General features: G+C 35.6%; 2 protein-coding genes, 1 long non-coding RNA gene and 1 other non-coding gene across 5 annotated transcripts; 3 read left to right on the top strand and 1 right to left on the bottom strand.

Annotated features, from left to right (window-relative positions):
• The first annotated feature begins 15418 nt into the window (after window positions 1-15418).
• Window positions 15419-16980, top strand: LOC113750455 (katanin p80 WD40 repeat-containing subunit B1 homolog). 2 transcript variants are annotated; one of them, XM_027294433.1, is made up of 4 exons: window positions 15419-15433; window positions 16375-16491; window positions 16580-16648; window positions 16736-16980. In XM_027294433.1, exons 1-4 carry the CDS (start codon window positions 15426-15428, stop codon window positions 16791-16793), a joined length of 252 nt encoding a protein of 83 aa, XP_027150234.1. In that variant the 5' UTR covers window positions 15419-15425; the 3' UTR covers window positions 16794-16980. The 2 variants fall into 2 exon arrangements, with proteins under 2 accessions (XP_027150234.1, XP_027150229.1); XM_027294428.1 differs by having other exon boundaries at window positions 16733-16980.
• Window positions 16981-33844: 16864 nt separating this feature from the next.
• LOC113782910 lies at window positions 33845-36722 on the bottom strand. Its single transcript, XR_003469866.1, has 2 exons — window positions 36471-36722; window positions 33845-34039 (listed from the first exon to the last, which is right to left on the bottom strand). It is a non-coding gene; the product is annotated as an uncharacterized LOC113782910 (long non-coding RNA).
• A 6376-nt stretch (window positions 36723-43098) lies between these two features.
• LOC113779686 (delta(12)-acyl-lipid-desaturase-like) lies at window positions 43099-44337 on the top strand. The gene has a single exon (XM_027325373.1). It carries the CDS (start codon window positions 43106-43108, stop codon window positions 44249-44251), a length of 1146 nt encoding a protein of 381 aa, XP_027181174.1. The 5' UTR covers window positions 43099-43105; the 3' UTR covers window positions 44252-44337.
• A 12175-nt stretch (window positions 44338-56512) lies between these two features.
• LOC113752803 lies at window positions 56513-56619 on the top strand. Its single transcript, XR_003464911.1, has one exon. It is a non-coding gene; the product is annotated as a small nucleolar RNA R71 (small nucleolar RNA).
• Window positions 56620-72089: the final 15470 nt, after the last annotated feature.

The raw sequence follows: 72089 nt of genomic DNA, 5'->3' as shown, positions 1-72089 counted from the left end.
ATTCCTTCTTAAATTCTGAAAAGTTACTTTTTTGAATGAAAAATTTAAGAATCAACTAAAACCTTTTTTGAATTTGGAGAAATGACTCTTTGTTTGAAGCAATAGAAAATGTAAAAATGTGACATCAACAATGAGATGGAAAAAAGATATACTTAGCCCTTTTAGGATAAGTAGACTGATGGCTTAGCTGCCTTCAGAAGCTTCATTAGTGCTGCACTTCATCCTCGATGTAGTTGTTTTCAAAGATTTGGCAACAATTTCCATTATGGTTGAAAACATAAAGAGCTTAATTCTGACATTTTGCGTCTAAATTTGGTTTGCCAAACCATTGCATCGCACCAAAACATACATACTATTCGTAAGATTACACGAAAACGTGTTTAATGGTAAGATATTTCAACCAGCCATGACCGTCAATTATCAGTACTGTTAGATTCTCTTGCCTAGTCCCGTGTAGAGCTGTAAACGAACCAAATTGAACCGAGTATCTTATGTTTGAGATCTGTTCGTTAAGCGATTCAAACAACGTTCGTGTTCGTTCGTTAATTTTCGAACTCCAAATCTGTGTTCGTGTTCGGCTCATTAAACAAAATTCGAGTTCGTGTTTGGCTCGTTTAACATAAACGAGCCGTTCGCGAACATGTTCGAAATGTTCGAATCCAAATTATTTTAAACCTTAAATATGCCATGCAAATCATTAATCATTCTCAAAAACAATTAAAGCAACTAAGTGACTAAATTCTATTACTCATTAACTATATAACTAACATTAACATAAAAACAACAAATAAAACAAAGCAATTTGCACTCCAAATATAAAAGTCCAGCCATAAAATTAACTCTAAAATTTGTCAAATGATAATTATGTCCATATTCGTGAACCTTCGTTAAAACTCGTGTTCACGAACGTTCGTTTAGCATGTTCACGAACGTTCGTTAAAATTCGCGAACATGCTCGTGTTCGCTTGATTATTAATCGAACAAAAAAATTCGTTCGAATTCGGTTCGTTTAAGGTTTCGAATGAACCTTTCACGAATTCGAACGAGTCGAAATGAACCGAGCTACCGAACAGCTCGGTTCGTTTAACAGCTCGGTCCCGTTCTATAGGCTGAAATTCATGGCACATAGTCCTCATGTAGAACTAGTAATGGGGCAGACGCCATTTCCTAGTTTTGAATGCTCTATCTCATGTTTGGTTTCGGTTGTCACCCCACTTTTCTATTGTTCGATTTTTTGTTTTAATGTCTATCTTGATTTTTTTTATCATGTTTAATTTTTCTTGCAACTCTATGCTGGTATATAATGGATATACCGGGTAATATAATCAGGAATGGCAAGAAAATAAAGGTCAGACAGAGACTGAAATCGGAAATGGGATAGAGGATTCAGAGTACATTTTCCTTCCGTCACTTGAAATTTGTACGAATATGAGAAGACATGACAAGACTTAGTGATAGGTTGCATTTTTATCATTCAATTTATGATTATTTTCCCCTTGATTGTAGCCAAATATTGTTTTAAATAATAGATTCTACTTATATTGGTTAATGGTGCTAATTGTAGGAAAAGGAACAGAACGTGATTAAAAGTGGTAATTTTCCAGTTAATTTGATGGTGGCACATTCAGGGCTAGTTTCCATGTCCGAGTCGAATTCAAGGCAATTTTTGAAGGAAGATTTTGAAGATTTTATTCTTCATTATTAGTTATAGTATTGGATTAGAAAACTTGGAATATTTTCTTTTTATGGTTTCTTTTTCTATTTAGGAAACTAGTTTTTTATTTAGTAGTAGACATCAATTAGAAAACTAGGAGAAAAAGAAGGACGGACCCGCATGATTAGGAGTTCATCAACAACAATCTCGCGAGGGGATTCTTTGGAACATAGGACAGCTGTCCTTGGTTTCTCCTTGGCTAATTTGGCTTGCTCTATGTTAGTCTTGAGGAAAAAACCAATGGTTAGCGATGGATTCCTGCAGATCTCCCTTGAGGATGTGTAGCTAAATCTCCGTTTTCCAGTCGAAGGTCAATTTAAGGACTCGATTCCAAACATCTGTGAGATCGAATTATTTTATTTATTTCTTTTATTCATTTGTATTTGTACGTTTTTTGATTTAACTTCTTATGCTTGTTATGTTATTTGAATGTCAAGGGTCCGATATTCAAATTAACCTAATAATCTATTGCCAGATTAATTGATTGAATCCGTAATTGTTCAATTGATTAATACCAGTGGTGACTAGCGTGATTGGTTTCATGTTAGGAAAATGTATGATCTAACTTAAACGAACCCTCGTAACGTGTTTGTTAGTTAGGGTTAGACTTTTCTAATTCTTATTGCAATCGAGAAATTAAATCCTATGGTCGTACCTAGGTTTGTTTCATGGTTACGAAAATAGTTAATGGTCGTACCTTGACTATCAAAAAAATAAGGAAAGACTGGTTGTTTATCGCGTGTATGACAACTATAACTAATCTATTAATGAGTAATTGAATTATCTTTATATCGATGATCAGTTGAATGAATCGTGTCTAAAAAGTTGCACCTTTGACTAGAGACGTATTGGTTATTGATTAATTCCTGTTTATTTCTATTAGTTGTTTCATTAGTTAGTTAATTAGTTATTTTATATTCTCCAAAACCCCCCCATACGTCGAACTCTGGAAGAAATGAATTATCCCCAATCCCTGTGGATTCGACCCTGCTCACCGCTATATACAAAATTTATATTTTTCTCGAGTAGGTATTTTTTATTATACAGGCTCAACAACCTATCAATTTTTTGCGCCGTTGCCGGGAACTGGTGCTTGATTAATTTGTTTCTTTTTTAGTTCATCTTGTTTTCTTTCTTTTTTTCTCTTATTATTTTTTTTATATAGTTTATGCCTACTAACATTCCGTATTTTGGTGATAGACTGGATTTTATTTCTAGAAGAGATTATGAGACTCATGCTTTTACTAATGATTAATTGGCTATTGCAAATTGTGGACGTTATTTTGCCTCAAATCATTCAACCGACATATACCCCGCATTTCAAGATGGCCTAAGTGCTCCAATCGATATTTTTGGAGATTTTTCACCTCAATATCAAACGTGGTGTGGCCCTTATTCGAATGGGTATGATCAAGGATAGTGGGATAATTCCAATTTTAATTATGAACAAAGGCCAATAAGTTTTCAACAGCAAGAGTCTCAACAACCATCATCCATGTCAGGTATGTCTCTTGAAGAAATGATTAAATTACTATCTACTAACACATATCATTTTCAACAGCACACACAAAGGATAATTAAAATGATGGAAGATGGAAGGCGTGAATTGGCATCTACAATGAAAAAATTGATTTCTCCAATTTATAAAGAATTGCTCTCACAAACCAACGTCGACCTTGAAGAAGATGGGAGTGCAATTATCCTGATAAATGACATGGAACTATAAGAGTCTCAAGAAGAATAATCCAAAGATGTGGTTGACAAGGGAATTGAAGTGCAAGAAATGAGACCCCAACATCAAATCATTTTAAGTGAATGAATCTAGTGAACAATCTCCAAATGCGGTGACATCTCCTTCATTCCTTAATCACTATTCTCCTGACTCTTGTTCTTTAATTCCTGTTAGTGAGATTGACTTTATTATATCAAAATATTTTGAGTTTCATGACAAGAATAAATTAAGAGTTGCGATGGCAAAATATCTCGAACCAATGAGTGCTCGTGATGGAGGAGTAAGTGAAGAATTAAGGTCATTACTTGTTTGTTTGGCGCCATCTACTAATCCATGGAAGACCGTACCTCATGTGCTCAATGATTACTCTATTTACAAAGGATATCAGGACTATATAGAAAATGAAGCACTAAAATGAGTTACACGATTTTATCTTCCGTGAATAAACATGGCAATGTCTAGTTAAAAACATTAAAGAAATGCGCTTATTGGGAGGCAACCCAATCCATTTTTTTAGTTGTTTGTTAATTTTTTTATTTTTTCATTTATTATGTGTTTCAATATGCTTCTCTTAGACTTTTCATATTTGGTGGTTTAATTTTTCGTTTTTGATGGTTAGCAGGTTTCTTATCGTTATGACGTGCCCACGTCCAATGGGCACGTCTAAGGAAGGCAATTTTCGTCTGTGGGTAGAAGACTTTTCAATAGTTAGACGTGCCCATGCCAGGTGGTCACGCCTAAGGCATGCAATTTTCATCTGCGAGCACAAGACTCTTCCATAGTTAGACACGCCCACGCTAGGTGAAGACTCAGCATTAGTTAGGCGTACCCACGTCATGTGGTCACGCTTAGGGTTAGTCAGAAGACTCAAGGGTAGTTAGGCGTGCCCATGTCTAGCACAGCGGTTCAAAAAAGAAATCAACAGTGTCCTATTCTTTTTCTGTCTTTCTTTTTCTTTCTTTTCTCCCTCCCCTTCTCTTCCTTTCCTACTGCCGCTACTATCTCTCCCTCTCTCTGCGGATGTACACAGCTGCCAATCACCACTCGCACGCCATCACCGCTGCTTGCGCCATTTCTGCTCGTCACCATCGCTATCACACCATGCTGCCACCGCTAGCCACCTCCCATGACCATCTCCATTTTAGCTATCTGTTGGCATCTCCGATTTTGGTTTGGAGGAAGTAAAGGTCCACCATATTGGCTTCACACCACCATTCCCACCTATGCCATAACTGCTCGAGACTCTCCATTACGTGCTCAAGGAAGTTTTGTTGTCCTTTTGTTTCGTATTCTATTCTTTATCTCTTACACTGGGGACAATGTAAGATTTAGGTGTGGGGGGGAGTAGTATATTGATAATATATTGAAAAAGTGCAAGTATAAGCATTTTTGTTGAAATTTTTTGTTTGACTTTGTCGAATTTTATCCAATTTTTGCCTATCTTTATGCATACTTATGTTTGTTCCTGATAAACGATGGTTAGATGTTTCAAATTTTTCTATTGCTAAGATTTTATACTCTAAGGTGTTAAATATGACATCGTCAAGTTTAAGGGTATTTCTTTGGTGAATATTTGAGATTTTGTGACTTTTACACTTTTTGGTTAACTTCTCTAAGTATTGTAAATATTTGTCTAGCATTTTTTTATACAAATTGGTTCAACTATTAATCTTAGTTCTCCATATTTAAGAAATGAAGCGGCTTTGTGTAATTGTTAATTTTAATTTGATGCTTATTTATGAATAGTATTCGGCTATACTCCGCTAGTATCGTTGCCTAGCAACCGGATGTCTTCACCACAAGTGTCGATTTTCACATCAAAAAGTGACGATAGCTATGAGTATGTGGTTTTTAAACGATGATGGCTGAGTAACCGAGCTCCTTCATTTGGCCAATGTCGGAATTCACGTTAAAACGCTTAAATGGCTAAAGACTAAGCATTCCGCCTGAAAAAACAAAAATCAATCAAGTGTGGGGATATTTTAGAAAAAATGTGTTAATAGCAAAAAATTTGGAAGTGTTTGAATGAATTATTAGTCCGCTGATCCATGAATTTTAATATTGAGATTTTACTTAATAGTCGAACCATTTACTTATGGATGCTGGTTGAATATTTTATATTCTTAGATTAGTTAGTCATAACTTGAAAGAGTCCTTGATCTTGAAAGCTAACTTGAGAGATATTTTTTGAAAATTGCTACTAATATTTGACATATATTTTAATTGTATCTTGGCAATAGAAGAGTTGAGCAGTGTTTGATTTGTTGTTCTCATACTTGAGGACAAGCATGGTTTAGGTGTGGGGGAAATTGATAGGTTGCATTTTTGTCATTCAATTTATGATTATTTTCCCCTTGATTGTAGTCAAATATTATTTTAATTAATAGATTCTACTTATATTTGCTTAATGGTGCTAATTGTAGGAAAATGAGCAAAATGTGATTAAAAGTGATAATTTTCCAGTTAATTTGATGGTGGCACGTTCGGGACTAGTTTCCAAGTCCGAGTCGAATTCAAGGCAATTTTTGAAGGAAGATTTTGAAGATTTTAATCTTCATTATTAGTTATAGTATTGGATTAGGAAACTTGGAATATTTTCTTTTTATGGTTTCTTTTTCTATTTAGGAGACTAGTTTTTTTATTTAGTAGTAGACATCAATTAGGAAACTTGGAGAAAAAGAAGGACAGACCCGCGTGATTAGGAGTTCGGCAGCAACTGTTAATCTTAATCCCTAGCTTTTGATGTTTACAAAACAAATGGATGTTACTAATATCTCCGCAAAGATCTTTTTAGTAATGAAGCAAATCAGGTTCAAACATTAAATACAATTGAATGAGACAATGAGTGCTGAAAACTATCGGACGCTCGAGAAGCCTGGATCGGACGTCCAATAATCATTGCACAACTTTGGATGCATGAAGAACTCCACCACTGGCCGTCCGAAGAAATTAAATCATTCCTTCTAAACTCACTAATTTCGATTGGATGCATAACATTGGGGCACTGGACATCCAACAAACATTGCAGTACTTTGGACGCAAAAGCATTGAAGGCACCGGAAGTCCGAAAGAATTGAAGAAAATCTCTTTAGCTCATTGACTGCTGTCGAACGCAAGAAACAAGTCTACCGGACGTCCGACACTACCAACGGCTAGTTGACTTTTTAGCTGCCTTCTATCCGTTGGAAGCATTAATAAAGAAATTTTTTGGTCTCATATAAATAGAGTATGATCAACCACTTCAAAACAACTTTTGCATATTGAGACTACAAAAGATCTAGAGTGATTTTAGTGACAAAATACTCATCAAAGAAGATTTGTACTCTTGTTTGTGTGAATTTCGTGTAAGCTCTTCTTGTGTGAGAAAAATACTTTAATAGTATAGATTTGTGAGAGTTATCCGAGTGATAGTAAAGTTTCCTAATTTGAACAAGTGTGGCTTGGGGTAAGGAGGAAGTGATCCTTCCTTTGTACACAAAGATTGATTGTATTTGATCAACTTGAAGAGACTTGTTCTATAAAGTGAGACTCAAGCTCAAGAGGAGTTTGGAAATATTTGGTTTGATATTCTTTCCCCTTTACTTACTATCTTGCAAACATAAATTGATTGTCTCTTCTACTCCTGAGCAATCTTGCTTTCTTAATCAATTGTTTATTGTGTGGTCATCTAGAAAAGAGGGTAAATTTCATATCGAGCCAAAAAGTGTCTCATAACTTGATTAGTTTTTAATTAACCTAATTCACCCCCCTCTTAGGTTGTGTTCGATTCTTACAACAACAATCTTGCAAAGGGATTCTTTGGAACATAAGACAGCCATCCTTGGTTTCTCCTTGGCTAATTTGGGTTGCTCTTCATTAGTCTTGAGGGAAAAACCAATGGTTAGTGATGGATTCCTGCAGATCTCCCTTGAGCATGTGTAGCTAAATCTCCATTTTCTAGTCGAAGGTCAATTTGAGAACTCGGTTCCAAATATCTATGAGATCGAATTATTTTATTTATTTCTTTTATTTATTGGTATTTGTACGTTTTCTGATTTAACTTCTTATGCTTGTTATGTTATTTGAATGTCAAGGGTCCCATATTCAAATTAACCTAATAATCTACTACCAGATTAATTGATTGAATCCGTAATTGTTCAATTGATTAATACTAGTGGCGACTAGCATAATTGGTTTCATGTTAGGGAAACGTATGATCTAACTTAAACGAACCCTCGTAGTGTGTTTGTTAGTTAGGGTTGGGCTTTTCTAATTCTTATTGCAATCGAAAAATTAAATCCTTTGATCGTACTTAGGGTTATTTCGTGGTTAGGGAAATAATTAATGGTCGTACCTTGACTATAGAAAAAGTAAGGAATGACTGGTTGTTTATCGCGTGTATGTCAACTATAACCAATCTACTAATGAGTAATTGAATTATCTTTGCATCGATGATCAGTTGAATAGACCGTGTCTGAAAAGTTACACTTTTGACTAGAGTCGTATTAGTTATTGATTAATTCCTGTTTATTTCTATTAGTTATTTCATTAGTTAGTTAATTAGTTATTTTATATTCTCCAAAAACCCCCCATACTTCGGACTCTGGAAGAAACGAATTATCCTCAATCCTGTGGATTCGACCCTACTCACTGTAATATACAAAATTTGTATTTATCTTGAGTAGGTATTTATTATTGTACAGGTTTGACAACCTGTCACTTAGTAGTACCAAACCCACAAAAGTTTCAATTATTTTGCAGTGCTAACGTCCCCCAGCCCCTGTGATCCGCCCAACACCCCTTAAAACCCCCTTCCTAGTTAGCCTAAAAGAAACAAGAAGAATGGCAATGCAATTCTTAGTGAGACACAAGGAAGCAGAGTTGATCGTTCCTGCAAAACCTACTCTCCAAGAAATAAGACCACTTTTTGATATAGACGATCAGAAGTTCCACAGATTTCTTTTGCCCATGATTTTTTTTATGCTATAATCAATTCATGGATTAATCTGTGTCCACCAAAATAACACTCTAACAAATGGTGATTTGTTGGGTATTAGGCCAAGAATTGATAAGAATATTTGGAAACAAAACTAGTTTCAATTGTTTCTTTTTTTCATTTCTTTCATTCATATATTGCATTGGGGCATACAACATCAATTTATAGTTGTAAATAATCATTCCAAATGCATAGAGAAGATTTCCAGCTGCATTGACCAGCAACCTTCTTAATTTCCAACCTTTTAGATACATAGAGAAGATTTCTCTTGCCTACTATCTCATTAATTTGAATTGCTTACTAAGTAATTAATCAAGCTTCCCAACTAACTAATTGATTCAACAAATTATTTAACATATTCCTTTCTTAATGTGCTGTTCTCGAACTCCAAGCACCTCTTGAAAATAGTTGAACTTGTTTTTTGGAAGTGCCTTGGTAAAGATGTCTGCAACTTACTTTTCACTCTTGCAAAATTTCAACTCAACTTCACCATCCTCAATTGTATATCGAATAGAATGGTGCTTGATAGCAATATGGCAAGTTCTGCTATGATGAATTGGATTTCTGGCAATGTCAGTTGTTGATTTGTTGTCATAGAACATTATCGTAGCTTCCTTTTGCTTCTCACCAATGTCTTCAAAAATTCTTCTATGCCAAATGACTTGTGCTGTTGCCAAACTTGTGGACACACATTCAACTTTAGTGGATAATTGTGCCATACTTTGTTGCCTCTTTAATGCCCAAGAAAATACTCCAGAACCAAACGAAAAGAAATAGTGTAAGGTGCTCTTCATATCATCAAGGCATCCACTCCAATCACTATCATAATAACCATACAAATTTAAAGTATCGCATTTGTTAAATTTGATGCTGTAGTTGAGTGTGCTTTTGATGTATCTTAACACATTTCTGGCTGCTCCGAAATGTAATTGACTAGGGTTGTGAATAAACCTTGACAATAAACTTGAAGCAAACATGATATCTGGACTTGTAGCTGTGAGATAAAGCAAATTTCCCGCCAAACTTCTATACAAAGCGGAATCTTTTTTTTTCACCATCTTATTTGACAAATTGTTCACTTACAACAAGTGATGTGGGCATAGGTTTACAATCAGCCATGCCAAGCAAAATTTCACAGGAATATTTTCAACATATTTCTTTTGACAAATAAAGGCTCCATCATCATATAGATAAATCTCCATGCCAAGAAAATGATGTAACAATCCCTTATCATTCATTTCATATCTTTTCAGTACGTCTTTTTTAAAATCAGCTATCATCTTTTCATTGTTACAGGTGTAAAGCAAATCATCAACATATAAAACAACAATGAGAATGCTTGAATCATCTTGGGTTTTCACATGCAAGGTTGGCTCACTTTTACTCTTCTTGAATTCTCGCTCCATGAAATAAGAATCAATTTGGCAATACCAAACCCTTGGAACTTGTTTCACTCAATACAATACTTTCTTCAACTTATATACTTTGTCTTCTTGTCCTTCTTTGATAAAGTCTTAAGGTTGTTGAACATACACTTCTTCCTTCAATTCTGCATTCAAAAAGGTAGATTTAATATCAAGTTGGTAGAGATTCCAACCTTTTCGGGTTGCCACAGCAATAAGAACTCTAATTGTGCCAAATCTTGCAACTAGTGCTGCTGTGAATAACCCTTAGCAACAAGTCTTGCCTTCTTCTTTTGGATTGAACCATCCAAATTTAGTTTGACTTTGTAAATCCACTTGATACCAATGATCCCCTTGTCTTGAGATTTTTCAACTAGTTTCCTAGTCTTGTTCTTCTCAATTGCATAAATGTCATTTTCCATTGCCTTTCTCCAATCCTTTTCTGCATATGCTTCTACAGAATTTTCCGGCTCAAAGATGCAAAAATTGCATCTTGCATAGACATCACTCAAACTCCTCATTTTCTTTAGAGTTGAGATTGGAGAACTCGAACTTTAACTTGGAGATGATAGTGGACTCCTTATTGGTTTTGAATCATCACCATTTTCTCGTCATTTGTTGAATTTGCATCTTCTTCATGATGATAAATAGCATGCTTCACAATCTTTTTCTCATTCCAATTCCAAGCAGCATTTTCATCAAATACAACATCTTGACTAATGATGATTTTGTTAGTTTTCAAATTAAACAATCTATAGCCTTTAGACTTGGAGTTATAACCAGCAAAAAAACATTTTCACTTACTTCCTCAATCTTGTACCCTTTTCTTTTGGAATTTGAGCATAGCAAATGCTCTCAAAGACTTTTTGAGTGTTTCACCGATGGTTTCCTTTCACTCCATGTTTCAATTAGTGTTTGATTCCACACGGCCTTTGTAGGATTTCGATTGAGCATATATACAGCTGTATAAATGGATTCAACCCAAAATTCTTTTAGCAAGCTTTTGTCATGTAACATAGATTTGCCATCACCATCACGGCTTGGTTCTTTCTTTCCAAGACTCCATTTTCAACAGTCAACAGTCAGCTGCCTTTTTGAGCCTTCATCTTCACAAAATTCTTGAAATGCAATTGAGGTGTACTTCTATTCACGATCACTTCTCAACTTCTTGATGTAACAGCCACTCTATTTTCAACAACGCTTTTGAACTTCTTAAAAGTTGAAAACACCTCAGATTCTTTTTTTCATGAAATAGACCCAAGTCATTCTTGAAAAATCATCAATGAAAATGATGAAATATTTGTTACCTCCATGAGAAGTTGTCTTCATAGGTCCACAAATATCCGTGTGAACCAGCTCCAAAATCATTTTGCTCACTATGCAACTTCTTTAGGAAATGATTGCCGGTATTGTTTGCCAAATGCACAACCTTCACTAATTTCATGTTTCTCCTCAATTCTTGGTAAGCCATATGCCATCCCTTTTTATTGAAGCACTTTGAGACTATGAAAATTCGAATGGCCAAATCTTTTAGGCCACAATCATGAATCTCCATTGACATATGCTTTTAAGGCTTGATTTTCACTATAATTGAATTTGATTGGAAAACTTCGGTTGGCTAGCATTTGAATTTTCGTCACAAGTTGTCTACCATCCTTTTTGTCATAGATACAGCACTCATAATCATCAAAGTTAAATGCAGATTTATGTTCAAGAAACTATCCAAGACTCAATAATTTTTGGTCTAAATCAGGAATAAATAAAAATCATGAATGAACTTCGTACCTTGTTTGGTTTGGACACCAATTGTACCCAATTCTTGTGCTTGAGTTATGACTCCATTTCCCATCTTCACATCAGTCTTTATAAATTCATCCAAGTCAACAAAAATGGGTTTATCTCTTGTCATATGATTGCTACAGACGATGTCAAGATACGACACATTGTTCTTTACTTCGGTGGCCATGTGACAAGTATAGAATAAGTTTCTTTTTTCTTGCTTGTCTTCAGAAAATTTGCTTGGCGATCCGTATTATATCTGCCATCTTTCTTAATATGGGCAAATCTCTTGCAATAGTATACTTTGACTTGTTTTTGTGCGAACAATCTTTCTCAAGATGATTGATCTTACACAATAGTTGCAAGGCTGTGAATTTTCAGCATTAAGGGCTCTTGAAGGTTGTTTCTTTCTCTTCGTCTTGAATTTCTACATCTTCCTCTTCCATGGCCATATCTATTGCTTCTTTGTGAATTGCAAGATGGCTCTCGTTCATTGGTCTAGGGCTTGAAATTCAATTTTGATTGGAAAGCAAGTTCAATAGATTTTTTAACATGTCTAGCCAACCTTTTCTCGTGACTTTTCAAAGATCCCATCAACTCTTAAACACTCATTGAGGAAATATCTTTCGTCTCCTGAATTATGAACACCATTGGATCAAATTTTGGAGGCAAACTAACAAGAATCTTTTCAACAATTCTGCTATCACTAATTTCTTCACCAAAAATTTTCATTTTATTTAAAATTGTAGTGATTTTTGTGTAGTAATTTTGAATACTTTCATCATCTCTCATCTTGAAATTTTCAAGATCTTTTCTAAGAGTTTGATGAGTAACATTCTTTAGCTTGAGATTCTCTTGAAACTCCTTTTGTAGAATCTTTCATACTTTCTTGGCATGATTGGCTCCCATAATTCTTGAAAAGATATTTGGACTCATACTTTGCTGGAAGAACTTTTGCATCCTTCTTCCTATGCTCCTTGAATACTCTTAATTCTTGATTGGTGAGACCTTCTTCATTTTTTGGTTCTCTGTAGCCATTTTCTACATATTCTCACAACTCTTGTGATCTGAAAATTATTCTCATTTTCACGTACCAATGATCATAGTGCTCACCAGAGAATATGGGAATTGGAAGACCATTACTAGTATGATCGGCCATCTTGTATAATTGAAAATCTCTCAAATTTTTCTGGTTTTGTTGAAACCTTGCTCTAATACTAATTTTGTTGAATATTAGGTCAAGAATTGAGAAGAATATTTGGAGACAAAACTAGTTTCAATTGTTTCTTTCTTTCACTCATATATTGCATTGGAGTGTACAAGGTCAATTTACAGTTGTAAATGATCATTCTAAATATATAGACAAGATTTCTAGTCACACTTACCAATAACCTTCTTAATTTCCAACCTTCTAGATACATAGAGAAGATTTCTCTTGCCAACTATCTCATTATTTTGAATTTCTTACTAAGTAATTAATCAAGCTTCCCAACTAACTAATTGATTCAGCACATTATTCAACTTAATTTGTAGGCATGACAATCACAAAAATAACTGGTTGTCTTGCTCCAAAAACCAACTAAATTTTTTTAAGTGCATAATCATGTTGGGCCACACTCCTTAAGAATTGTCAATCCCAATTATATGAAATAATGGATAGTGTTGTGGTACCGATATCGTTAGGTGAGTTAATATAAAATAATAGCAGTTGAGCTGAACAACCAATTTTCTTTCCCTTTTGTGATAGTTTATAGCTTTTTGCGTCCCTTTATTGGTGAATTAAATAATGCATCCAAAGGTACATGAAACTTTTCCAACTAAATTGATAAAATTGTCTTGTAAAATAGTAAGTTTTAACTACTTAACAAATTTACTTTTTTAATATTAAATCTTACCATTTATGTAATGAATTTTACTATATTTTTTGTCAAATTTACTCACTTTAGCAATAGGTAAGTTTCTGAGATAAATTAGTAAGTTTGTCCAACAAAGTAGCAAATTTCAAAAGTTTCATTTTCATTAGTAAAACTTACTATTTATCCAACAAAACTTACTATTATTTTGATTAAACTTATACACTACAAAAAATTATTTCTTTCGTGACAAATTTTTCATGACAACCAACCTATTCATTACAAAAACAATACTTTTTATGACAACCCGTCAGGCAAATGTCCTTCAGAAGGCAAACATGTTTTTCTATTTTTTTCATTGTCTAGAGTTACTTTCCCCACATCAATTCGTCAGGAAAAATTTTCATTCTCCCTCCATTTTTTTCCCACCAGTTTTTTCCCCGTTTTGGACCCAAAAAAATTTAGAAGGAAATCAGACTTATGACATGGAAACCGGGAAACAAAGAAACACTTTTCCGTATCTCTTACTTTTGGAACAACAACGACAAAGAAACACTTTCTCCAAATCTGTAACTTGTCTTCATATCTCCAAAAACAAAGAACAACAACGAACTCGAACTTGTCTTCATCTCTTTCAACAAGAGAGACAACACGATGGTCTAAGGTGATGTAAAAATCAAATAATCCTTCAATTTTGTCTTCAATTTTGTCTTGAATCAGTTCCTTTTCTCCAAATCACCCTTCAATTTTGTCCTTAATTGGTTTCATTTTTTATTTTTATAGTGGGTATTTTATTCATCTCTCTCTTTCTCTGTTCGTCAAAACCCAGGAAGATGTTTAAATTCTTGTGCCCGGGGATATAATCAGTAGAAAACTTGTTGATATCATTCTTGCTGATGCTCGCTTGCTCGACAGAGATCCTTTGAAAATTGACCCGGTTGGTATCCTGTTTTGGTTGCTCCTCCTATTTCCAAGTCATCAATTTTTCAGCTCTGCTCAAGGTACTGAAAGTACAATAGTGGAATTGGCAGTCGGCTCTGACTGGTGAGTCAATTCAATTTTTCAGGTCTGACTATGGAATTTGCAATCAGCTCAATTTTTCAGTTTTGTTGCTTCGCTATTTAACAGAAAAGTTACAATTTTTAGCTTACCCTTTTGATGAAAGATCGATATTTCATGAAATGACATTATTTTTTATACAATGCAGTTGTAGATTAAGAATATGTACTTAAATTACAATTAAGTTTCTAAATATTTCCTTGGGTTATATGTCCTGGTGCAAATATTGGTTATTGGATTAGAAGTGTGGTAATGTTGTTTGGATTTCATGGCCAAAAAAAGAGGAAATTTCGACTTGGTTAGTCAAAATGGGTGTACTATTGTCCAGTCTTTTTTATACGTATGTCTACATAGTTTGAACTACATTTGAGTGGCTTTTATATGAGGTAGTTGTATTTTATTTTGGGTGAAGATAATAGATAAATTTCAGGTCAGCATGGAACACTGAAAGAAATTTTAAGACTGGCTATGGGGAAACCAGCAATGTGTTCTCAGTGGTTGCATCCTTGCTACTTACTGCAAGGATAGTCTTCGAACACTACTGACACTTTTTCCTATGCATCACCCATATAGAAAAAAATGAAGATGGCCCAGGATAATTTGGTGGTGGAGAAATCCCAGTGTTGCAATAAAAAATGGAGCATGTTAGTGACTTACCACGGCCTAAATCTCATTGCTTGAATTCAGCTTACTAACAGAGTTGAGATGTGAGAATTATGACAGCGATGCTAGTTGCTACTGTGATTATCTATACTGGATATGCGACTTCAGATTCTGTTGTTCTTACATTTCCAGATTAAAGGTGGAATGGCAGGGTTTACAGGACAAATTTCTGCTGTCATAATTCTTGGCATTATGTTGATGTGTCATAGTTCTTCTCATTTGCCCTGTAAATGCTCTTGAAAGTGAGATGGACAGGTAAAGATGTTTAAGCAGCAATCTCTGGCTTCTTTTATAGTCTAAGCCTATTACAAATTGGAATTTTGTTGGATTTACAAGACATTTGACATACATCTAAGCTGGTTGCTAAAATAACAGTGAAGCCAGTCACACTGTTTCTTAGTTATTTAAATTGAGAAAAAGATGATTCTACCTGGATATTTCTTCATATAGGTGTGTTTTTAGTTAAAAATTATCATTTTTGTTCCATTAGTATCTTTCTCTTACCAGCCCAATTGGAATTTTGTTGGATCTATGATACATATCTGGAATAGATCTAAGCTGTTTGCTAACAGTACAGTGAAGTCAGTCTCGTGATTTCATAATAAAGTAAATTGAAAAAAAATAATGATGATTTGGCCTTGACATCTCTTTGTATAGGTGCATGTTAGTTAAAAGTTATCATTTCTGTTCCATTAATATCTTTTTCTTACCAGCCCACTTTCCATTTGCCAACTTTTGCACGCTGTGAGCTTTAATCTAAACTTTTGCTAGCTGAGAAATGGCAATAGAAACTTCTGTGTTAAATTTCCTTTTTGTTAGATGGGTAGCTATGAAAGAAACTGAGGTACAAGATCTATTTAACTGGCTTGCCCTGGACTTTGAGAAGGCAGGTTTTATTAATGAACTTCTTACGTTGTGACAATGTAATATAGAAACAGTTAATTGAATTTTTACGTGGTGCCAGATAAATAGAAAACTCTTTTGAGTTAAACTTTTCGCATGGTGATATTTATCTATCTTGCTCAGATCTAATTGCACAGATTTTTCTTACAACAAAAGGTAATTTGCTGTATAAAGGTTTTCCATGAACTGTTTGAATGGATGCCTTTATTGGTTTGACATGCCTGTAAATGTGAATTGTTTCCAGCTGATTACTTATTCTGTTCTCTTGGCATGTGATACATATTATTCTGCAGGCATCAAAATATCTCATTGGAGATGCTTCTGAAGCTGGTCAGAGTATTTGGGTCAGTAATATATTCTTCTATATCAGCACCTTCATCCGTAGGAGTGGATATTGAGGCAGAGCAAAGGTGTGATTCAATATCTCAAAACATCTCTTATTATCCGTATTATCTGAAGTCTCCTAATTCTGAGACTCTTGTTGGGTTGGTGCAAAAGGTTGGAACGCTGCAATACATGCTTTGTTGAGCTTGAAAAGGTTAAGCGTTGCTTGCCTGTACTTTGCAGGTGATTGTTCTCTCCCTAAATTGCTGTTCTCAATGTACGCACATGATGATTTCTTTGTTGCTTATTTGTTTTGGGGTTTTCCAGAAGAGGTGGTTCAATTGCCAAGTCGGCACACGAGTTAAATCTAGCACTTCAAGAAGTTTAGTTTCATGAGGAAAGTGTGTATTGATTGAGTAGTTTAGTTGCAAATATTGGATTGACACCTAACATGTTTCTCCAAGAAGACTGTGGGACTTGATCGCAGTCGTGCCAAGTGGAGGCTGCTAATTCATTCATTTAACTCAAGGTTGAAAGCTGAGTGAGAAATGGCCTTTTGCTTTCATCTGCTTGAACAGATATTGCGCCCTATCAACTTGACCTGGTGGAGAATGCTTAGGTCTAATTCTTGGCTAACCCAATATCATGAAATGCTAATCTTTAGTTGTAGGCTTATTGGATAAATCATGTATTGCTGTAATGTAGTTAGGTAGTAGCAAATAGATGTAGTTAGGTAGTAGCAAATAGATGTGGAACAATTTATGTTATGATTTGTATTTCGTGGTGTATTATTGGTTACTTGCAGCATAGTAATTATTCTGGTACAAGTTAATGCATTGCTTGTACTCATTATTAGGTGGTCCCTAAGCAATTTGTAGTGATCATCCATGCATCATAACAAAAATACATCTTTTGCATACCATTCTATTATTTCTCTGATTTCAGATTTTTCTTGGTTTTATTGTACAGGTTTGGGGTGAACTTGTGGATTGCTTTTGGCTCATACTGAAGAACTCTTCTATTTTGATATCATCGATCTCTAGTATTTTGTTGACCATGGAATTAAAGTCCATCTTTTGGTTTTAGCATATGTTAGGTATATGGCAGTTATCTAGGGAGAAATAGCAATGTTTATATTGGTTTCAAATCATGGAATGTGATGATATGTAAATGTTTGACATAGTTAACTTTTGTGGTTTGACATATTATGGTTGCCTACTAATGATAATTTGTGAAGTTTTGGTTGATATTTTGCTTGCATACTTTTATATTTTGATTGGATGGAGTGTCTAAATAGATGATATGCGATGGTTTAGTCAGGAGTTTTAATTTTTCTTGAAATTGGGCTTGTTGGCAGGGAGATTTCGTCCATTTGTAAGGGGAAGCTCTGCTAAAATTTTTTTTAAAATAAAATAAAAAATTATTATTCAAAAAAAAGATACGGTCATTGTTGTCACTAAAATTGCTGGGCTTAAAAAGGCTGAATGGTCAAATTAGAAATTAATATATTATAGTGATGCAGCTGTCGTCAGGAAAAATGATATTGCATTGTCATTAAAGTTTCCCCACAAGTTTCAATGTAGGACTTTTCTTGACAATCAAAAATTTAGTGACAAAGTTCAGGGTCTTTCCCGACAAAGGATCGTCAAGAATATGAGGTCTTTCCCTGACGATGAAATCATCACGATTACCTTTCCTAATGATGCGTCACAGAAAATAACACCTTTCTTGACGACAATTCCAATAGTTGTCAGGAAAACCTTTTGCCGACGGCGTATAGGTGACTAATCTTCTCTGACGACATTGGTGTCACGAAAACTTTTCCTGACAAAATACGTATATTTTCCTAACAAATATTGTTGTCACTAGAAATCTTTTTTTTTTGTAGTGTTACTAGTTTAGTTGTATGTAAGTTTTTCAAGTAAAATAGTAAGTTTGTGCAATAAAAAAATAAATTTCAAAAATTACCTTTTTATTAGCCAAATTTACCATTTATCTGACAAAACTTACTAGTGACATCATTAAACTTACTAAACTAGTTGTATGTAAGTTTTTTAAGTAAAATGGTAAGTTTGGACAATAAAATAGTAAGTTTTAGTCATCCATATAAGTTACCTTTTTAATGCACAAACTTTCTGTGACAGTCCCACCTCCCCCTGGGCATACCCTAGGGTTTAGCGGACCGCCTGTCCAACTCTCGCCAGGACTCACTTACTCGCATCAATTAAAATAAGGTGCAACCTGAATAATAAACGAAATAATGGTTCCCAAGTTTGGAACATACAAATACATTCATTTCTATCTTAACCATCCATATAATCCCAAAATACATTAAAAGATTTAAGTTCTCAGCACATTCAGCCCTAATCGAGCGACTAGTGCGAGTATAATTACAAAATTCAAAACAACTAGACTATGCTAGTCTGTACACGTCTCACGTCTCGGTCGTATCCCTGTAAGGAAAACAAATGGCGTGGAATAAGCTAGAAACCCAGTGAGGTCCCAAATAGCAAATTGACCATTGTTTATAAGTACAAGTTTCAATGTAGCAAAGTAATGAGCATGAAGAGTTCATAAAAGTGAGCAATAACACTTCAGGTAGCAATCTCAAATGAGCGAGTATAAAGTTTTAAAAGAAACAATAACGCTACAAGTAACAATCATCTCAAAGTATAAGGATACGAATAGCTCTCAGGAGCCAAATTCCCAATGCATCACCAGGAGCTTGATCACGTAATAGTTGACACTCCGTCAATTTTCAAGTAAGTAACCAATCTAGTAGAACACCACTTACACTACTCTCCGTCCACCATTCAAACCCCTTACCGGGCCCAAAATCCTCAGTAAACACTGGTGGTAGTACTTGAGTATACCGATTAGTCGAAGAGATATCACTCCACTCGATATTACTAGCTACCCAGGGTTCATTACCCAATCGACTAAGCCCTTGTCGGCTCGACTCGAGTAACTCGCCACAGGGTTTCTGGAATTCCAGGAAGTGCGCACATCATAAACAAGTATATCAAATCAATTTCAACAATAAACAAGTATATATCAAATAAGGGCAAGTGTGATAAAGTACACTTTTGCCCGATCAAACCAATCATATATCATTTAATCATTTTGATCAAGTATTGGAAACAAGTGTCCAGTTCAATCAGGTATTTGGAAGCACTCACCAAAATGAAGTGCCCCTAGTAATCACGTCAGGGTTATACTCCGGGTTTGGAGTCCAAATCTGCGATAAAACTCTTGTTTAAGAACTTTGAAAAATGGCTAAGGTTCGAAACTTAAACGTTTCGTTCAATAAGAATCAAGTAATTGACATTCGTTTGGAGAATATTCGTGAAACACTCGCTCGCTTTTCAAACTGTAACCTTTTGCAGCGTTTGTACTTGGAAATACTATTTAAGTCGAAAGAATGAGGAAAACGTATTTCTAGTAATCGGTATTTCATTTTCCAAGGGTACAAGTTCGGCCAAATTCTAACTTATAACCCTCGATAAACAAAGTAGCAAATATCCTAGATGGCTCAAGTGGTATTCACCTTCAAACTTTACTCAAGTCGCACGTATACCTACCTAACTCTCGAGCGTAAATTCGGGCAGCACGCCCTTTGTATTTACCCAATTTCCAGCCATTTATGACTTCATTCTTTTCCTCAATCAATCCCAAAGTCATACACAATATAAGCTCATCACAATAGCCGTTCCATAGGCTCAAAATCATTCAAGCACAAGATTTAGCTAGGAAAACGGCCGAAAATAAGTTTTAAGCTAAGAAACCAAAAAGGCAGATTTACCGTTACTTAGCGTATTGGACACAATTGAAGCTACGCTTATTGGATTGAAGTGAAATTTATACTGTTTCGAAGCTAAGACAGAGGGCTATAACTTTGATAAAGACCACTTAGTCCAAATTCCAGTATAACACAGTCAAATTCCCAATTTACAGAACCAGATTCCTACTAACAGGCCAGTTAACCGCACTATGTTCATATGGCCATAACTCAGGTTACCGAAATCCATTTAAGGCGTTCTTAGGGGCGTTGGAAAGCTAAGACCCACTACAACTTCTATGTTTTGGCTAAATGCTAGTTCAGTACGTATCAAGGTGAAAAAATGCGACCATCTTGGTGTACTGTCAAAACTGTCCACTGACTTTACTCCTATGGCAGTCAGGGTATTTTCATCTTTTCACAGGCTACATTACTCTGATTGAGCTGAAATTTTGTAGGCGACCATAAAATATCATTCTATAAAACTTTAATATTTTGTGCTAAACCTAATTCGGCCTCTAACATGGTCAAATAGTGCCGGTCAGAACAGGGGAGGTGCAAAACCGAAAATCTGGAATTTATGCCTACAAGTGCTAATCTTCATAATTCTAGCTTAAAACACTACCTCACCTCCTTATCTACACTTATTCCCATCATAATTCATCTAAACAAGAAGAAATATGGCTGATCAATACAAACCCTAACTCACCAATTCTCCCAAAATCACCACAACTACTTCCATAGCTACCAATTTAACCAAATCATGAGTTATATAACAACTTAAACAAAAGTAAAAGAACCAAAGATAAGGGACAGCCAATATACCTCAAGAACAAGCTTTCAAAGGATATCCTTCACCTCTCTTTGAAATTTTTAGTTCCTTAAACTTCCCAAACTCACAAACTATTGATTAATCGGTTTAGATTTCTTGTTTTCTCACTTAAGTGGATCAAACTCAAGATGGATTGTGGTTTCTTTCTCTTGGCTTTTCTTTCTCTCTCTCTCGGCTGGTGTACTGAAAATGAGGGATAAATTGAGTAGTTTTTAGTGATAAAGATGGTGGAAATTAATTAGTCAACAAACCAATAGATGGCCGCCACTTGTTGCTTTAAGATTAACCTTCACATTTTGTCCTTTTTCCTTGTTTTTTTTGGTCAAATATTTCGGCCAAGCTTAGCTGAAAAATGGGGTGATATTTTGCACTCATATCAATGGTATTGTATGGTAGGAAAGTGGTGGTCAAGTGGTGTGTTCAATCGGTAGTGAACGGTACCCGTCGGTCCGAACCGTTTTTCCTTAAATCGCGTATACTAGGATTTTAACTTATAATTCACTAACTTATTATTATTACTTCTAATCACACATTATTTCTCATCTAAAACTCACTCTAAATCACCAAATTTAATCCACACTCTGCACCAGATAGTCACACTACGGATAGACGTAAAAACCCTAATTTGTGCTAACTTGAAATCGGAAAAAGAAAACCCTTACTTCTATATTCATTTGCACTTATTGTGGGGTGATTTAGTAGTAAGGCTTTTAAAAAGTAATAAATTCTAAATAAAAGGGAATTTAAGAAAAATATAAGGGATTTTTACAAGTCCTCACCAATTAATTCTATTACCAGAATACACAAAAATCCTAATTTACGCGAACTATAAAACTAAGGGTAAAACTCTTAATTCTCTTATTCATTATAACTATTGAGGGAGTAATTGAGTAGTATGACTATTAGAAAGTAATTTTATTCAAAAATAAAAAAAATTTAAGAAAATATGAACGAATTTTCCAATCATCACACTCTTTCCCCCTTAAAAGAATTTCGTCCTCGAAATTCATCCATGTACTCCTAAATAACTTAGAGTATTTTATTATTTTTTTATTTTCCTTGCATATCCGTTTCTAACTCCCAAGTCTCACCGTAGCCAAAATTTATCAAATAATAGAAACCACGAATTATACCTTCTACTATTTCCAATGGTTCAGGTGCTGCTTGTTGGTCCAAGGAGTACACTCTAACTGGCACCCTTGGCTTAGTTCCTCCTACATTTGCTTGTTCAAGGTTTAGGTGTGATCTACGGGGACTAGTTACAAGCTGGTGCTCGGCACTACCACACCATAAACATTTTCCTGCCTTTCACCAACAATCATCCTCAGTGTGATTGACCTTCCTACAATACCCACAAGATACTCGAGGGGCTGAGATCTGACCTCCTTGTGAGGCACCTCTTGCTTGCTCCCTTCCACGCGAGGCCCCTCTGGGAGTAATTTCCTTAAGTGTCCCTGAAATTTTCTCACCACCATCTCCTCGACCCACCTTAGAGGGTGGCATATTCAAATCACCTTGTCCCTGTCTTTGACTTCCACTAGGCGCACCTCTCCTTTTTGCATGAAAAACCCTCACTTGTGCCCTAGCAATTTCTATTCTTTGAACCTTCTCCAAAACTTTTGTAAAAGTGTTAATCTGGGCTGCCGCTAAGGCCACCTGTATCTCCATATTGAGCTCCTGAACAAACCTTCTTATCCTCCTTTGTTCCATAGCTATCAATTCGGGAGCAAATTTGGATAACTTCAGATACACTTAAAGTTCCCTGTCAGAGCTTAATAAAATCGTCCTCTTTCTTTTCCTGGACGATAGGTGGGAGGTATTTCTCATTAAACTCTCGCACAAAGTTCACCCAAGTCCATGCAATCCCCTCTCTTTCCCATTTAACCCTAATTACATTCCACCAGACTCTGGCCGGACTCTCAAACTGAAAAACGGCAAATTGCACTTGCCTATCCTCTGCATAGTTTAATGCGGCAAAGATATTGATCATGGTCTCTAACCAACTCTCTGCTTCCTCAGGGTTCGGTCCTCCTTGGAATTTAGGAGGAGAGAACTTTTGGAATCGCTTTAGGGCCCTATCTTGCCCCATATCGAGATCCCTAGGTTGATTCACAGGGGCTTGACCCTGTTGCTCCACCAATCGAGCAAGAATATTAGTCATCTGTTGAATCACAGTTGCCACCTGATCCCCTCCTTCCATCCGGGGTCCAGGTTGCGGCTCGACCGTTGCACCTCCCTCATCTCTCGGTTCTCGCACCGGTTCTTGGGCTTGCCTATCCCCACGGCCATGACCAGGACCACGTCCTCGAGTAGTTCCCCGATCCTGACTTCTTCTACCTTTCATGCTTCGCGACTAATCAACTATAGCAATATAGCCAACTAATCAATGATAGATTATAGCCACTAAGTAACTATATAAATATAAACAGAATAAAATAAGGCTCAAATAAACCTTTCCAAATCATAAAACAGGGGTAATGCAACACATTTAATCAAAACAAGTCACATCAAAGCAAATCACATAACCTATAGGACATTAACCCTAGGTATTGCTCAGGCACTATACTTAATCAAAACTTGACGAAGTACAACCAAGTACGTACGCTTGACTAATCAGGGTCCCCAATCTCACCAATATCTTCAATATATCCCAAGTCCAGACTATTCGCATCCCCCTTGCCTTGGCTTTCGCCATCCAAACTTATCCTCATATTACTCGGGACACCGATTTATCATAAAGGTATCACTCTTTGGTACTTGGGTACAGGAATCCAAAAATATGATAATTCACCACTCGAGTTAGCTAGGCTCAAGAGGAAATCAACCACTTTTGAGATTCTTACCCAACATACATATCTAAGGTCCCCAACAATAGACATTGATTTCACATTTAACAAACCAATCCCCACAGTCCGAGAACCCTCTCCCGGCACGAGTTCGAAAGGAGCTCTGATACCATCTGTGACGGCCCCACCTCCCCCTAGGCGTACCCTAGAGTTTAGCGAACCGCCTGCCTAACTCTTGCCAGGACTCAGTCACTCGCATCAATTAAAATAAGGTGCAACCTCAATAATAAACGAAATAACGGTTCCCAAGTTTGGAACATACAAATACATTCATTTCTATCTCAACCATCCATACAATCCCAAAATACATTAAAAGATTTAAGTTGTCAGCACATTCAACCCTAATCGAGCGACTAGTGCGAGTATAATTACAAAATTCAAAACAACTAAACTACGCTAGTCTGTACACGTCTCACGCCTCGCTCGTACCCCTGTTAGGAAAACAACTGGCGTGGAATGAGCTAGAAGCCCAGTGAGGTTCCAAATAGCAAATTGACCATTGTTTATAAGTACAAGTTTCAATGTAGCAAAGTAATGAGCATGAAGAGTTCATAAAAGTGAACAATAACACTTCAGGTAGCAATCTCAAATGAGCGAGTGTAAAGTTTTAAAAGAAACAATAACACTACAAGTAACAATCATCTCAAACTATAAGGATACGAATGGCTCTCAGGAGCCAAATTTCCAATGCATCACCAGGAGTTTGATCACGTAATAGTTGACACTCCGTCAACTTTCAAGTAAGTAACCAATCCAGTAGAACACCACTTACACTACTCTCTGTCCAAGGAGCAATTTACATCAACTTTAACAACTCACCATGAGCTTGAATTCCTCTATAAATAGAGGCCTTGGAGAACATTTTCACAACTTTGGAAGGCTAGAAAAACTCACCAAAAATGTAGCTTTTACTAGAGTTTTCTTAGTTCATTAGTTAGAGTAGTATAGTATAGGTAGTGTAGTTTATCCTTCTTGTATTGATAGCTAGATTTGGATGAAGATTGAGGAGCAAAGATGGAGAGGTTGATCTCATGTGACAAGCATGATATCTCTTCTACTACTTTCTCTCTTGTATTAGATTTCATGTTTAGCTATAATACAAGTTTGGAATTGTGTTTTTAATATGTGTTTCTAAAATTTATGCCTAGAATTATGGTTGAACTTACTATATCTTGTTAGTGATGTTTACTTAGTTATTTGATGATATTATTTTGAGCAAGTTATTTATCACTTTTGTTTTTTTAATTATGATTAACTAGCCATTAATTGTGATAATCTTAAGGTGTTAAGTTTGCAATGAAAATTGGAATTTAATACTAGTTCAAAGAAGTGATAAACCAAGGGAGTACACTCACGAAAGTAGATGTGCACATTTATGGCTTTAGTAACTTGTTTCATGTAATTTTATAGAAGAAATGAACTTGTAGTTAGTTTCATAACCACGAAAGTAGGTATGAATTAACTATAGGTATAGTTGATACACCAGCGAAAGCGGGTAGCACGTATATTAGGAAATTACGTCATAACTAACAAGATAATAGCATTCACTTAACCGGCAATTTCATTTGCAAGAGTAGTAAGGAATTCCATATCTCTAGGAGCTTTCTATTGTTATTTTTATTATTTTTATCTCATTGTTTATAGTTTAGATTCAATATCTAGTACATTTGATAGTCTAAATAATAAAAGAGTTCGAAAAACATCGGTAATTGACAATCTTCCCTGTGGGATCAACACCTAATACCCTTATGCTCAATAAACGACTCATATACTTGCGAAAAATCGCGTGTGGGGTATTTAGGATTTATAAATGTAAAACTTAACTGTGGAATGAGCTTAATTGTTATATGTATACCCCATGCTCGTCAAGTTTTTTGCGCTGTTGCCAGGGAAGATTTGTGGCAATATCGGCGTGAAGAGCAACTTTATTAGTTTAGATATTTTAATAGTTTTTCTTGTGAATTAATAAAGTCTAGTTTGTTGTGTTAGTCTTGAATTTATTTCATTTTATGTGAGTATGTATTTTATCACCTATTCTTCTTACTAATCTTGCTCTTAAGTTGTTTAAAAGCAATTTTAGGTAATGAGGAGGATAGGCCAATTTGGAGAACAATGCATGAGAAGTGGAAGTTTGACAATGAATAGTTACTACGTGCAAAGATCCATGGATAGAGGTAATCAAGAAATTATTGAAGGTATGCCATTTGATGATGGATTGAGATGCTTAAAGGCTAAATGCGATTTTATAACATTAAAAGTTCAATTGGACACCATTACAAATATGCTTAAACAGAAGAGGAATTTTAATGTTTTTAATTCTTATCATGTGATTTGTGACTTGTGTGCAGGATATCATGCTACTCATACGTGTAGACAAGCACAAAATGTGGATTATTATGAGGAATTTGGGCATTATAATTCTTGTTTTAACCCTAATTGGGGGAATTCTTTTGCTTATGGTTGGGATAATCACTGTACTTATAGTGATTCTTCATGTTTTTATCATTACCAACCCGAATGTATCCAATATGAATCTAAACCATCTTGGGAATTGGCAATAGAAAGGTTAGCAAATGCATCTTTACCTTGGAAACTAGAAAGTGAACTATTAGCTAATGATTCTAATGCATCTTGGAGCTAGCCATAGAAAAATGTTCTAATCAATTTGATTTGGCCATAGAAAAGCTAGCTAATGCGACCTCCGATCGTTTTGCTAGGATTGAGGAAAAGTTAGATGAGTTAGCTTCTTACTTTGGTAGAATACAAGACCAATTGCATGAGTTGTGTGAAGTTATTTCTTCTAATGATATGCACTATGATCCTAGCATGAATGGTGAGCATGTTGCAAGTGAAAGTGGATGGCGTTTTGATGAAAATGATGAATCTCAATTGTGTTTCAATGAGAAAATGTCCATTTCACATGATAATGCCTTCGGAGCTAGCCTCGAATCTCAAGAGGTGAGCCTTAACGACTCATTTTTCACCCCTCATGAGCAATGTATTGAGAATATAGATTTTAAAGGTATTATTGCCCAAGAAAGGCAAATGGACATTCCTTTAGTGAGTTCACAAGTGATACACATTTAAGGTAATATCTATGAATCACTTGAGATAGGTAAGCCACTTCCATCTCTCACATCATTAGAATAAGTGGCTTTTGCTATCAAGCCACCATTTGTTGATCCACTACATCCAAAAATGGTGCATTATTCTTTAACAAAACCTCTTTGAAAAGTCAGGTGAAATAGTCAAGCTAATGACTATAAAGAAGCGCTTGTTGGGAGGCAACCCAACAATTTTCAGTTCTTTAGTAGGTTTTAGTTATTTGATTAGTATTTTTGTGCGTTTTGTAGATAGCAATGACAAGAGGTGATGCGAATTATTTCAAGTGCAAAAGAGCTTATAAGGAGTGGATACCAACGTGAAAGAAGGAAGCTTAACCTTTAATTTTGAGTTTACAATGCTTAATTTCTTGATATGAGGTTAAGTTAGTCATTTGCATGAAGTTGAAGTGCATTCAAGTGTTTAAATATGTTCATGACCTATTTGCACTCTTTTGAACCATTTGAGCACCATTATATGCATTGGAAGTGTCAAGAGAACTATTTGATCCAAGAACCTCAACCCTCAATTTGCATTCTACATGTTTTTGATTTGTTTTGAGGTGTTGAGATTCATGTTTAAGTCACTTTCCATGTGTGTGAAGTGTTGAATTGTTAGAAATTCATTGTAGAGCACGAATTGGAGAGCGTGTTTCAAATTGGGGTCAAATTGAAAATTATAGAAAATTTTGCAATAAGTGCAGATTCAATGGATCCGAGCTCGGATCCGAGATCTCGAATCTACTTCTGCAATCAAAGAATGAATTCAAGTTTTTTGATCCGAGTTGAATCATCATGATTCGACCTCGGATCCTTTCAGAAATAATTCAAAAACGAAGGCTCGGTTCGCTTTTCCTCATTCTTCCCTCTCTTCCTCCTTCAACTCCACACACACTACTCACTAAATCACTCTTTTCACTATCTAATCTCCAAACAAACTTCACCACATTACTCCCTACACCATCTAGAGTGGTTTTCATAGTTTAATTCTTTCAAAAACATCTCCAAATTTGAATTTAAGATTCAAGTAGGCTAGAGTTTTATCTTCTCATATTTTGCAATTGTGGCCAAATTGGAGTTAGTTTCTTGGGGGTTTTCACACATTTTCATCTCTAATCATCACCAAACCATTTTGAGGTAACAAATCTTCACCTAACTTTATCATTTGAATTTTACCATGGTTGACTATTTTCTATTTTTAGGCATTTTTGAATTTCATTAATAAGTGAAGTTTGGTGTATTTATTTGAGCTTATTGATGCAATTGGTGATTGTTAGTGATAAATAAATCTTGAGGGTGTGTTTATTGTATTCATTTGGTGAATTTTAGCTAACTTTATACTTAATTTGGCTTGGTAATAAAGTTGCATATTAAGTGACTAATGTAGCATTTTAATTAGCTTGTGGGAGTTTATGATATTCATATGAGTAATTAGATTACCTAATGCATGAAAAAGTGCTTGGTTGAATGATTTCTTGAATTCTTAGGTAATTCTAAAAGAAGAGGTGAATTGAAGATGACTTTAATTGACGAAATTCATAAATGCACTTATAATCTTTGTGGTTCAATGGTTTTTAGTATTTCATGAGTTCTCAAGAAGGTCATTTATATTTTGGCTTGGTGTGTTTGCCTCTATTTTGAGATTACTTTTGTACTTGAGGGGACTTGATCATTGATGACAAAATGTATAAATGGAACTTACTTTGTTCATGATGATGGGCTTAGTTTGTGAAATTAGCTTCCCTTTGCTTTGGATACTAATGCATTTACTAGATTCACAAAGATTAGCTCATTTCAAGTTTTTATCCCCTGAACATTGTATGGTTTCACATGCTTGATCATTTTCCCCTTTTCCTTTGATTTACATGCTTACTTCTTGATCGTTGCAAGTTTTTACTCAATTGTTTTATTTGATTTTGCCATTTGAAGTGGTGCATTAATTGAATTCTCCTTTCTTTGCAAATAAGGTTGGAAATTCATCACTTGGCTATGGATTTGGATAGCGCAAGTTCAATAGGGGAGTACTACTTTCTCTTACTTTAGTTATTTTTCCTTTCTCAGATTAAGAACAATGTGAAATTTAAGTGTGGATGAGGGGAATAATTAGCTTGCAATGATATTTTGAGGATTTCAATGCATTAGACATGTTGGAATTGTGCTTGAAAATATTTTCTTATTGAACTTGAAAATTGGTTTGTTGGTAGTGAGTTTCATCCAGTTATAAGGGGAAACTCTTTCAAAATTTTTCTAAAATCTTTTCCAATATTTCACTATGGCCCAAAACTTTTTGCAATTTTTGTCTTTGTTTTAAAAAAGGGCCAATTTGTTCCAACCTTGAGCATTGTGGTTCTTCTACTTGTTGAAACTTTATATGTATTTTGGAAGATTTAGTCCTCATTTGACTTGGAAATGGTTATTATGCAATTGAAATTTTTGCATTTTAGGAAGTATATCCTATAGAGTAGGGAGAATTATACCTATAATTTTGCATGGTTGATGAGATTTCTTCTCTTTATTTAATTTTACAAGTAAGTGATTGATATAGTCAACAAAAGTTATAATCCTCCTTTGGTTATTCTTGTGTATTTGCTAAGAGGGAATGTCTATTTATTGTTTTTTATTTTCAAAAAAAAAAAAAGAGAAGATAAGAGTTTTTGTTCTATTCCAATGATTCTTGTACCGAGTAACTGGGGATTGGCATCTAAAAATGTCGACACTCGCGTAAAACGGTATTTGAATTAAGAGTATGCATAGCAATCTGAATAAGTGAAATGTTGAGTAACCGGGGATCTTCACCGAAAAGTGTTAATTTTCGTATCAAAAGACATTTTCACTATTTGAGTAAAAATTAGTATGAATAAATCCCTCTTAGTTGTAAAAATTGTGAAAAAGATGATCTTGGGAGGAAGATAGCTATAAATTGATTATGTGATTTGCTTATTTGTGAAATTAGGTTAGGGTGAAAGATTAAGTTTAACTTGTTAAAATTAGGGTATAATTATCTTTCCTTTACTTGATATTATGAGTATTTAGTGTAAATTGAACAATTACATAATGATTGTTTACCAAGTTATAAGGGATTGAATTCGAAAAAAGTGCATATAGTGTTTCACCTCTTGAATCACTGTTGTTGATTATGTGTTAATTGCTTGAGGACAAGCAATGGTTCAAGTGTGGGGGAGTTTAATAAGTGCATAGTTTACATGTTTTAAGTATGTTTTGTTAGTTAGTTTTGGTGTGTTTTATTTAGTTTTATAATTAAATAGTTAGGATTTTAGTGAAAATATGCATTTGGTAGTTTAAGTGATAAAACTTGTATATTTATGGATTTTTATGGTGAAAACATCATGTTTTTATAGGTTTAAGGATTCAATCATCAATTGGAGTGATTTGAGAAATTAATTAGATGATTGATGATTGTTTGAAGTGATAAAAGAGAGAATATGAAGTGCAAAAAAGGAAATGCAATCAAGAATAAAAGGAATCAAGTTTCACAGTTTTGACACCTTATGGTATTTCGGCTATATCTTAAAATACAGGCATTGGATTGAGGCGATTCTTGAGCCATTTTGAAGCTAAGAGACAGATCTACATTTGCTATGACATTTAAGTCCAGTTCAATCATTTTCATTGTCAAAATGTCGAAATATAGAAGTGCATTTTCATTGTCAAAAGCTAAAATAGAGCCCTGACCAGTCAAGGGTATTTTGGCAATTTCTTGGTCCACAGATGTCCAAATTGGATGATTCTTGATGCATTGGAAATTTAACTCAAAGAGCTACAACTTTCATGTTTTAACAAGAGTTAGTTCAACTTCTATTATCAAGAAAATATCAGTTAAAATTGGACAAAAAATAAAGCAAGTAAATTCGAGTTCGGATCTATACTAAACCTGACCTTAAATAAATTTCTGTAATGAGAGGCTACATCCGAGAGAGGATCCGACCTCGGATTCCCATGTTACAGGCCTCAGATCCTAATGTACAGTGAAGATAAAAATGAAGAAAAATGAGATCCGAGAGGTATTTTGAGCGATCAGACCTCGGATCTTGCCCTCGGATCCCCAATTGTGGCTCTGCAACTTGTGCTCTGTTCACACAAGCTTTTTGACCAATTTATCTGCAAGAAATCTAGCTGGAACTGAGCAAGCAAGTATAGAGAATTCAAGAAGCATCTTTTGGTGATTCCAAGGAGCAATTTACATCAACTGTAACAACTCACCTTGAGCTTGAATTCCTCTATAAAGAGCAGCCTTGGAGGACATTTTCACAACTTTTGGGAGTCTAGAGAAACTCACCAAAAATGTAGTCTTCACTAGTTTTTCTTTGTTCATTAGTTAGAGTAGATTAGTATAGTTAGTGTAGTTTATCCTTCTTATATTTGTAGATAGATTTGGATGAAGATTGAGGAGCAAAGATGGAGAGGTTGATCTCATGTGACAAGGGTGGCATCTCTTCTACTACTTTCTCTCTTGTATTGGATTTCATGTTTAGTTATAATACAAGTTTGGTTTTGTGTTTCTATTATGTTTACTAATTATAATTGTTGTAACTTTCTTAAGTAAAATGGTAAGCTTGAAAAATTCACCTATTTACCATTTTATTTGTAAAACTTATCATTTTTCAATAAAAACTTACCATTATTTGAGTTAAACTTACTAATTATGAAGTAGTAAGTTTCGTTGGAGAAGCAGTAACGTTCAGTATTTAAAGAGTAAATCTCATATCACACTTATAACTTACTAATTTTATTACCAAAGTTACCATGTTACCACATGATGCTACTTTGAATATTGGAAACCTGAAATATACCAATCTTGGATGTGGGGACTACTATTAGCCGGTTGTACTAGTATTTTAATTTAAAATATTCACAAGTTATGATAATGATCGGCACTATAGCATTATCCTAAAATAATACTGTGTCAAGGGTGCTGATGGCAAGAGGGCAAAGCCCCCATGCTGGTCGGGAAAGGGGGGTGGTGGAGGAAGGGTTAAAAAAATAAAAAAAAATATAACCATACAAATGACTTTTATCTTTTTAAAATTACCAAATAATCATAGATCCACTGCAGTAGAAAAACTTGGTAAGGCTCACACAGTGGGATATAATTAAGAAAAGCACCAAGGTTCCTTGCAGTCTTACGAAGTGGATAAACATCCAAATCTAAGTGTTTTAATCCACAAAACTGATTACACACATAGAAGTGATACGTTAGAATACTTTTTAATAGCTCACACACTGAGACGGATACATTCAAATACTTTTTAGTAGTTTAAACATTCAGTATAAAACTGAAAATTTCAAACATATTTATACTTTTGAGTGCACCAGAAGATGAATTCCAATTAACTAAATTCTGTTGTATGTGCGTTTTAAATTAGTGCACATGCATTAAAGAATTTAATTCTGATATTTTTGAATGTTGCATCAATACTCATCATTTCCTGTACTTTTCAAACAACAATCGACGAATTCTTTCCACTTTGTGCGCTAAGGTATCTGCACAGATTGGAATATGTTCTCACTTAATGGTCCAAATTCCAAGTGAAATTATGAAGGATGGAATACTTGCACAGATGAACGAGTTGTTCCGGATTGAAGAGTGTGAAGTTCAAGTAAGTTAAACATTTTGACTTTTATAGTCACTGCAGGCAGCCTGCACCGGTTCTCTATCTGATTTGATGTTAGAATTGATTGTATCATTAGTCATCGTATTAAAATTTTGTAAATTATTTGACTTTTCATTGAGTTCTTGCATGAACTCTAATGAACTCTATATGGTATTAAAATTGGTTTTCAATATTTGATGAAGACCCTTAATTTTATGAGTAAATCTTATATACACTAACAGTGTATATACCATCACCATTTGATTCATGACATGTGTGCAAAAATTAAATTTCAAATTCAAATTTTGCATAGTATAGGAAAGATTAATCATAATTTTATTTGTTTTTCTTATGGATGTGCCATCATGGTCACATGAAATAAAATCCATCCAAAACGTCAGGTCATCATGCACCTATCCAAAGGGCAATTATTCTCGTTCTGCATTTGTTCAAATACAGTAATTATAGAAGAAAACTTTTTATTCTTGACGCTGACTATGACGGGCGTCATCGATCTAAAGACTTCTCCAAAACATCCAAGACTTTGACATGTATTTTCTTTGCTCTAGGATGAGATTGTTAAGCAACAACCAGAAAGCATAAGCTTGCTTAGTGGATTGCTTTGGACATCTTGGTTGCCATAGGTCACAACCACTATGGAGAATATGCTTCTATTGCATTTTCATTGCACAATAATTATTAGGCCAGACAATAGAAATCTGCTCATTTGCACTGTCATGAGCTGGAAAGAATGAGCTTGTTTTTCTCCAGGATGAAATGAAATGAAAAGAAGTTGAAGTGTATGCTCATTGTTTAGTCTCTGATGTGTTAAGATTTGTCCCATAGGAAAGAAAAACTTCAGTTAGGTCTATTCTTGTAGTATATCCCTTGATGTGCTGTTGACTTCTTAGATGCCCATAACAAACATGATCGGTGGAGTTCCTGCGACATTATCTCGCAGCCTTAATATTGGTGGTCCCTGACCCCTCTAGGTATATATGGTCCTTTAGTTTTTGATGGAAGAAGGCTCCTTAAAACTGCCCTTCATGGATGACAGTCTTTGCACCAGAAGAAGCGCGTCTGATCTTCAGCCCCTTAAGGAGCCCCTTATCGGGCTTCACCCTAAAAATTTTGTGACGCCCCCACTTCTCCCTAAGGCGAACCAAAGGGTATCCGCGGAATGCCTGCCTAGCTCTCGCCAGGACTCAAGCAATTCCATTCAACTTATAGCCGGACCACACAATACAAACCGAAACTTAGATACAATAAATGAGGAAACGTTCAAACTTAATAATAGTCAACCATTCTCCAAACCACACGTCAGTACACAAAAAATACAATTCGTCCAAAGGTTACATTTCCATACCAAAAGTACAATCCAAAGCCGAAGGCATAAACAAAAGTATTAGCAACTCTAAAACAAAAGTACATCAAGAGGCTGCTCCATTTTACCTCCGAATTCAACCTGTTAAGGAAAACAAATCTACAGGGTGAGCAAAACGCTCGTGAGGCCAAGAACACACATGCAGACACATAGTTCAGATAACAAGCCCAAATAACAATTCAGGTAATAACTTGCAAGTAATTAATAAGGCCAACAAAATGTAACCAGAAACAATTCAAGGATATGGAAGCTCTCAGGAGCTAAGTTCCACATTTGCCGATGTCATTTGTATATCTCCCCGTGATGACTCTCCGTCAACCGGGTTGATATTTTCATATCCGCAGTTCACCACTTACTTCTCATCCGTCCACCATACACCACTTCGGGCCCGCACTACATTTATAAGGCGATACTATACGAGTATGCCAAGCGAGATCTCTCAATAGATCAAGCTTATCATTTGAGTCTCATGGCTCACCGAGGTTCCCGACCAAACCCATGCCGGCTCGAGTTCCAAGGTCGGCCTATGAGTTTGGGCGTCCCCCATTTGTCATGTAAATATCGAGGAGATTCACTCCATCGACGTATGCAATCATAGCATACCATTTCATGTATTCAAGCATTTGATAGGTTTAAGCAGACATTTCAAGTCATGTAAACCAAACAAATCATGTTAAACATGAGTCATTCGTTTCGAATGAGAACGAGTGCGATCAAGTACACACTCGACTCCATTTTGTCAAAATCAGTTAAGCTAAACATGAAATCAGGTGAATCAAGCATGAATCAAGACTTTAGGGTTCAAGTAGGCATACACTTGACACTCACCAAGTTATGCAAGCAACTAAATTGGAGGAAGAGTTCAAACTTCCACAGTAGGGTCCTCTTGGAGGTCCTCGTGCGTGCCTGAGCAAATAATAGTGAATTATCACCCATATCCCAAATATCGAGGAATAATTCGTTCACTAGTATTACTCTAGGAAATTCAGTGAAAATGAACCTCAATTACTCGTAAATCGAGATTCGAGAGAGGTTTGATAACATTCAACAATATTTAAGTCTTTATCTAGGAAATCGGGGATAAAACGTTTAGATAATATCAAAAGAATAAAGAGTTCTTGAAAAACTCTATTTCCTTGAAAGTTGGAAAAATTTCAGTTTTGTTATGAATCTTTGAAAAATCGTAACTCACTCGGCATAAGTCAAGAATTGGAAAAATTTATACCGTTGAAAACCTCTTAGAAAGTACTGCAAGTTCCTAGAAGACACTTTTCCATGAATCGAAGTGCAAAGTGCTCAAAAATGAGCCTAAAGTTTCTGTTCCAAATCACCCAGGATTGAGCCGGGGTTGGTTTTTCGCTAACTTTGAAAATTTGGCAGAATTCACTCGTTGCAAACCAGCCCTTGAAATTTATAGCTCAATTAGAGGTACAAGTAAGGTTTAGGTCAGAACAAACGGATCGAGAATCGGAGTTTCGAGCACCAAGATATGGTAGCTCAAAGTTGGGAAAAATTCAAGACTGTTACAAAATTTCCAGATTTGGTTCCAACTTTGGACCTTTAGTTAAGTGCGAAACGGACTTGGATTGACACCAAATTTTGCAGTATAATACTTCCATATGAAGGTTATCTCTCTATCAAATTTCATGGAAAAATACCCTCGGAAGGGGGGTCATTCAATCAACCAAAGTTTGGAAAAATCCTTAAGGCAATCTGTCCAAATCTAAGATTTTCAAAACGAGCAGTCGCCGTATTTTGATCATAACTCTCTCAATTTAACTCGGAATTGGGAATGGTTGATAGTGTTAGAAAATAAATTCATAGGGCTACAACTTCACAGAAGAAATCGTTACAAGTTTCGGCATGCAACTGGTTCAAAATCAAGCCTCAAGTTGCAGCATCATCAAATCATTTCGGCAGAACGGAGAAACAGGACAGTCGACTTCAGATGAATGGTGTGGCTCACACACATGAAACCAGAATGTGCATTATACACCGTTGGAAACATGGGAACGTCTAGTTTCAAATGCCGCTGACGGAACTTGATTTCGACGTCGGAGCATGGAGTTATGGACAAAATACAACCACTGGTCTGGATTACGGCGAAACCGTTTTCCAGATTACCAATTTTTGAAATAAATTCGTTTGAGCAACCAAAACTCAATATTTTTCAACGAAATTTTGTACACAACTTCTAAAACATGTAAAAAACATAATCAAGCCTTTAAATCCTCAATTATCTGCAGTAAAGTGACCGAACAGAGCAGGGGTAAAATGGGAACTTTTTGTTTCAAGAGTTAAACAACGTTTCTGTCAAGAATGCACCTTTAATCTACTTCCTTAAGCTCTAATTCAGCAAATAAACCATCATCAAACATCATCACAGCCATCAACCCAAAGTGGGAGTTCATAGAGCCCACATTTCCAACAATACAAGCTATTAAAGCAAAGATTCCAACTCAAATGCGTAAATCAACTTCCATAAGACAAGTTGAAGGTGTTAGATTGCTACCTACTTTGATGGCTGGTTTGGACAGATTTTTCGGTCCTTTGAAGCTTGAAGAAACCGTGAAAGCTCCTCCCTTTTTCAGCCTATGTTGTTCTCCAAGTGAAAAGCTAAATGAATGTGAAGTTTGATGAGAATCTATGGAAGTTTTGGTAGGAATTTGGTTGAGTTTTGGAAGAAAGGAAATGATGAAGCTTCGGTTGTTCCTTTGCTGCAGTCTAGCCGTCCATTGCAGCAGAGGAAAGGAAATGAATTGCGGTTCCGAAGCCTTTGCGTATAAGAGACGCTTGACGTCAAATCTTTTAATACGTCAAATCAATTATAACTAGTACCCTACACGCGCGTTTTGTGTTCGATTTCTCTTACGTTTGTTGCACTAGTGCACTAAACCTCTAGGGCACTTACATTTGTATTAATATTATTCATTCCTAATTGTCTCAAAATAATGGTCCAAAGTCTCCCAATTAAGCGCGCATGTGAAAACACGTATTTCTAATTTAGGCGCAATAAAATTTAAACCTTTGAGAAATTCTTATAACGATCGTACCACTAGCTATTACTTGTGTGTTTAAACCTAAAATTGTCTATTTTAGGACCATTGTATAGGTCTCAAATTTTGAGCTTATTGTACTCCCAATTGGCTAAAGTGTTTAGACACGTTTTTCACTTTTTCGCTAAATAAGCTTGTAAGAAAATATTTGTTTATTTATCTATATTTTTATTTTTTTTATTTATCTTTAAAATGAGACACTTTAGAAATATAACGAAACTATAAAACCATGTACTTAGGTCTGAAAAGGCTAGAAAATATTATTCGGAATAAATGGGCAATTAAATATACAATGAGCTCGAAATAGGAATTTAAAATAATAAATTTTGCGAGTCCTCACAGGAGTCTAGTATTAATTCCTCAATTAACCTTTCTTAATCTACTATTGATCATTTTTAATTCTCCAATATTAATACACTCCTGATTCAAGTATAGCCTCGAAAACGTGTACTTGTTATTTCGAACTAAACGAATTTTTGAAAAGTGAATTTTCCAACAAAATGTTTTAAAATATAAAAGAGGCGTTGTTCCATATCAATGGATTTGTAAATGGTCGAAATGAATAATTCGGAGAAAATGAGTAAATAAATGCTTAAGTAAACTTGTAATATCCGATAAATAAGAAAATTTTTGGGTCCTCACAAATTTGACATCTGCAAACTATTTTTTTTTTTTCATAATAGGAGTAGTGATTTTTTAGAATTCCAAGTCAAATAAATCACAATTATTTGAGAGTGAAATTTCTGGAATTCCAAGTCAATCACAGATATTCAAATATAAAACAAAAGGTGTAAAGAGTGGTGGAAAACATCAGATGTTGAGAGAGTTGAGAATAATTCTAATTATGGATTTACGGTTTATAGATTTTTGTTTGACGTGATTTCTCGTTGGTTGGATCATTGATACACTGATTGAGTTTCATAATATTCAAGAGAAGGGAATGGCCAAATAGGTTTCGGGGTAGGATTGAGTTTATAAAATCACGTGAGTTGTTACATGTGTTAAATTTGTAGGGTGAGATCCAGTAAGACGACTCCTTAAGGGGGCTGAGGATCAGATGTGCAGAAGAAGTTTTAAGATAGAAGATTGAGGAGAACTTTAGCAGCACCTAGGGATAGGATTGCACATCTACGTTATAGTTCTTTTTTTTTTTTTTTTTGGTTTAGGGGGGTGGTGGAATATATAAGGAACAGAGAAGTTCAAAGATCAAAATAAAAGAAAGGATTAATATCCTGATTAAATACTATACTCTGTCTCATAATTAGATAAATTAAAATTTCTTTTAATTCATTATTGATTCCACTAATCAATCAACTCATACTTATAGATCAAGATTAACATCTAACAATGCATCATGACCAGCCAAGTAATGAGAAAAGTTAAGTGGATGACTTCACCTTTCAGTGAACAATTACCATGTAATTAATATCCTTTTACTACCCTTATTTCACAATAATCTTGGAATAAGTTATGCCCATTCCATTAATCAATCAACTCATACCTATAGATCAAGATTGGCATCTAACAATGCATCATGACCACCCAAGTAATGAGAAAAGTCAAGTAGATGACTTCACCTTTCAGTAAATATTTACTACATAATTAATATTCTTTTACCACATTTATTTCACATTAATCTTGGAATAAGTTATGCCCATTCCATCATATGATTAATGCTCATTTCTTGTACCAAATTATAACTGCAATGAAGAAGTACTTAGAAACACACTCTAAGAATCTTCCACTTAAATCTAAGAATTCCGAGTTATATTTTACAAGCGGTCAGACATGAGATAACTTCTCTTTTTATAAGAAATGGTAAATCTTTATAGGTTATTCGCTACCTTTTCATACTTCAAGTATATACCCATTTGTTAATGATATGAGCATTCCCTATTACAAGAGCAATCGTATACCAAACAAAGCATATTTGTCCATGCTCAAAATACCTTGATAACCTTAAGTCTAAGGATCACTTACACAAACGTTACTTAAAAATTAATCCTTTGGCACTTAAAGAATATCTCTATATGGATCAATTTAGTAAAATTAATCATTCTATCCAGCATCCATATACTAGTTTAGGTGTCTCACACATCATAGTAGATGAGGTATACTACTTTTCTTATAGAAGTGGTATAGTATATGCTAGTCTAATTGTATTAACAATAGCCTTTCTTGGTAATACTTTAACTAGAAATATTTAAAAATAAACTTTATTTATAATCGAATGAATCTCACCATCATAAATTTTATGATTTCATCGATAGGTTTATTTGAAGAGGTTTATCAGGCAAATATAAATATATTTGCAATTAATATGATAAAGATGTAATTTATTATAACATAAATAATTCAAGTGCGTATTAAACTTTAGAAGTTGATTGATTTTAGGGCATCTACACTTTAATCGCACCAAAACATATATACTATTTGTAAGATTACATGAAAACGCGTTTAATGGTAAATATTTCAGCCAGCCATGATCGTGAATTATCAGTATTGTTAGGTTCTCTTGCCTAGTCCGGTGCTATAGGCTGAAATTCTTGGCACATAGTCCTCATGTAGAACTATTAATAGGTAGGCGCCATTTTCTAGTTTTGAATCCTCTATCTCATTTTTGGTTTCAGTTGTTACCCCACTTTTCTATTGTTCAATTTTTTGTTTTAATCTCTATCTTGATTTTTTTTATCATGTTTAATTTTCCTTGCAACTCTATTTTGGTATATAATGGATATACCGGGTAATATACTCAGGCATGGCAAGAAACAGAGACTGAAACCGGAAATGGGATGAGGATTCAGAGCGCATTTTATCCTTCTGTCACTCGAAAATTGTATGAATATGAGAAGACATGACAAGACTTAGCAGGTACCAAACCTACAAAAGTTTCAATTATTTTGCAGTACTAACGTTCCCCGGCCCCAGTGGTCCGCCCACAAAACCCCCTTTCCAGTTGGCTAGAAAGAGAAAAGAAGAATGGCAATGCAATTTTTAGTGAGAAACAAGGAAGCAGAGTTGATTGTTCCGGCAAAACCTACTCCCCCAAGAAATAAGACCACTTTCTGATTTAGACGATCAAAAGTTCCACAGGTTTCTTTTACCCATGACTAAGTTTTTTTTTTTTTTTTGGATATAATCAACTCATGGATTAATTTGTGTCCACCAAAATAACACTCTTAACAGATGGTGATTTGTAGGCATGACAGCCACAAAAAATTCAGGTTGTCATGCTCCAAAAACCAACTAAATCTTTTTAAGTGCACAATGATGTTGGGCCGCGCTACTCAAGAATTGTCAATCCCAATTATTTGAAATAATACTGTCTGCTTATATAATCTCCAGGGGGCTGATGGCCAAAGGACTTTGCCCCCGCCTGCTGGTCGGGAGAAGGGGGGGCGGTGCCGCGGAGGAAGGGTAATAAAAATATATAGCCTCACAAATGACTTATCATTTTAAAATTACTAAATAATCATGATCCACTGCAGTTGAAAAACTTAGTAAGGCTCACACACTGGGATATAATTAGGAAAAGCACCAAGGTTCCTTGCAGTCTTACGAAGTGGATAAACATCCAAATCTAAGTATTTTAATCCCCAAAACTGATTAAACACATAGAAGTGATACGTTAGACTACTTTTAATAGCTCACACACTGGGAAGGGTACATTCAAATACTTTTTAGTAGTTCAAACATTCAGTATGTTTTCAAACTCGGATCAGACCGATCGGTTGGACCGGTTGAATCGAGAACCGGCTAGATGTCCGGTCCGAGTGTTTCTAAAAATCCGTTTGTTTAAAACTCAGTCAAACCCAGTCAAAAGTCGAGTTGGACCGGAAACCAATGAAACCGGTGAGAACCGGAGTTTTTCATTTTTTTTCCCCTTTTCACTCTAACCTGGAATCATCTTCATTTGACAAGTCGCTCAAAACTTGTAAACCATCTTCCTCCTTTGAACAAGATCCCTTCATATCTAATCTTAAATGCATTTATTGAACAAGATCTAATCACACATGTATCAAAAAGGTGAAAAAGAAATAAAATAGTAAAAAAATAAGAGTTCAAAAAGAGAGAAGTTTAAAAAAATAAGATAAAATTTTTATATTTTGTGAGTTTGAGGAGAAAAGACTAGCGCGATGAAATCTGGAACGGAAAATGGAAAAAGAAAAAAAAGAAAGAAAGAGCCGGAAAGAAGAAGAAGTTGCAGGGGAAGAAAGAACAGAGGCATGACAAGAATGGGTGAAAGTGACGGCACCTTGATTGCTTTAGGCTTAGGATCTGTTTGATAACATAAAAAAGTGCTGAATCTGAATTTTTTCAGACATTCAGATGTTTTGAGTGTTTGATAAATGAAAATCTATTTACTGAACTTGTTAAGTAGTGCTGAACCTGTGTGTATTTTTTTCAGCACAAGAATCCTAACTGAATGCTTAATTCTGATAAGAATCAATAGAATTACTTCAACTACCTTATCTTATCTACCAAATCTACCCTTGTTTGTTAATTATGTTCAAAATTCTTATCTAATTAAACAACCTAATATTCTCTATCTAACGATTTTTAGTTTCTCTTTTCTCCCTTTTTAATGACTTTCACATCTTCTCCATACTCCTCATATAATATATTTCATCTTTTATATTAATTTGATTTAAAAATAAATATTGTCATTTTCATACCTAACAATTTTAAACTAATTAAATCATAGATTCTATTTCTTTTTTGAATGAAAGGATATAAGGGCAAAATTGTCAAATTAAACTTATTAAGCATTCAGTTATAAATATTTATCAAACAGTATAAATAGGTTTAGCATTAAAATTCAGACATTCATATATTTTTTTCAGTGCTTAAAATTCAGCAAATTAATTGTTTCAGTATTCAGATTTCAGAATTCAGACTTCAGAATTCAGATTCAGATTTATCAAACGGAACCTTAGAGTCAAAGAAGAGATATGAGAAAATTTCAGTTTGGGTTCAAAGTTTTAACAAATTTTTGTTTTGACCTCTAAAGTATCTCAAAATTGTTGACATACTTAGAAATATTTTATAGATTATAGATAGTCCTAAATTTTAGTGTTTTATTTCAAATAAATCTCTAAAATTAATTCTAAACTATGACTTAAACATTAAATCATATGAACTACTAGTTGATTATTCTATGTTATTTGTATTTTCTTGTTAAATAACTTTGAAACATCAAACATCTACTAATATACTTTACTTGATATTAACCCATGGTTAGACATTTTACATAATATTTTAATTTTAATTAAATTATATTAATGACATCATGCTGACATCATCAGATTTTTGACATCGATCGAACCCGGTTGGACCTATTAACCCTTGAGCCCTGAGCTCTACCAAGTCTTTGTCCGGTCCGAGTTTCAAAACACGGTATAAAACTGAAACTTTCAAACATATTTATACTTTGAGTGCACCAGAAGATGAATTCCAATTAACTAAATTCTGTTGTGTGTGCGTTTTAAATTAGTGCACATGCATTAAAGAATTTAATTCTGATACTTTTGAATGTTGCATCAATACTCACCGTTTCCTGTACTTTTCAAACAACAATCAACGAATTCTTTCTACTTTGTGCACTAAGGTATCTGCACAGATTGGAATATGTTCTCACTTGAAGATTTTTTTTTTGGGTTTGGGGGGTGGTGGCATAGATAAGGAACAGAGAAGTTACAAAGATCAAAATAAAAGAAAGGATTAATATCCTGATTAAATACCATACCCTGCATCAGAATCTATTCTTTTAGTCACGTGGAATTTTGCCTAAAACTTTCAATAAATCTGCGTGGTTACTAGGTTTCCTTGACCATATCCCCATGAATCTATCTAATAACTAATCGTCTTGATATTCTGTTTAGCACAAAGAGAATTGAAGTGATCTGCTTATGAATACACGGGACTTTGATTGTAATAATTAGTTCAAAACTGTAACAATTACACTTCCATATCAAGCATAGACTATTTGTAAAAGGTATGTAATCATTCCTTTTAAGCTTCTCTGCTATATAATTATCCACATTGTCCGTTTTCAGATGTGGTTATGAAGCACACAGGCACTGTATCAACAATGGGAGCCGAAGGCCGCACGTCAGCTCCAACAACCAGGACTGTACAAACGAAAAACCCCATCAATAGAGCCCCACACTCGAAGCCTCCCTTCACCATCAGTGATATCAGGAAAGCCATTCCACCTCACTGCTTTAAGAAATCACTCCTCCGCTCATTCTCCTATCTTGTTCATGACCTGACCTTGGTCTTTCTCTTCTACTACATTGCAACAACTTATTTCCATCTCCTTCCTTCTCCATACAACTATCTTGCCTGGCCTATTTACTGGATTCTTCAGGGCTGTGTTTTTCTTGGAGTTTGGGTCATTGCCCACGAATGCGGTCACCATGCATTCAGCGACTACCAATGGATGGATGACACAGTTGGTTTTATCCTCCATTCTGCTCTTATGGTCCCCTACTTCTCGTGGAAATACAGCCATCGCCGCCACCACTCCAACATTGGATCAATCGAACATGACGAAGTCTTTGTGCCCAAGCCAAAGTCCGAAATAGAGTGGTACTACAAGTACCTGAACAACTCTCCTGGCAGAGTCATCACTCTGGCAATCACACTTGTATTGGGTTGGCCCTTGTACTTGGCCATCAATGCTTCAGGCAGACAATATGATCGTTTCGCAAGCCATTATGATCCTTATAGTCCAATCTATAATGCTTGCGAGAGGCTTCAAATCTACATTTCCGATGTTGGTGTCATTGTAACAATTTATGTGCTTTATCACAGCGCACTAGCAAAAGGGCTAGCCTGGCTTATATGCATCTATGTGCTACCGTTGCTCATTCTAAATGGAATCATTGTTTTCATCACATATCTGCACCACACTCACACTTCATTGCCACACTATGATTCATCTGAGTGGGATTGGCTGAGGGGCGCTCTGGCAACCGTTGATAGAGATTATGGTGTCTTGAACAAGGTTTTCCATAACATCACAGACACACATGTGGCTCATCATCTCTTTTCAACAATGCCACATTATCATGCAGTGGAGGCAACTGAAGCAATGAAGCCAATTCTGGGAGAGTATTACCAATTTGATGGCACTCCTGTCTACAAAGCAATGTGGAGGGAGGCAAAAGAGTGTCTTTATGTTGAGCGAGGTGAAGAAATCAAGGGTGTTTTTTGGTACAAGAATAAGCTTTGATGAGATTATCTGATACTGATCACCTACTGTTACTAGTGAAGCTGTATCTTTATTGCATTTGTGGAGAACCAAGAAAGAAGTAGCTTTTTTTTGCTCTGGTAAGATGCATGTGTAAGTTTGTGTAAAATTACATTGTGCTAATAAACTCATAGCCTATGTTTCATGGAACTCATATGGTTTTTTCTTTTCTGTAGAAAATGAATTAAAACTAGTCTATTTCACGTCAACAAGTCTCTTAACTATATTGCCTATTCATTAATAGGTTCCATAAGTTAGATTTGTATTGGCAAGGTCATGACACTAAGAGAAAAGCCAGTTTCGGTTGGTTTGATTCTTAATTCTTAGCAGTTAAAGTATGGCTATTAGGCGTATCCCTTATTTAATTTGAGTACATCAAAATACCGCTCCAAAGGATGGTGATTTGTAGACATGAAACATGATACTAACAAATGTAAGATTCGGTTCCCTCTAATTCATATCCAGTTCTGAAACAAGTTCCTGAGCTGAGAGAATATTGTCAGAGAAACTCGTACCAGGAACAAAGGCAGACTGGAAAGGGGAGATAATTTCTGGTACGGATCTATATTGGGTGGCTTGGGCACCTTCTGTCCAAAGAACATATTCCATTCCAAATACTTATGTTTATTGAAGACGTGTGTATATAAGACCTAGGCACGCCATATAAGAGGGGGAAAGAAGGGTGGTGTTAAGAAAATCTCAAATTTCTCAGATTTTTTGTGACAAATCTCAAATTTCTTTTCGAGTTGAATCAGGGGTTGTAGAGGTTTATCACAAGGCATTTCGGAGTTTCAAAATGTTTTCTTTCTCGGTTTTTCAAATTAGAAGGAAGGAAATTCCTTCCATCTGCTTTATTGTTGTATTCATTAATATAGCTTTATTCAGATGAAATTATCTTGTAAAAAAAAAAAAAAAAAAAATTGAACTTGCTGTCGAGGAACTAAATTAAAAAAAAAAAAAAAAAAGCACTTCTCTCACAACTCTGTCCTCCACCGAACCCAACCATGCGCTGTGACTAGTGTATCTACAACTATGGAAGGAACGACAGTAAATGACAGCAGCAGCGACACCAATAAAACTAGTCAAGCTCCCCCCCCCCCCCCCCCCCACAAACACCATAAATTCCCAACTAGCAAAAAGGACGAAATTCTCTATGCATAGCCATTCTCACTTTTAAATTTGTTAGGATAAAAAATAATCTAACTTGAATACTTCTGTTTGTTTCCATTAACTGGTTGTGATTCTAGAAGGTGAAGTTCTAAAGCACATAGGAAAGACTTCAAAATACTAAGGACTAAGGTGGCACTTTGTTATTAGAGAACTAAAAAGTATACATATCGATAGGAGGATGAACTTGATACCACTGATGCTGTGGGACTGTCGATCGCTATCTTTGTTTGTCCTCCAAAATCTATTAAAAGTTTGGTGTCAACTAATCGTATTGCTTCACTACGCCTAGATTTGTTACTATATAATGGGTCTACAATCCTTCCATTCATCAAAAAAAAAAAAAAATTGATATCCCTTAAAAAAAAGGGGAAAAAAAACTTATCTACAACCACAGATATGAATTGGCTTCACATGGATTATGTGCTTTTGCGCTGTTTTTCAAAAATTTTACTACAACATTATATATAAAAGGATTTTGATATTGTTATTTGTTAGCATGTTTTTAAAATTTAAAATTTTATTAAAATTTTTAAAATAAAAAAACCATCGATCACCGCCCACCATAACCCTCCACCACCACCATTCCCCCTCCTCTCTCCTCCTTCTTCTCTTATTCTCTTCCTCTTTCTTTCCTCCCTTTTTCCTCCTCATCCCTTCTCCCCTCCTCTCCCTTCCCTTCCCCTAACCAAATCTGAGATCCGGTAGCAAGGAGATCTTGGAGGGGGAAGGGGAGGGAGGAGGAGGAGGGAGAAGGAATGAGGGGAGGAAAATGGAGAAGGAGGACAGAAGAGGAGGAAGGGGAAGAGGGAGCGGGGATGGGAAGTTGCGGTGGTGATAGGTAGTGGGTGGAAGAATATAGTGGTAGGTTTTTTTGTAGGGTTAATTACACTTTGCCCCTTGAACTCGAGCCATTGTAACACTTTGCCCTACTAAACCTCAAATATATATACTTTACCCCTGAAGTCAACTTTTTGACTGAGTTAAGATGAAATTATATTTTCATGACCAAAATATCCCTTGCTAATTCTTAAATATACATAATAATTATAACATAATAAACACCTATTTCTTTAATAGTTGCTAAATGTATTTAAACACAATTATACTATGCATTTCGATCTTTTATCACTAAAATGAATTAGATAAACCACAAAAAAAGAAGTCTAAGCAACTCAATGTGTTTATCTCAATTTCAATAGGAATACTTATTTTAAATGAAATAAAATTAATTAGTGCATTTAGAATGAAAATTATTTGCTTATATTTTTTATTGTAGCACTTTTTAATGTTTTTTATATGAGACAAGAGCATGATAAAAAATAAAAATGTATTGAAAAAAATGTATTTAGAGAATCTTAAGTTTTATTTTTGAAAAAATGTAGAATTCAAACAAAATACAAAGTAAGTTATGAATGCGGTATAAAAAAAAATACCAAATAGTATCTTATTGACTCATGAAAATCTTGTAAAGTTATAAGGTAATGAAAATTATCAAAACCATTCTGTTTACATTTTAAAGGAAGAAAGACAAGCAATCGAAAACTTATGCAAAAGTTTTAGGAATTTTTAAATTCTTTTTCACCACAATATAAATTTTCGATTCTTTGGTGTTATAAATCTTTTATTTTTAAAATTTTTAAAATCATGTAACTTTGTGTTTTTTCTAACAAGATGTTTCATATTTTGATTAAAAGAATAACATTATTTTAGAACCACTATGTAGGGGCATTAATGGAATTTTATTAAAATTGTGGATGGAGAATTTATCATTTAACGTTTGGCTAGTCAATAAGGGGGTAAAGTGTATATTTTAAAGTTTAAGGGGGATAAAGTGTTGTAAAGGGTTATGTTCTGGGGGACAAACTATAATTAACCCTATTCTTTTGTATTTTTTTTATAGTTGTTTTGAGATCTTATATGAATTAGATATTTTTGGAACTATTTTTGTTTGTGTGTTATTGTAACAATTCAGTTAAAAAAACTTATTTATGAAAAATAGTCTAATTCAAACAGAGCCATTTTTTCGAGTTTAAAGGAAGTCTAATGAAGACATCAAATTTTGCTGTAAATTGTTCACTTCCCACTAAATGTACGAACAAGAATAAATAGGATCTAACAAGTTGAACATGTTTTTGTGGCTACTGCTGTGAGAACTCCGGAAATTTATGTGTACACTTCGAATTTATCTCATTACATTTAATTTGTTATTAGAAACATTATATATGGGAAAATAAATGATTAAATTAAATGCATAATTGGATTTCTATAAAATTGAAATTTTAGAAAAAAATATATAATAGAAATAATAGACAAATAAAAACAAAAAGTAAAATAATAGAATGGTGTAGAAAATTTTAGGAATCAAATAAACATATGATAGGCATATTGCAAAATTGTGTCATTTGAATTCATTATATAGTTGAATAAGTTACATGACTAGTCAATTTTCCTTAAAGCCAAATGTGTGAAAATCTACTGGATCAATATAAGGAAAATTTTTCAAGGTACATACAAATTAGAACAAATGACATTTTGAGTTAATGCGTGAGACAATAAATAACAGGTTGTCGATGTCTGTGCAATAATAAAAATAAACCTAGTTGCCAATTAAAGTAATCAAAATCCGATTCTAAGTACAGGAGCAGGGACTCTAGATGTGCAATGGGTTACTTGATTTACCCTGTTCCCGAAGAGTTTACTTAATCTGATATACCAGAATGGGCTTGCTTATTCACAAGGAATTATTGATTTGTATAAAGGGCAAGTAAGGTCGTCTCCTCAGGGACTAAGGTATTTGTCTCTTTGAAATTCCAATTGGCAACGGGGGATTTTGTCGAAATAAAAATAAGAGCAATTAAACAACTCAACCAAAAACAAACAATTAACTAATACGAATGTAGACAGGAATTAAATCAATAATAGACAAATTCTAGCCAAGGATACAACTTCGCAGACACAGTCCACTCATCCGATCATTGATGCAAGGGGGGTTCACTTAATTTATTAATAAGTTAGTTGTAGTCGCCAACGAGTTCTGACGACTAGCTTTTCTTTAATTTATTGATAATTAAGGTACGACCATTGATTACTCCTAACTAGAAAACATTCCTAGGAACGACCGTAGGAATTAATTTCCTAATTGCATTAAGAATTACAAAAACCTAACCCCAATCAATAACACGCTACGAGGGTTATTTGAATCAGATTGCACGCTCCCCTAGTGTGTATAAACGTTAGTTGCCACTGACATTAATCGATTAAACAATTACGCATTTATTTGATTAAATTGGCAAGAGATTAACAAGTCATCATGAATATCGGGCCCTTGACATCCAATCAACAATAATAATCTCATAGAAATTCAAATAGAAAACGTGCAAATATTAACAAGTTAAGGAATGCATGAAAACTAATTCGATCTCACTGATATTCGGGATTGCGTTGTCGCGTTGATCCTTGACTAGATGAAGAGTTTAGCCACGCCTCATGAGAAAAATTCCAGACGATTTAATTGATTTCAAAGGCATCCTTTTTTTGAATAGTCACAGAAAAATTTGAAATTTTGCTCCAGTCGAGAGTAATGGGGAATAAAAAGGGGAACGAAAGAAAAGTGCGTACAAAGCCGTCTAATCTCAAACAATCACTGGCCTTCTCCTCGTTAGTTCCTCTCTAATCAGGAAAAGAAAACAAAAGGTAAAGCTACTATCCCCTATTCCTTGTTTTTTCATTTCCTATTGATAGTAAAACTCCTAGTCAGCAAAGGAAAGGGCTCCGTTGTAGCACAATTGTGGAGCCAGGGTTGTAGATCTTTTGGAAGCTTCCCATGTGTATAGTATTTTTCTCAAGAAGGTCTCCCTTTTTGCACTTTTCTGCTCCACTTCCTGAAATTAGGTCCAAATACCAAATATAAGTATATGTTAACAATTAAAACAATATTTGGCAAGGACAAAGAGGAAAATTAACAATAAAATTAGTAACAATTAGCACCCTATCAATTCCCCCCACACCTACATCATGCTTGTCCTCAAGCATGAGAACAACTAAACTCAATCAATGGCCAGACCTCACGTCATCTATTGCCAAGATGTGCTTAAACCAAAATCAAGGTTCAGTGGCTAAGTGTCAAGACATAATCCTCTCGGTTAGCTCCTAAAATCACAGAATCGTCCAATTCATGTCTAACTTGTCTAGGAAAGCAAAATATTAAACTAGCAACAGTCAGCAATTAGCCCAACTGGCAACCAAAATCTCAACATTGAAAACCAAGGATCGGCAGGCCAACATGATCACAATCTTACATATTTTTCACATCTGTTTCTTTTCTTCTTTTTTGCTGTTTTCTCTTTTTCTATTTTTCTCTTTATTTATTTATTTATTTATCTTGAACGAATAAGTTATTAGTCCCAAGCCATTCAAGTCTTTTGACGTGAACTCTGACATTTTTAGATGAAAGAGCCCAGTTACTCAACTGTTCACCGCCTTAGGACCACCTACTCATAGATATTGGCGACATTGGCATCAATGTTGATCATCCGAGCCTCCAGATTTTGAACTTGTGCCCGGAGTTGGTTCCAGTCATCGGCCCCTGGGGGTGGTGGAGGTGGAGTAAAGGTAGACGGGCCCGAATCAGCGCCAGTAGAGGAGGAACGGGCAGAAGAGTGTCGAGAAGGGACGCGAGTCGGTCCCGGGGGAGTAATATCCCACCTGTTGTCACTTTCCCTGACCAAGTCCATTTTTTCTAAGCAAGGGATGTCTAAGGGCTCCATTTGACAGGTAATATGCAAATCATGGTTAGAAAGATCAAGCAAACGTAGATTAACAGCCAAATGGGCAATATATGACTCGAGAATTAGGGGGCGCTTCTTTTTGGTCAAAACAGATTTGAATTGAGAAGCGAGCCAGCACCTCAAATTAACCTTAATATTGTTATACATGCACCAAATAAAGAAAAATTCTGGTTTAGACAAAATGCCCGAACTATCTCGCCTACCCGAGAAACTGTAGGCCAAGAAACGCTGGATGTAGCGAGATGCCGGGTCCTTCAAATATGAGCTCTTAGACTGATGAGGGTCGTAACTAGTACGGTCTACGGATATATCCTCCTAAACATATCCATAGCGGGAGAAGAAGGGCTCCACGTAGTCACAAGCACTCTCGACGTATTTACGAGAGTCGGTATAGCCTCGATCAATAAAACCAAAGGTGAGGTTAAAATCAGTAATGGAGTGATGGAACTCTTGGCCCATTAACCGAAAACGGATGACGTTGGAGGTAGAGACTGTATAACCGGCGGGAAGGTCGAACTCGAATGTGGCATAAAACTCCCTAACCAACTCAGCAAAGGCTGGACAGTCAACAATATAAGCATAGGGACGCTACCCAATGACCTTGATCAAGCGGTCAAAGTCAACCCTAATGTTCAGAAGACCCATAGTGGCGAGGTCCAGAAATTGGCAGGGGATAATCTGCCGTTCATAACAAACAGCATATCGCTGCTTGTCGGTGGCCCTGGTGAAAGTCAAGTTACCCCCAAAATGCGAGGGTTCAGAAATATGGACGCCCCTTTGCCTCCCAAGGCGAGCTCGCCTCCTAGAGGAAGAACGGTCGTGTGAGGGATCAGAGGCGGGAATGGTGGGTTGGGAAGTGGTAGCAACGGCGACGTGTGATGGAGGAGTTGCGGCCAAAAGAAAAGAAGGAAAAGGAGAAGCAGAGGGAGCGGGGAAGAAAATGGAAAGAAAGAAAGAAAGGAAAGAAAGAAAAGAAGAAAGAAAAAGGAAAGAAAAAAAAAGAGTTTTTGGGCTTTTTTTTTCTGAAGTTAGAATTTAAAATTTGGTATTTGAAAATTGAAATTCTGAGTTGAACGGGAAATATTTTTAAATTTCAATTAATATTTTTTAGGATCTTGAGTTGTCAAACATGGTATGGGCACGCCAAGATTGGGAAAAGTATACTGACCTTGGAAGTCACTTTTTGCAATTTAACGCGTGCCCTCCTTGCATGGGCATGCCATGATTCCACTTCTTGCCAACGCCGCGAGATATTAAGGTTTTACCAACATGGCGTGGGCACACCATGTTTTGCAAAAGTCTACTGACCATGAGGATAGGGCTTACAAGGGTAACGCGTGCCCTTCTTCTGTAGGCAGGCCAAGATCACCTATCCTAGTCATAGTGGAGGAAAATATTAAGATCGACTATTACCCAAGTGAAAAACAACAAATTGAAAGAATTGAACAACAAAACCAATGTTTGGGTTGCCTCTCAAAAAGCGCCTCTCTTTAACAATTTTTGGTTAGACGTAGTCTAGAATTTGTTTAAACTAATCAAGGCGGGTCTTCCAGTTGCATCATCTCCACTTGTTCAACTGGAAACCCTTCATAATACGGCTTGAGATGGTGACCATTCACCACAAATTTCTTCTCCATTTTCAAACTTTGGATCTCCACTGCACCATAATGAAAGACATTAGTCACAACAAAAGAACCGATCCAACGAGAACGTAATTTACCTAGAAATAGCTTCAATTTCAAGTGGTACCGTAGAACTTTTTGCCCGCAAACGAATGTCTTCTTAGAGATTTGTTGGTCATGAAAGATCTTATTTTTCTCCTTATATATCATAGCATTTTCGTATGCTTCATTTCGAATTTCTTCCAACTCTTGAAACTGCAATTTCCTTTCAGTTCCACCCTCCTCAATGTCCATATTGCACTGTTTGACCACCAAAATGCTCTATGCTCAAACTCAATTGGGAGGTGACATGGATTCCCATTTACCAACCGATAAGGGAACATGCCAATAGGTGTCTTGTACACTGTCCTATATGCCCATAAGGCATCCTCTAGTCGCATACTCCAATCCTTCCTATCGGGCCGGACCATTTTCTCTAAAATCGACTTGATCTCTCGGTTCGATATTTCCGCCTGACCGTTTGTTTGAGGATAGTAGGATGTGGAGACTTTATGCAAGACACCGTATCTCCTAAAAACTGCTACGATCGTCTTGTTGCAAAAATGGCTACCCCGATCACTTACAATCGCCCGCGGCATCCCAAAGCGAACAAAAATGTTAGACTTGACGAATTCTGCAACCACTTTGGAATCATTAATACAGGTGACCTTTGCTTCCACCCATTTTAAAACATAGTCTACTACAAGCAACATATACAAAAAATCAAACGACGAAGAAAAATGACCCATAAAGTCGATACCCCAAATGTCAAAAATTTCAATAAAAATCATTGGGATTTGAGTCATTTGATCCGTACGAGAAAGACTACCTACTCGTTGACACTTATCACCGGACTTACAAAATGAGTAGGCGTCTTTGAAAATGGTCGACCAATAGAAACCACTCTCCAATACTTTACGAGCCATTCTCTTTGGTCCGAAGTGACTTTCACATGCAAAAGAGTGATAATAGGTTAATATTGAGTGGAATTCATTCTCACCTACACATCTTCTGATAACTTGGTCGGTGCCACGCTTCTAGAGGTAAGGATCATCCCAAATGTAGTACTTCGCGTCACTCCTCAATTTGTCCCTCTTCGTTTTAGGCCATCCTGTAGGGAACTTGTCAGTGACTATAAAGTTAACAATATCCGCATATCAAGGCAGAGATAAATTAACAGAAAATAAATGCTTAGCGGGGAAAGTTTCTCTCAGCGGGAGGTCGTCTTCGATGACTTGTATTCGACTCAAGTGATCTGCTACCAGATTTTCTGCCCCTTTCTTATCTCTGATCTCTAGGTCGAACTCTTGTAATAATAATATCCACCTTATTAGTCACGATTTTGCCTCTTTCTTGATCAGCAAATACCGCAACGCTACATGATCGGAAAAGACAATAACTTTAGCACCTAGTAAATATGACCGGAACTTCTCTAAAGCAAAAACAATCTCCAAAAGCTCCTTCTCGTTAGTTGAATAGTTTAGTTGAGCTCCGTTCAAGACTCGGGACGCGTAGTAAATAGCATGGGCTGCTCTTCCCACTCTTTGATCTAGCACTGCGCCCACTGCATAATCGCTGGCGTCGCATATGATCTCAAATGATAGGTTCCAGTCTGGGGGTTGGATAATAGGTGGCGAGGTCAATAGCTCCTTCAACCTATCGAATGCCCCCTTACATGCTTCATTGAATGCGAAGGGCACCATTTTTTGCAAAAGTTGGAACAAAAGTGGTCCAAATTTCGAGAAATCTTTGATGAATTTTCGATAGAAATCTGCATGACCTAAGAAGGAACGCACTTCCCGCACACTCACGGGGTAAGACAAAATAGATATAACGTCTATTTTCGCCTTATCAATCTCAATACCCCTAGACGATACTACATGCCCCAAAATTATCCCGTGTTCGACCATAAAATAGCATTTTTTCCAATTAAGCACCAGATTAATTTCTATACTCCTTACTAAGATTAATTTCAGATTATCTAGATAGTTATCAAAACTTTCACCATACACGCTGAAATTGTCCATGAAAACCTCAATAATCTTCTCAACATACTCTGAAAAAATGCTTACCATGCATCTTTGGAAGGTAGCAGGTACATTGCACAATCCGAATGGCATTCGTCTGTATGCAAACACTCCAAACGGGCACGTGAAGGTGGTCTTCTCCTGGTTCTCGAGTGCGGTAGCAATTTGAAAATAACCTGAAAATTCATCCAAAAAATAATAGTAAACTCGACATGCTAATCGCTCTACCATCCGATCAATGAAAGGAAGGGGGAAATGGTCCTTTTTTGTGACGGCGTTTAATTTTCTATAGTCGATACACTGCTGCCACCCGGTGGGCTTTCGAACTGGCACGAGTTTGTCCTCTTGATTTGATTCCACCGTCACCCCTGCTTTTTTCGGGACCACTTGTACCGAACTCACCTATGAGCTGTCTGATATTACGAATATGATCCCCACAACCAGTAGTTTCAGAATCTCTTTTTTTACGACCTCAATCATGAGGGGATTTAGTCTCCTTTGAACTTGCCGCACGAATTTAGCACCCTTCTCGAATCGAATCCGATGCATACACACCGCGGGGCTAATTCCCTTGATATCGGCGATGGTCCACCCTATCGCCTGTTTATGTTCCCTAAGAACCCGAATTAGTTTGTCTTCTTGAACTTTTGATAAACCCGCGGAGATGATCACTGGGAGTGTCCCCTCCTCACCCAAGTATGCATACTTCAGATGTTTCGGTGGGGGGTTTCAATTCCAATACAGGAGCCTGCACCACAGATGGAAGTAACCTTTGGTGAGATTTAGATATGAAAATGGGCGCGAGGTCATACCTTGATTTCGTGGTTGGCAACGATTGCAATGCTCCAATCACACATTTTACTTCTTCACTCAACTCTACCCCAGAGGTCGTCTCTAACTCGAAGTACTTAGTCAAGGCGACTTCTAACTCATCCTTGCCATTAGTTTCAAAAACCTCCTGTATCGCAGGGTTAATAACACTTACAAAGAAAACAGAGATGAAATTTGAATCTGAAGGATGTTTCATGGTCTCAATGATGTTAAAATGAACAATCTCGCCATCATATTCCATAGATAGGGTATCCTTATTAACATCAATTTTTGTCCGGGCTATACTCAAAAAGCGTCTACCTAACAGTAAGCATGATGGGTTGAGGGGGTGTTCATCATCCATGTCAAGTACATAAAAATCAGTTGGGAAAACTAATTCATTAATTTTGACCAAAACATCTTCAATCAACCCATCAGGGTACGCATTGATGCAGTCAGTTAGTTGGATTATTATCCCAGTTTCCTTTAAAGGGTCTAAGTGCAGAGAAGTATATATAAACTTTAGCATGACATTAATCGAGACTCTTAGGTCTAACATGGCATTTCCAATCAAGGTATTACCTACCCTATAGGGAATAGTAAATATACCTGGGTCTCCGCACTTCGGTGGTAGCTTTCTTTGTAGAATTGCTGACACGTTTTCTCCCACTATAATTCGTTCATCTCTTTTCAACCGCCTTCGGTTGACACACAAGTCCCTCAGAAACTTTACGTATTTGAGTACTTGTTTAATCGGATCCAACAGAGGAATGTTAATTTTTCACCTTGCGAAAGATCTCCAGGATCTCTTTCTTCTTGTCTTACTTTTTTGGTTTCTCCAAACTATTAAGAAAGGGAGGTAGGTTAGTCTTAATTGTAATGATTGGGTCCGGGAGTACCTCTAGATCTTTGTTGCATTTGCATTCCTCTTCAAGTTCTTTCTCAATTCGTTCCTCATCCTTCTCCTTAAGAATCATGGGTTCGGGTCCTTGGATTTCTTTCCCACTCCTCAAGGTCATTGCGCTTACATTTTTCAGATTCAATTTAGATTAAGATGGCAACTTCCCTTGAACTTGGGACTCCAAACAGTTGATCGTTATGGCCATTTGATTCATCTGATTTTGCATTGATTGCATCTGGCTCATTTGATTCCTTATGTTCTGCAGTTCGGAATTCGTCTTTTGTTGATATTATGCAGTACTGGCCATCAATTGTTTCATCATATCTTCCAAAGATGGATTGGCGCTCGGCGGAGGAGGTGGTGGTCGAGATTGATACAGCTGCTGGTACCCTTGTTGTCTATTTGGCACAAAATTAGACTGCCTATTCCCCCCATAGCTGAGGTTGGGATGATCCCTCCAACCAGGGTTGTATGTATTTGAATATGAGTCATATTGCTTTCTTGGCGCGGGCGCGTAACCAGCCATGTTTACTTGTTCTGCATTTTCTTCTTGAACTAGCGGACACATCTATGTAGAATGACCCAAGGCAATGCATATCCCACATACTTTGGTTTGTGGGGTATTTATCACAGCTAGTTGTCGCACGAAGGACATCAATTCAGAGAGTTGCTGTTAGATAGAGGATGTTTTTACCGCATTCACCTTACGCGTTGGGACATCCTCTCTTGAACTAAACTGCTGTGAATTCTCAATCATCCCTTCAATCAACTCCCATGCTTCTCGAGGAGTCTTGTTCACCAACGCTACTCCACTTGCAGCATCGATTATGCTTCTATTCCTAAAGAGTAGCCCCTCATAGAAATATTGGATGAGCAGTTGATCACTTATTTAGTGCTAAGGGCATTTGATACATATCTTTTTGAACCTCTCCCAATACTCATACAGAGACTCGCCTGAATGTTGTTTGATACCGCAGATCTCCTTTCTCAGACTTGCAGCTCGGGAAGCAGGAAAATATTTTTCCAAGAATATTTTCTTCAACTGCTCCCAAATGGTGATACTATCTGGCGGTAGATAGTATAACCAATCTTTTATGGAGTTCTTGAAAGTGAAGGGGGAATGCCCTCATTTTTATCTGTTCTTCGGTAATTCTCGGGGGCTTCATACTATTACAGACAACGTCAAACTCTTGCAAGTGCTTATGAGGCTCCTCACCTGGTAAACCATAAAAAGATGGTAAAAGATGAATTAGGCCAAATTTTAACTCGAAAGATGTGTTATCATTTAAATGCGGAAAAGTAATGCATAAGGGCTGTTGATTTAAATCAGGAGTAGCCAACTCTCTTAGTGTTTGTGCATTCTCCATAGTGACTTTTCTTGGTTTGAATCACTCAAATTATCACCACGCAAATTTGTCGACTCAACCTCTGGATCAAGTCTTTGAAGTGCAACATTGGACTGCTTCTCTCTGAGTTGTCTGGTCTCTTTCCTCGTTCTACGCACGGTCTTCTCTACTTCAGGGTCGAAAATTAATTCGCCTGTACTAGAAGAACGACACATAAACTAGAAAAGTACCAGAAAATTAAAACAAAAATGAACTTAAAAAGAAACAAATAATTAATGCCAGTCCTCGGCAACGGCGCCAAAAATTGACAAATTGCCGATGCCTGTGCAATAATAAAAATAAACCTAGTTGCCAATTAAAGTAATCAAAACCTGATTCTAAGTACTAGAGCAGGGACTCTGGATGTGCAATGGGTTACTTGATTCACCCTGTTCCCGAAGAGTTTGTTTAATCCGATATACCAGAATGGGCTTGCTTATTCACAAGGAATTATTGATTTGTATAAAGGGCAAGTAAGGTCGTCTCCTCAGGGACTGGGCTATTTGTCTTTTTGAAATTCCAATTAGCAATGGGGGATTTTGTCGAAATAAAAATAAGAGCAATTAAACAACTCAACTAAAAACAAATAATTAACTAATACGAATGTAAACAGGAATTAAATCAAAAATAGATAAATTCTAACCAAGGATACAATTTCGCAGACACAGTCTACTCATCCGATCATTGATGCAAGGAGGGTTCACTTAATTTATTAATAAGTTAGTTATAGTCGCCAACGAGTTCTGACAGCTAATTTTTTCTTAGTTTATTAATAATCAAGGTACGACCATTGATTACCTCTAACTAGAAAACACTCCTAAGTACGACCGTAGGAATTAATTTTCTAATTGCATTAAAAATTAGAAAAACCTAACCCCAATCAATAACACGCTATGAGGGTTATTTGAATCAGATTGCACGCTCCCCTAGTGTGTATAAACGTTAGTTGCCACTAACATTAATCGATTAAACAATTACGGATTTAGTTGATTAAATTGGCAAGAGATTAACAAGTCACCATGAATATTGGGCCCTTAACATCCAATCAACAATAATAATCTCATAGAATTTCAAATAGAAAACGTGCAAATATTAACAAGTTAAGGAATGCATGAAAACTAATTCAATTTCATAGATATTCGGGACTGCGTCGTCGCGTTGATCCTTGACTAGATGAAGAGTTTAGCCACGCCTCATGAGAAAATTTCCACGCGATTTAATTGATTTCAAAGGTATCCTTTTTTCGAATAGTCAAAGAGAATTTGAAATTTTGCTCCAGTCGAGAGTAATGGGGAACAAAAAAGGGAACGAAGGAAAAGTACGTACAAAGCCATCTAATCTCAAACAATCACTGGCCTTCTCCTCGTTAGTTCCTCTCTAATCAGGAAAAGAAAACAAAAGGTAAAGCTACTATCCCCTATTCCTTGTTTTTTCGTGTCCTATTGATAGTAAAACTCCTAGTCAGCAAAGGAAAGGGCTCCGTTGTAGCAAAATTGTGGAGCCAGGGTTGTAGATCTTTTGGAAGCTTCCCACGTGTGTAGTATTTTTCTCAAGAAAGTCTCCCTTTTAGCACTTTTCTGCTTCACTTCCTGAAATTAGATCCAAATACTAAATATAAGTATATGTTAACAATTAAAATAATATTTGGTAAGGATAAAAAGAAAAATTAATAATAAAATTACTAATAATTAACACTCTATCAATAAAATTACGGACTCATGGCAAATAAATGAACTAAAATTGAAAGACTAAACCAACCTTGGAATTTTGGTTAAACTATCATGCGGCCTAAGGAAGTAAGGTACATTATTTGCAAGGAAACTTGGGCGGTGGCTGAAGGACAATCAATTGAAAATGGCCATCAAAACTACTAAACCTAAGCGGTGGAATTGAGGAAGTAAATAGGAGTCTAGTTTGGGCGGTGATTGAGAGAAACCAAAGGAAAATTTCACAGCCAATGATCTGCCAAATCCAAGCGATGACCGAGTAGGAAAAGAGAAAACTAACTGTTAAATTTGGGGCGGTGGCTGGGAGCAAAACAAAACTGCAGTCCCTCTCTTTATCAAGCTAACATCGAGAGAAAAACAGAGAGAGTGAGGAAGTGAGAGCAAGAGCATAGCTAGCTTTATCACCAAACAACCAAAGATAAGGAAGGTGCTGCAAGGAAGCAGAAGGAATTGGAGTTAAGACTTGAGGAATTAGGACCAGAAAATTTGAACAGCCTGCGGTATCAAACCTTAGGAGAAGAGGTAAGAACCTGCAATAATCTTCTGTCCATTCGGTATAAATAGATTAATATGCGAGCTGCATGAGAATTTAGTCAAGAAATGGACTCTTAGCTAAGGTGAAATTCTGTTTGAAGGAGATAAACTGTTGGACAGATTTGGAAGAAACTGAAAACTGATGTTCGAATTTTAGTCCGTGAACGATGGAAAAATTGTATACAACCTCTTAATCATCTGATATATTTGAATTTGCATGTTGTCTGTGCTGGAATCTAGCCAAGAAAAACTAAGTTTTGTTGCAGGAGAAATTTTGTTTAGAACCGATAGTCTGCTAAGAGGAAGTTCTGACTTCTAACCGTGAGATAGGTACTAATTGTATGGCTAGGAATGTATGAATTACGTCCGCTTTAAGTAATAAAGAAGGATTAACTGTAGAAGCTTGTAAAAATTAGAACTGTGTGCATGAAAGTAATCTGGTGCAGGCTGCTATGCACCAGATTTAGCAGTCTTGCGCAGACCTGAGATTCCATTCAGCTTTCCTTCTAAATTTTGATCATAAACTGCTACACTTTACTTAGGATACCGGGTAGTTAAATCAATATACCCTGTACGATGATCTGGAGTAGAAAACTGAGGAGGAATAAAAGGAGAAAAGGTAGCTACACAATGACTGTCTGCTGAACTTGTTAGCCTTGACAGAGTAGAACAGGTAGAAGTGCTAAGTGTTCCCTATAAACCCTTAGTTTCAAAACCTGCATAGTAAGTTGTAACATGTCATATAGACCTTAAACCTCAACAATCAAGACCAAAACAAGTAGGAACTAAAGTGAACATAGCAGGACAAGTGCATTTGACTGATTGCAGGTAGCTTGGCCGAAGGAAAGAAGCAGGCTGTATAATTTAATGTTGCTAATTCTGGAACTCTTACTAATGAATACGTGGATGACATGTTAATCTTTTAACTTAATAGATAGATGCCTTGGAAATCAGAAGACTTTAGGAAGTTTAGCTAAATTTGGCAATAGGAAGCTGATGCAAACTGCTATGATACTAAAGGGAAGGAACTCAGCTTTTGGAGCAGCTTTTCTTCCCTTTTCTAACTCTGTGAACATCCACAGGTGGAACTAAGGTTGCCTTGTGATTAGTAACTACATTTAGCACCGTGAATAGAGTTAAACTAAAGCAAATGAGGAGGAAGCTGTGAATTAGAATGCTGAAGTACATCATGGCTGAGGGGGAAAAGTCTTGATCAGCTTCTCTTTTAAGTTTGGTGCAAAATTTTCTACGATCTGACTAAGGCTATCTTATGGCTTAATAAACATGATTTGTCTATCTAGTTGGAACATAAAATTGAAAGGAAGGATTTAAGGGAAACAATGAATGCTGGACTGTGTACATTGCTAGGAAGTTACATTTATCTAAAAACGGAACTTATTGTTGTTTTGTTGGGTTTATGTGTTAATAGTACATGTTATTTGATTCAACTTCAGCAGGGACGGGGTAAATACTGAGTGATTAATATTTTACCAAGTAGAAGATGAAATATTGATGAAAATTATGAAGTATATTGCTAGAACTTGATTTAACAGCTAACATAGTAATGAAGTGAACTCTTATATTATTTTGGAAACCTTAAGGCAATTTATTATAATTAGATACATAAGACGGTTGCTAATCACTTAATCATGTCTTCAAGAACATTTTAAAGGCCCTAGAACCTAAGGGAGGCTGGTAGCGTGAAACAAAACTTAATTTACAAACAACCTAGAGTTTAGTTGATTAAAAAAGGGAACAAACAGAGCGTCTATAAGCTGTAATTAATCAATATTGAATTGAGAAAGATATATTCCTGATTTAAATATTATATAAAGATACAAACCTGGGAAAAATGTATAATTCTTAGTTTAAAATAATAAAGTTAATACATTTTGAAATAAAATGTAAAAAAATAGTAAATATATTATATTTTGTATTTTAAAGTCAAACTTGACTTTAATCGATCAAATAATAGGGTAATAAATAATAAGTGAATATCTACAAATTATATAATTACTTTGAATTATGAAATTGTCTCAGGAAGTAACTGTGAGCCAAGAAACAAACCCGAGACTCAAGAGTGATTTATTTGGAAACTTGGTGAGTGTTCTAAAGTGTTTGTACTTGTTTATTTGAAAGATTACTTGTGCATTGGTAAATGAAGTGATTTAAATGAATGATATAAAATTTTACTTGGTTTTGAATTACTGATAAAAGGCTAGAGCGTACTTTACCGCTATTGCCTAAATGAACTGAAATGTATATCGAAGTAATTATTGATTGGATTGTGCATGAATGATTGTAGGCCATTCTGTACTTTATCACATCGGCCGAATTGGGCCCTAAGCCTTGGTTAGTTGATCTAGTCGGGCCAGTAAAGGACTTGATCGACCAGGTTAGCTACCTTGAGCAACTGAATGGTATACTCGAGTATTACCCTGAAGTGTGGAGATTATTGAACTGATTAATGAATATAAGGGATTGTTTATTGTTTTGAAGGATATAAGGGGGTGATTGTGGCGGAGTGTGTAGTGACATTGAAATGACTCCCTGAAGGAGCTTGTATCCTTTTAATTAAATGTTTACCTTATTGAATTGCTTACCTGATTAGTTATGTTTAATAAATGTTTTTGTAATATGATTGGTTATACACTTTTGAACCTCACTGAGCTTTAGTTCAACCTTGTAGTTTTGTTTTCCTTACAGGTGTTGGTAGTCGGGAAACGAACGAGGAAACTTAGGGTGTGAACGTGAAGCCTTTTATGATTGTAAATTTTCTAGTATCCTATTACGGTTTAGGCTTTGTATTAAACCTGGGATTGTAAAAGATTTAGTTGTGTGGTTTTGGTACACCAAAATGTTATCTCTGAAATTAATGTAAGATTAATAATAGTTTATTAAAATGTTATCTCTGAAGTTAATGTGAAATTAATAAGTCTTAGCGAGAGTCAGGCAGGTGATCCGCTAACTTCTAGGGTATGCCCTAGGAGGAGGTGGGGTCGTCACAACTGCGACATGAAATAACTCACTTTGGCAAAAGATATTTAGATTTGGACGGCTATTAATTCTTGAAGGGGACTATTGAGGCATCATACGTAAATTCCAAAAAGGTAAACTTACGAGCGAAGTTAGTGATAAGTGACTAATTTACGTAATAATTGTATGATATTTTATATTATTTTTAGTCACTTTAGTTATATTATTGGAAGAAAATGAATCATTTTGGCTATAATTGGTGAAAAATGCTTTTAAATGATTAAATGAGGTTTTTATCACTTTTTAGTGGGATTTTGTGTATTTTGACAGTTTTGATACATTTTCGTATTTCGGCTATAACTTGAGTTACAATGATCGGATAGGGATGATTCTTGAACTCATTTGAAGATAAGAGATAGATCTACAACTTTGGTGAAGACATCTAAATCCAGTTTGAAGGTTTTCCAGGTCAAAATGCCGAATTACAATAGCAAATTTCTACTGGTCGAAGCTGGAACAGGGCAATGAGCAGGCAAGGGTATTTCAGTCATATCTCAGCCTACACAGATCCAAATGAGGTGATTCTTGATGCATTAGAAAGATAACTCAAAAGGCTACAACTTTCATGTTTTAGACATGAGCTGGTTCAGCCTCTAACATCAAGAAAAGATTGGTTGAAGTTGGGCCAAAAACAGAGCAAGTGATCCACACTCGGATCCACTATTCATCCGAACCCTCGGTTGATTCTGGGTTAGTGGAACCGAGCTCGGATCCATACGGATCCGAGGTACTGTAGCAGCTCGGATCACTGGCCGGATTGTGGTCAGAAAAGGCTGCGCTGTACGCGTAAAACTCAATTTCACCTCCACCAACTCACATTGGATGCTAGACATGTGAGAAACATTCCCAGCTGTAAAAGGGAGATGTAATCCTCATTTCTTGACCACCTTTTCATCATAAAAGAGCCAAATTCATTCCAAAAAGAGGAGAGGGGAGTTCATAGCAGAAAAATAGAGAGTGAGCTACGGGAGAAAGCTTGAAGCTGCAGAAATGTAGCTCTTTCATCTCCCTAGTGTTAGTTTAGCTTAGTATAGAGTAGTGTAGCTTTTCCATTCTTGTTTATTATCTAGATTAGGATGAAGATGGAGGATGAAGAAGGCAAGGAAGAAAGCTCATGTGACAAGGGTTGTATTCCTTCCAAACTCTTTATCTTTTGTATTTGATTCCAAGTTTAGTTAATATACAAGTTCTGGATTTTGTGTTCATTATGTGTTTCTAAAGTTTATACCTTGGGTTTGGTTGAACTTTCTATGATTGTTAGTGTTAATTGTTTGGTTATTTGACTGCTACGATTTGAGCAAGTTATTTAGTACTTTGGCTTTTTAAATCATGATTAATCTGGTACCATTAATTGTGATTATCTAAGGTGTTATTTCTGCAATGAAAATTGAGATTTAACATTAGTTCAAGAAGTGCTAAACATAGGTAGTACACTCACGAAAGTAGAGGTGCATCTATGTGGTTTTAGTGATTCATTTCATGTAATTTCACTGAAGAAATGAACTTGTAGCTAATTTCATAACCATGAGAATAGGTATGGATTAGTTATAAGTATAATTGATTCACTACGAAAGTAGGATTCAAATGCATAAGGAAATTACACCATAATTAGCCTAGATGTAGTATTCAATGATCCAAATATAACACTTGCATGAGTAGTTAGGGATACCACAACCTAAGGAGCTTTTATTTGTCATTTTGTATAATTTCAGTAGGTTAAATTTGTTATAATTTATTGATAGTCTAAATAATAGAGAAGCTTTAGTAATACCGGTAATTGTTCACTCTTCCTTGTGGGATCGACCCGATATATACCCTAAACTACTAGTTGATCTGTATACTTGCAGTGAACGGGTGTAATTCGGTATTTTTTAGCTTGCACGTATGTAAAATGCCCGTCAGTTAGCTTGAATTTGTCTAGAAAGAATTGTAGGTCCTAAAGTTGGGGAATGCACTGAAGATCCTAAAGTTGTAATGAAAACAAATTTTGTAGCTAAAGTTCTCAATTTTGAAGAAAATTGTGATGAAAACAAATAAAAGAAAATGAATATTATAGGCATGTCCTTAGGCTAACAAATAAAAGACTATAGTTGTGCATGTAAATACGCTACATATTTGTGGAAGGAAAATCTTATATTTATTGAAGTTATTAAAGGTAAACTATAAAGATTAATTTTTCCTACAGTGTTAATGTATATACAAATAGGATTGGATAAATACCATATCATTTGAATTTGAATTTGAATATCAAATTTTGTATATATGACATCCAACTAGGCTTGTTAAATTTTGATAGTCAAAGTTGTAATAGAAATTAGTCATAAAATATCTTTATATGTACTCGTAATATTCTTGAGCGTGGCAAGGAATATTCCACTTTGGTGTACACAAGTTGGTCTCAATGAATTTTTGGTTATATTTAAAAGGATTGATAGTAATTCTTCACCTACCCGTGGTATCAGTAAATTTTGTTTCACTTTATTATAAGAATTTTATTGTCGCTAACGAAAACCAAAAAGAAAAAGAAAATAATAGAAGCTTAATATAAGAAAATAAAAGTCAAAATTTTCAAGAAAAGCCAAGTAGACATATAATTTCCAAAAAGTCCCCACATGATGATTTTATCATTGCTTTAAAGCATAGATATAATCCTAGGATGCCAAAATTTGTTGCACTCGTCCATTGGCCCCTTGATCATTTTCTCCATCTCCTTCTGAAAATTCTCCATGGCTGCAACAGGCAAGCACACTGGCACCACCAAACCATCATCCCCTTGGTTATTTCGAAATTGCAAATAAACTGTCATATTAAAAGTTGGCCCTCCATCCATGGTTCCACCATAAATTGGCTTTCCCCAGCCAAAATCTACCTTGTCAATTCCAGCTCTTGATGCATCCGAAACAATCCAATCCTTCAACAACGTAGAATACCCTGGTTTTCCATGCAAAACACTATAGTCAATGGCCGATTTGATGAAGCCCTCAGTAACTTGATGTTTTGCTTTCTTCACTAGCTCTAATGCATAGACAAATGAATTGTTGCACAATTGGTTGACCTTTGAGACTGCAGCAGGAGAGACGAATCCATTGCCATAATAACCACTAGGCAACTTTGGTTTATTTTTACCACGAACATTGACTGCATAGGTAAGAGTAACGATTTCTTCAGGATCCAATTGTAAGGCTATTGTTCTTGATCTCCATACAAATGCAGTTACCAAATCAAATTTTGACGCATAAGGAATGTTTGGTGGAAGATATTTCTTGATCGCTTTTGTCTCTTGTGCTCCAAAAAAGAAGCTTTTGCGTACAAGGTTGAGAGGGGAGTCCAATGTTGTAGGCTCAGTGCAGCTATTACTGTTTTTCTCCACCTCGAACTCATTATGCACACGTGACATATGGTGGATTTCTTGCACTTAAGAGCCATCTTTGCCACACAGGTAATGGAGAAGGTGCTGACGATGGATCTTTGGATATTTGGCTTACAGCATTCAGAAACTGGACCAAGCCAATTGCATCACTAATTGTATGGTTTATGCGAATAGCAAGGACAAGTCCACCACAGCTTAAGCGGGTCACCTGAATTTTGACCCCAAAAAACCAAAATGACAACAAAAAAGCCTTCTGGTAAAGTTTGTAAATAAATAGGAATTTTGTAATTTATAATTGGAGCTTTCAAGTGAAAATTGCTCAATATTGTGAGAAGTTCATTTTACTGATAACTTTATGTACTTAAAATTCACATAACAAGACTAGAAATAGTGCTGCTAATTCTATTAGGATTAACAGCAAATTACACAGAATAGCCACTAGTATACTGATTTTGTGAGTTTAGTACCATTTTGGAATTAAGAAAAAATTTGAATGACTAAAGTATAAAATTTCATGATACAGTGGTCAGTGGAGTTTTTTGTCCGAATGAAAAAAATAAGGGTGAATTCCTTTTTATCCCCTTAGTTTGGTGCTTTATCACATATATCTCTATGGTTTTAAACCTATATGTAAACCCCTTATATTTGGATTAAAATGTCATCGTCCGTATTTGGTTCAAAGAATTGAAATGAAAAAAATAGATAAATAAGAACTAGAAAATACCATTAAGAATTTGGTTTAAAAACCTATAATGATATTTGTAGTCAAAAAAAATTTGGTATTTTTTTTCTTATTTGTTTGTTTTATATTTTCCTTCCATCTTTTTTGTTTCTTATTTATTTATTTTTATTTCCCTTCCGTCTCTTTCGTATTTGAAGAAAATTGATATTTTGTGGGCAAAAATATAGGTTTTCAAAGATTCTATTCCCCAAAAAAAAAGAGAGAAAAAAAAAAGAAAAATGAGAAAAAAGTAGTGAAATAATGAATTTGTCAATTTATTAGTTTGACTTTAACTTTTTTTTTATTGACCATTAGTTTTAATGGCAAAACTAATAGCAACACATTAATCTAGACCACAAGGGGGTTATAGATAAGTTTTTTAACCATAAGTGATTATGTGGTAAAACATCAAAGCATGGAGGGATAAAAAGTAATTTACCCAAAAAATAAAACGCTATAGCTCCACATATTTGGATTGTTTCCTTGACTATTTAACTACCACTATTTTAAAGTATAAATTATTTTTATCCCCCATGTCTCTTATGTTATCATATAAGTCCTTTAAGTTTCAAAATATCTACAAATTAACCACTTTGTCATTTTTTATAAAATGAAAATTTGACGCAAAAGATCTTAGTGATGTTGTTAATTGAAATGGCAGTATTATCCTCATTTAAATACTAAATAGAATGAAGGTCTATCCACTTATACAACTACAAAGGGATTATGTAAATAGATGTAAAATCATAGAGGGACTAATTGAATATTTATGAAAAAGCACAAAAGGGTGGATGCTATAATATGCTCACACATTTTTAGAGTATGTCTGGGTCAGTCACTGCAATCAGGTGTGCTTTTTATCTAGGGAAAATCGTCCAAAACGTCTCTCACATTTTGTAAAATGACTTTTTTCGTCCCTCACTTTTAAAAGTGTAATTTTATGTCCCTTACATATTTACATCGGTCAAATTTAGTCCCTAACTAGGTTTCCGATCATTTTTTGGCCGGAATCCATCACGTGCAAGGCACGTGATCATTTTTGAAGGGTAAATTTGTCAAATTATATTTTACATAATCTAATCTATAGTCCTCCACATTTTATAAAACAAATTTTTTCGTCCCTCACATTTTATAAAATGATTTTTTTATCCCTCACATTTCACAAAATGAATTTCTCCATCCCTCACATTTCAAAAAATGAATATTTCCATCCCTCACTAATTATGTGTCTGAGGGAAACCCTAAAAAAAAAAATATGTGTGTGAATACATTTTGTTTAAACACATGTATATGTCTATTTGATTTTACTTAATAATACGAATAGCTTAAATATATGCATGTGTCTATTTGATTTCACTTAACAATACGAATACCATATATTATACGTGATCATTTGATTTCATCTGGTATTAGCTAGTAAAAAATCTTGCATTCATTGTCAAGTTGGCCAATAAAGCTATTTTCGGTCAAAATACAATAAGAATATGCAAATTAAGGTTCTATTGATAAATATTAGTCATAATCATACAAAAAGAGAAAATAGCCCACAAGTTGGGCCCAATTACATACATGTGTTTATACTATTATTATTAAGCAAAATCAAATAGACTTATGCATTTGTTTTAAAAAAATGTATTCACACACATAATTAGTGAGAAATGAAAAATTCATTTTTTGAAATGTGAGGGATGGAGAAATTCATTTTGTGAAATGTGAGGGATAAAAAAATCATTTTATAAAATGTGAGGGACGAAAAATTTATTTTATAAAATATGGAGGACTATAGATTAGATTATGTAAAATATAATTTGACAAATTTACCCTTAAAAAATGATCACGTGCCTTGCACATGATGGATTTCGGCCAAAAAATGATCGGAAACCTAGTTAGGGACTAAATTTGACCGATGTGAATATGTAAGGGACATAAAATTACACTTTTAAAAGTGAGGGACGAAAAAAATTATTTTACAAAATGTGAGGGACGTTTTGGACGATTTTCCCATTTATCTATTTTTTACTTTACATAGAACCACTTGTAGAACGTACACGGTCATGTAGCAATTTGTAGATAATCAGACATAGATATTCGGTTTGGCCGGAAGACGAAGAGGCCAGAGTTAGCCTGAATGTTTTGCTCACCTGAATCAACATCAACGGACTCTCCAAGATCTCTGTAGAGCCAGAAGCATCCACCAAGAACTCCTTTGAGTAACGAAATGGTGGCTGCATGAAGTCACGAAGTTGATCGAGCCTAACCTCTGCAATAGCTTCTCTAAACACCACCCCTTCAGCTGTGCAGTTGACAAGAATCTTATTTGAAGGCCCTTCAATGAGCCTGCCCGCATAGGGATAGTAATAAACAAGTGCTTTAGCTACTGCATCCCTAATCACCCAACTGGGTTCTTTTCGCCCATGCACTGATTATAGCTATAAAACATAATCACGTTTAAATGAAATCTGTGGCCCTTTTGATCGTCTATATCAGAAAGTGGTCTTATTTCTTGGGGAGTAGGCTTTGCAGGAACAATCAACTCTGCTTCCTTGTGTCTCACTAGAAATTGCATTGCCATCCCTCTCTCTCTCTCTCTCTCTCTCTCTCTCTCTGTCTTTCTCGTGCCTTTTGTTTTGTGAGGCGGCGAAGTTTGGTACCTGCTAAGTCTTGTTATGCGTTCTCATATTTATACCATCTCTATTCCATCTCTGGTTTCAATCTCTATTTTGCTGTCTATTTTGTTACCCTGTGTGAGCATGTTACGTGGTATATCTGATATAGCAACATAGTGTTCCAAGAAAAGAATAATCGTGATGGAAAACAAAATAAAGACATGGTAAAGATTGAAACAAAAAATCGAACAATAAAAAAGCCACGGAATTGAAACATGTATAGTTGAGCAGGGAACTAGCTTCACAAGTACACCAGGCTAGAATAACAACTTTTGGCGTTTTAAATTAAATGTGGAAAGTTAACTTCACATGTACACCTGGATAAGGGAAGAGAACCTAACAGTGATAATTGTCGATTGTTGATTGAGGAGTAAAGGATGAGTTTTGATACAAAGTCCAAAAATATCAAAATAAGTTCTTTATGCCTTGAAATCTTTGAAAACATCTATGTCATGGACGAAGTGCAAAACTACTGATGCTTCTGAAGGTAGCTAAATCATCAGTCTTGTCATCCTAGACTGTAAGAAACAAACCCACAGGATAAAATAATATAAGCAAATCACACACTCAAAGGAATAGCTTGGCAGCGGAATGTTTATAAACAAACGGAACAGCTAAAGAAAGAAACAAAAGGTGACAAAAGCTTCAGGAGGCAAACTTCTCAAATTGTTTCCAATTCTCGGCTACTTTACATATGACACACACATCAGACTAGTACTACACATATGTATATATAGGCACGAAGTCTCCATAATCAGAGACCACATTGGAATTGGAAATCAAGCATCCTAGTTAGACTTGAACTCAATTAGCTAGACGTAGCCCTGAACTATACTAATTCCAACCAACTCCAACTAACAAATAATAATCTTGATTTAATTCCTACATTGCCTCCCTTAAATCAAGATCTTCAAATTTCACCATGCCGAGCATCTTCTTCAATTTCATGAACATCTCCAATTTGAGCGGCTTTGTCAAAATATCAGCTACTTGATCTTCACTTCTACAATAATCAATGGCAATTTCTTGCTCTTGAACTAACTCACGAATAAAATGATACTTGATGTCAATATGCTTGCTGCGTCCATGAAAAACTGGATTTTTTGTCAACTCAATAGCAGACAAACTATCACAAAGTATTATGGTAGGACCATCTTGCTTGTGTTGTAAGAATCCAAGCATTTTCCGCAACCAAAGTGCTTGAGTAGCACTACTTGTGGCCGCCATGTACTCCGCTTCTGCTGTGGACAAAGCAACCACCTGTTGTTTCTTTGAGGACCAAGAAAATACACCAGATCCCAAGTAAAATGCATAACCAGAAGTGCTTCTCCTTTGTATTGTGTCACCAGCCCAATCACTATCAGTGTATCCAACAAGGTTGTTATCATGTGAAGATGAATAAAATATACCGTCAGATTGCGTACCTTGAACGTATCTCAAAATTCTCTTAGCAGCTTGCAAGTGAGACTGGCGTGGAGACTCCATGAATCTACTAATCAAACCAACTCCATAAGTGATGTCAGGTCTCGTAGAAGTTAAATATCTGAGACTCCCCACCAACCTCCTAAAATAAGTAGCATCAACAAAATCACCAGTACCATCTTTGGTTAATTTCAATTTTTCTTCAACCGGTGTCATTGACAGGTGCCGAACCTGTGCAATAATAAATACCTACTCGAGAAAAATACAGATTTTGTATATAGCGGTGAGTAGGGTCGAATCCACAGGGACTGGGGATAATTCGTTTCTTCTAGAGTCCAAAGTATGGGGGGTTTTGGATTAAATGCTAACTAAATAAATTAACTGCAGAAAATAATTAATTAAAAGAAATGATTGGGGAAACTCTAGCCAAGGGTACACATCAGAAATGGTTCATGCAACTGATCATCGATTCAAATATAATTCCAACATTTATTAATAGATTAGTTATAGTTGTCATGAACGCGATAAACAACCAACCTTTCCTTACTTTTTCGATAGTTAAGGTACGACCGTTAACTATTTCTCTAACCCAAAAACAACCCTAGGTACGACCGTAGGATTTAATTTCTAGATTGCATTAATAATTAGAAAGGCCCAATCCTAACTAACAAACACGCTACGAGGGTTTGTTTAAGTTAGATCGTATGCTCCTCTGACATAAACCCAATTACGCCAGTTGCTACTGAGATAAAGATAACGAACAATTACGGATTCAATTATCCCTATTTAGCAAAATAACCTATGTGAATAATTAAATATTGCGCATCTATTCAATCACTCACACGAGCTATAGCAATTAAAAGCAGGAAACATATAAATACCAATAAATTAAGGAAGCAATTAAAATAAATTAGATCTCACAGTAATTGTTGAACCAAATCTTCAGTTGTCCCCTTAACTAGAAAAGCTTAACCACGCCTCATGAGAAAATCTCCCCGTTGGGGGATATTGTCGAACACCTGGCGTGTGTCAGAGGCCAGTCCAAAGAAAGGAAACTAGAACTAAACTAAAAAACTAAAACTAAAGCCCTAGATGTCTTTTGCTTCTGTACGTTGTCCCTTAAAAAGCCAAAAGAAAGAAGCCTAAAAGCTATTTCCTGTGGTCCCCACACATGTGGACAAAGCCTCCAAATTACTTCCTTGGTGCAAGTCTCTCTACGTTGCTTTCTTTGAAAGGCCCAAATGACTAAATGCCTTTCACTAGCTTGTGGTCCCCACCAATTCAAGAGTCCAAGGTCCTTAGAAGTCTCCATTTTCCCATAAAAGTCTCTCCTTTTTGGTAATTTTCTGCTTTGTTCCTGAAATTAAGTCCCAATACCAAATATAAGTAAATATTAATAACTAAAACAATATTTGGCAAGAATAAAAGGGGAAATTAACAATAAAATTACTAACAATTAACACCCTATCAATTCCCCCCACACCTAAATCATGCTTGCCCTCAAGCATGAGAACAACAATTGAACACCGAAATTTAATAATGGCTATTGCTCCAACTACAGTATTGCCAAGATACCCAGAAAAACATATATCAAGCTTCACAA

The sequence above is a fragment of the Coffea eugenioides genome, chromosome 1 (assembly GCF_003713205.1).
Source record: "Coffea eugenioides isolate CCC68of chromosome 1, Ceug_1.0, whole genome shotgun sequence".
Taxonomy (NCBI): domain Eukaryota; kingdom Viridiplantae; phylum Streptophyta; class Magnoliopsida; order Gentianales; family Rubiaceae; genus Coffea; species Coffea eugenioides.
This window is presented reverse-complemented; position numbering and strand designations above follow the sequence as displayed.

What these genes read in the sequence shown, in the direction of transcription:
- LOC113750455 (XM_027294428.1), top strand. An exon ending in GATATTGAGGCAGAGCAAAG is followed by an intron (nt 16,492 to 16,579) that starts GTGTGATTCAAT and finishes TTGGTGCAAAAG; the next exon opens with GTTGGAACGCTGCAATACAT. An exon ending in TGCTTGCCTGTACTTTGCAG is followed by an intron (nt 16,649 to 16,732) that starts GTGATTGTTCTC and finishes GGGGTTTTCCAG; the next exon opens with AAGAGGTGGTTCAATTGCCA.
- LOC113779686 (XM_027325373.1), top strand. Translation starts at nt 43,106, where the DNA reads ATGGGAGCCGAAGGCCGCACGTCAGCTCCAACAACCAGGACTGTACAA.